The 72089-nt window shown below is 34.0% G+C and overlaps 1 protein-coding gene and 1 long non-coding RNA gene across 2 annotated transcripts; one reads left to right on the top strand and one right to left on the bottom strand.

Moving 5' to 3' along the window:
- The first annotated feature begins 31157 nt into the window (after positions 1–31157).
- LOC133036821 (uncharacterized) lies at positions 31158–33310 on the top strand. The gene is made up of 4 exons (XM_061113580.1): positions 31158–31632; positions 31747–31820; positions 31902–32261; positions 32393–33310. Exons 1-4 carry the CDS (start codon positions 31158–31160, stop codon positions 33308–33310), a joined length of 1827 nt encoding a protein of 608 aa, XP_060969563.1.
- Positions 33311–41334: 8024 nt separating this feature from the next.
- LOC133036462 (uncharacterized) lies at positions 41335–41983 on the bottom strand. Its single transcript, XR_009687101.1, has 3 exons — positions 41710–41983; positions 41507–41619; positions 41335–41429 (listed from the first exon to the last, which is right to left on the bottom strand). It is a non-coding gene; the product is annotated as an uncharacterized LOC133036462 (long non-coding RNA).
- Between the last annotated feature and the right edge of the window lie 30106 nt (positions 41984–72089).

Genomic DNA, 72089 nt, shown 5'->3' with positions numbered 1-72089 from the left:
ATCTCTCTTCTGCTTCGGTTCTTTCTGGTTTTTCATCAGATTCAACCCTGCAACAGCCTGGTTCTTCTGCGGTGGATGCTATGCTCCACTGCGATTCGCCATGAATCTCCTAAGTTGGAATGCAAGGGGATTGGGGAACCCCACTGCATTCAGATTTTTGCGCTTGCTCATTTCTGAGCAAGCCCCCTGTGTTTTGTTTCTTATGGAGACAAAGTTACAAGCTGGTAGTGTTGATAAGTTTCGCAATAGTTTACATTTTCCCAATGGTATTGAAGTTCCTCGTAATGGTCTTGGGGGTGGTCTAATGCTTCTCTGGAAGTTAGAAGCTGAGGTTACCATTAATAATTTTTCCTCCAATCACATAAACTGTTTCATTGAGTTTCAAGATCTGCCTTCCTTTCATTTCACCGGATTTTATGGTCATCCACAAAGTAGCCAACGTATTCACACTTGGACTTTACTAAAAAGGTGTTGTGACATTGCTCCTAACTTTCCATGGTTGGTTTTGGGTGACTTCAATGAAATTCTCACCCAAGCTGATAAGATTGGTGGTCCTCTGCGTAATAATGGACAAATTGAAGCTTTCCAAAGGGCTGTTGACTGCTGTCATTTGGAAGCTGCTGCATTTGAAGGAGAATTAATCACATGGTCCAACAAAAGTCAAGGCCAGGGTAATGTCAAGGAACGACTTGATTATGGTTTTTTCAATGATGCTTGGTGTGACTTTTTTCAAAAACCATTGCTTCAGCATCTGGACTATTATCATTCGGACCACAGGGCTCTTAAAACAATGGTCTCCTTGGCTGGTGTGCAATTGGCAGAAACCTACTTTCAAGTCTCGATTCCGATTTGAGAAAATTTGGCTTAATGATCAAGATTCTTTGGATATTATTTTTAAGTATTGGGATAACAGTTGTTCGAATCCTATTTCCCAAACTTTAAGTAATATTCAATCTTGTGCTTCACACTTACAGTCATGGCATCATCACAAGTATGGTCATATGAAGAAAAAAATTAAAAAGGCTCATAAACATGTTGAAGTGTTACAAAACTCATCCACTACGACTTCAGATCACTTTTCTGCTCTTCAAAGTTCAGAACAAATTTTTGATGATCTTCTTGCTTAAGAGGAAGAAAATTGGCGTCAAAGATCACGAGTTTCTTGGCTTAAATCCGGAGATTCAAATACTAAATTTTTTCATCAGCGTGCCAATGCAAGACACTCCAACAAAAAAATTAAAAAACTGACTGGGGAAGATGGACAAGTTTACACCAGCACCCATGATATTTTGCAGCAGATTGAACTTTATTTTGCTGGTATTTTCTCTACTCAGGGTGTTGATCAGCTGGCACTTCAAGCAGTCCTGGACACTATTCCTGTGACCATAACTCCTGAATCTCGTGAAGCTTTATCTTCTCCTTTTATTGCTGAGGAAGTTTATTCTGCATTAAAATCGATGTCTGAAGACAGCAGTCCCGGGGTTGATGGAATGTCTGTTATGTTTTATACCAACTATTGGCATATTGTGGGGTCTCTTATCACTAGTTCAGTGTTGGATGTTATGAATAATGGTGGAGATCCTTCTTCCTTCAATAGGAATCTTATCACCCTTATTCCAAAAGTGAAAAAGCCATCAAGAATCACTCAGTATAGGCCGATCAGTTTGTGCAATGTTTTGTACAAACTTGTGTCCAAAACAATTGTGCTTCGGCTTCAACCATACCTGGCTGTGGTCATCTCTGAATTCCAAAGTGTTTTTCTCTCTCAACGGCTTATTACGGATAATATCCTTGTGGCATTTGAGGTTCTTCATTCTCTAAAAACAAGGAAACGAGGTAGTCAAGGCTATGCAACTATGAAACTTGATATGAGCAAGGCATTATATAGGGTTGAATGGCATTTTTTGGAGCAAGTTATGTTAAAAATGGGATTCGGTTCTTCAATGGTTGAGTTGATTCTTCGATGTCTGAGATCAGTTTCATACTCTTTCTTGTTGAATGGATCTGTACAAGGCTCAGTTACTCCTCATCGTGGTATCAGGCAAGGAGATCCTCTGTCACCTTATTTGTTTCTAATCTGCTCTGAAGGTTTCTCTAGGCTGCTACAATTTGAGGAATCTACTGGTGGTTTGTAAGGTCTTAAAGTCTCTCGGTCAGCCCCTTCTATTACACATTTATTGTTTGCTGATGATAGTGTGCTTTTTTTTCGAGCTTCTCGGTCTTCAGCAAGGGCTATTCATCGTTGTCTTGACCTTTACAGTCGAGCATCAAGGCAAATGTTAAATCCAGAGAAAAGTGTGCTCTCTTTCTCTCCAAACACAAGATCCTCTGAACAACTTTTTTTCAAGCAACTTCTCAATATGGCTATACAACCTTGCCATGAACAATATCTCGGGTTACCTTCTTTCTCGGGCAGGGATAAGTCTCAATTGTTTAGTGGAATCACTGATAAAATCTGGAAACTGATAAATGCTTGGAGAGAACAACTTTTCTCAATTGGTGGGAAAGAGGTCCTTTTAAAAGCTGTAGTTCAAGCTATTCCCACCTATGCTATGAGTTGCTTTCAATTGCCAATCAAACTTTGTAATCAAATTGAGCAACTCATGTCAAGGTTTTGGTGGGGCAAGTCTGCAAATGGTAATGCTATTCACTGGAAAAATTGGAAGTTTCTATGTAAAGCTAAGATTCAAGGTGGTATGGGGTTTCGTAACTTTGTTCACTTCAATCAAGCCCTTTTAGCCAAACAAGCTTGTTGAATTCTTGAAAATCCTTCTTCACTCCTTGCTAGAGTCCTAAAGAGCAGATATTTTTCAAATGGTTCTTTTTTTTATGGCTACTGCTGGTACACAGCCATCCCTCACTTGGAAATCAATTGTTTGGGGTAAACAATTACTTCTTAAGGGATTAAGATGGAGAATAGGGTCTGGAGCTGATGTTTGCTGTAACTCTCAACCTTGGATTCCTGGGTCTTCCAATTTTAAACCTCTGCTCTTTTTGAGTAATGATCATGATGTTAAAGTTGCTGATTTTATTACTCATTCGAGACTCTGGGATGTTCCAAAGCTCCAACAGTTTTTCTCTCCTCCTGATGTCGACAGAATTCTTTCAATTCCTTTGAGTTTATTTCCATGTGATGATGTCCTCCTGTGGCACTATACTTCTACTAGTCTCTACACAGTTAAAAGTGGTTATAAACTTGCTTCGGAAGAACCTGTCTCCTCCCTCCCCAACAGCTCACTCACATCTGCAACATGGTGGCAGTATTTCTGGGGCCTTAAATTGCCTTCCAAAATTCGAATTTTCGCTTGGCGTGCTTACCATGAGGCTTTACCTACTGCTGCTACTTTGCAACATCGCCACATATCATCCACACCCCAATGTCCCCTTTGTCAGATGCATTTGGAGACAATTAATCATGTTTTTTTCTGGTGCAATCGGGCTAGACAGGTCTGGAGGAATTGGGAATCAAACATTAATTGGCATTTGTCCAAAACTTGTTCTTTCTCAGACTTTCTAGTATATGTTTCTTCACTATTGCAATCGGATAAGGTTGAACTTTTCATCACTATTCTCTGGTGCATTTGGAAAGCAAGGAATGCTGACACTCATTCGAAGACTCCCAAATCTGCTATGCAAATTTGGCAATTTGCTAACAATTATATTGCTGAGTACAAGAAGGCTCAATCTTCCCACCATCACACTATCCTCAGCTTCAATGGTTCACCTGCAGATGCTCAGAATATCACTGCTCCTACTGGTGCAAGTTCTCAGCCTCTTTCTGCTGCATTTTCTCCTGAACCACTGCCTCATGACTTTGTTCCACAATCACGGGTGTCCCCAGCTAAGCCTAAATGGCTGGCTCGTCCTTCAGGCAGACTCAAGTTAAATACCGATGCTGCTGTAAATGTCAACACTGGTATTTTTAGACTAGCTGCTATTCTTCGTGACTCTAATGGTGATATCCTTGCTGCTATGGTTAAACCAATGAAAGGTTGTGTTAAGACAGAGGAAATGGAGGCTTTAGCAGTCGCATGGAGTCTCAAATTGCTACTGACCCTCAGACTCAGTGTTGATTTTGTTGAGACAGATTCTTTACTGGTTGTAAATGGCTTAAAATCTCAATCTAAGGGTCTCTCTTCTTTTTATGTTATACTTAATGATATTACATTTCTGTTATCCAATTTCCCACGAGCACAGATCTCTCATGTTTATAGGTCTGCTAATAACAAAGCCCACTTGTTGGCTAAGTTTGCTCTTACGGTGGATTCAGATTGTACTTGGTTAGAGGAAGTTCCACCACCTCTAAGGACTGTTATGTAATTTGTTTTTTCAAATTAATATAATAGTCTTTTCTCAAAAAAATAAATAAATAAATAAAATAAAGGATTGTTAAAATTAATAAAGAAATTGTAAGATGATTTTTTTTTAATTTTAAAAAAGATTGTTTAATTTTTTTGGTTTAATTATTGGGTTTAATTGTTAACGGGAGATCAAACCTAATAACATCGTTAAATTTAACAGAATATTCTTTTATTTTTAAGTAAAAAACGTGTGGGAGTCTATTCAAAAAAAAAAAAAAGCAAAAACAAAAAACGTGTGGGAGTGGTAGATTTTTTTTTTTTATTTTCTTTTAATTAAAATTATATTATATTTTAAATAATATAAAAGTGTGATATGACTTGTGTTGCCCCTTTAGTGACATATTTTTTTTTAATTAAAATTGATGATAAAAATATGATACCCTAAATATTTAATACCCATTTCTTTCATTTAATCTCACTTTCCCATTATTCTCTCTTCCTATTCATCATCTTTTTTTTTTTTTTTTCACTTTCTACTTCCTCAAGTTCTCTCTATTTTTCTCCATTAACATATAAATATTTTTCTTTTTTTTCTTCTTCAGTTCTTCTTCTTCATCTTCTTTTCATTTTTCGTTTATTTGTTTTTTTGAAGTTCTTAGTCATGTTTTTGGAAAATATAAGAGTTAGTGTGGTTTTTTTTTTGTTCTAATTTTTCAGAATATTCTTGCAAATATAGTGCACCCGATATTAATAATGTGCAGAAGATAGTTAATTTTTTAATCATTTTTTTTGTTTGTTTTAGTGTTGTTTTACTGTTGTTTTTCATGATTTATTTATTTGACGCCAATTTCACTGCTCTTGCTCCATCTCGCTGAAATTAATAGTTATTTTCTGGGTATTTTCGTGTTGTTGTGGTGGTTCTGTCCGTGGGTGTGGAAGATGGAGGCTATAAATACATTTCTTATTCGTTCTCTTTGGTTATTTTTGTGGTTTTTTTATTCTGGTTCTCCTATAAATACATTTGACCAGCTCACTGACAAAAGAGTATTGAGGTGTGTCGTTCTTTTATATTTTTCGAAGTGGTTATATTTTTTTCATTTGTTTTTGTGTTGTTTCAGTGTTGTTTTAGTAGTTTTTTTTTATTATGATTTTCTAGGAATGGACATGCAAATATAGTTGATTTTGTATCTGGTGTTGAGGCTGTGCAGTAAATTGTTTATTTTTTTTAAATCATTATTTTCTTTTGTTTTGTATGATTGTTTTAGTGTTGTTTTACAGTTATTTTTCCATGACTATTCATTTGACGTCAATTTTAATGTTTTTGCTCAATATTGTCGGAATTAATGGTTGTTTCTGGCTGTCCTGGTGTTGTTGTGGTGATTTTGTTTGTGGTTGTGAAAGAGAGAGCCCTCATACTTTTTTTTGGTATTTACAGTATAAAAGAAAAAAAAAGGGGGGGGGGGGGGGACAGTATAAATGTAATTTCTGCGGTATGGCAGTAAAATTGAAAAGTATTAAACCAAATCCAGTATTTTTGTAAAATGAGGGAGGGTTGGGTCCAGTATGTCGTACCCACTACTCATGACCCCCTAACTCTCACACAAGACCCAAAGGAGAGGAATTTAACCTTAGATTAAATAATTATTATTCATTGAATAAGCCCAATACTAATTAGGTCTAAATAAACTATCATATGGGTGATATTTTATTTTAGCAACCTATTCCATTTATCTATCTAAAAATAAATGGGATTCCTATATGCACCTAAGCCCAAAAGTAAACATATAGCCTCACACAGGTCAAATTGATTTAGATGGGCCCTATCATGTTTCTAGGTTTACACAAATGAAAGAAATACAAAATTTACCTGTTACAAATTATTTATAGGATCTATTGACAATTGGACTATGATTAAAATCAGATCATTGGATCTGTCAACAAGTTAACCATAGCAATTTAGATCAAATAAATAATAAATTTGTTAAAAAAGGTTTTTGAATAAAAAATTAAATATAAAAAATAATATCCATGTAACAAATGTGAAATAAGATATTTATTACTTATATAATTAAATTATTATTTAATTAACCAACAAAATTTTAAAAATTTAGGGTTGTTGAAACAACCATAAATATCTTTTCAAAACTTAAAATTCAAACTAATTTTAAAATATCTAAGTTTATTTGAATTATTTTATCAAATTAAATTAAATATCTAATAAGATAAATGATTTAAAAATAATTAAATAGATATTTTAAATATTATATTCTAGTCTTATAATTTAATAAAATTAAAATAACAAAATAAACCAATTTTAAAATAGATATGGTTAGACAATTATTATTTTAAGTAAAATAATAAACAAATAATGATTATCCAAATTATATGTCAAAATATCTCAAATTAAGCCTTTTTCAAATTTCTACAAAAATTTCTAGGTTATCTAAATAATTAAAATACCATTTATAAATTTCTAATAAGTAAAATGATATAAAATATCATTTTTCTAACTTATAATTTATAAATAATTAAATATTTCATCAAATAAGCAATTTATGAATTTGAACATATTATGGTTAGGATATCTATAAAAATTTCTAGGTTAATTTCAAATTTATTAATTATTTAATTCATCTTATAAGATAATTTTAATATAATATTTCAAATTAAAAAGATAATGCTATCTTTTAATTTAAAATATGTCCAATATTAAAATATCTAATCTTACAATTAAATAATATATTAATATTAAAGAAATTAACAAATTTTTAAAATCTGACCATAAAATAAAATAATCAATTTTTAAATTTAAACCTCAAAATATCAAAAATTAATAATAATCTATTCAAAAAGAAAATTAAATATTATTAATTTAGAATATTGATATTTAGGTTTAAATATATTAAAAATAATATTTCATTTTGAATTTTACGGTTTGAAATCGAGAAAAACTGAAAAAATTGAAAAAATCCCACAAAAATCGGATTTGGGTGAAAAAATCACTCTTGGCTGAGGGACAGGCTGCATGTCCGTGCGCGCATGGAGAAGCAGCAGGGTGGGATGGCCAGCATTTCTTAGCGCCTGCAGGGTTTACGTGCACGAGTTGCAGCCTCCTTGGCGAGGCTCTCGTGTTTGAACGGGTGACACCGTGTCTTCAAACACGGTTTTGTCCCATTTCGCGCGTGCAAGCCCCTTTTTTGTCAAAGTTTCTGGCGCGAGCGAGCACCATGCTCGACACCACTTGAACCCGATTTTTCAAATCATTAATCTCCTATAATTTTTATCGGAATCGAGTTCTATAAAAACCAATATTGCTTAATTTTTCACAAGGAATCAAAATAAAATATTTTCAGAACGAAAATAAAATTATTTTCATGGAAAAATTTCGTAATTCACATACATTCATTAAATAACACATAAACCAACATGAACACATCTAAATAAACATAAAAACAATATTCCTCGTTTTAAATCCATATTACATGAAATTAAATCATTACCATGGTTCTGAGGCCAATTGTTTGGGATATTTTACCAAGATCTAGATTTACTAACAAGTATATTGATTAACTTCCTAAATATGAATATCTCTAAAAAAATGAAATTAAACACATAAGAGTTTAGAAAAACCTTACATTGGTTGCAGTGAAATATAATGACTCCTTCCGCTCAGATCTTTAACCCTTGTTCCTTTCTGTTGTAGAGTATTATCAAGATTTGAGCTTGGATCTCTTTCTGTCCTTCGGGTTAGTTACCACCGCCTTACTCACTATGATTGAGTACTTGACTTGCTATGTGTGGGTATGGCACTCTTACACTATGGGTTTGAATATGGTGAAGAACAATGAAGGAGGTGAAATCACTATGGAAGGAACTCTCTCATTTACAAGTTGTTTGACAGAGAAAACTAGGTTTTATTTGGTTGAAGGCATCAAGTGGATGAGTGAGAGGATCATGTTAGTGTTTCAACTAGGGCTTAGGGCTGAATTATATAGATTAAAAAAGAATAAAATATTGAGAAAAATTCACTTTAAGGGCCGGCCATAAAGAGACAACTTTCTAGTTACAATTTTGTACTTTATTTCAACCACTTATTCTTCTTTACATTAATACCATATTTTCCAATTCAATCCTATAAATACCAAAACTATTTATTTAATAATTATACTTAATTATCAAATAAAATTTTCATTTATATTATTTATTAATTAGACCATATAAAGTCTCTTAATTAATAAATTTACCCCAAAACTTCTTTTCTTCACAATTAAGCACTTGCTTAGTGAAAATTCATAAATAAGACATAGTCTAATTTTAGAATTATAATTGATTAATTAAAATCAATTGACTGAGTCTACAAGCAATATTATATCTCAACTAGTGAGGGGACCATGAGCCTATATAACTGAGCTTTCAATAAGTAGATCTAGAATTCACCAAGTAAATTCTCTAACTTATTAATTCTGCCTTGCGCCACTATAGATTTGGAATTGAATAGCACTCTCAATTATATAGAATGCTCTATATGTACCACGATATAGATACGTTATGATTATCCATTATTACAATCCTAATAGTCAAAGATTCTCTACGGGTTATCTACACTGAATAGGGATAAATTTATCGTTCTACCCTTTAATGTATTTTATCCTTAAAATACTTAGCTACCTATAAATGATACTTCTATAAACTAATATAATTACTGAAATGAGGCCTCAATCATTTATTCCTATTCAACCAAGCTCGAAGGAAATCATCATTTCACTTCTAAATACTTATAGAAGCTATAGATTCCATATATATGATCAGCGCTCCCACTCATTGAACTACCATGTTCCCAAGACGTAAATATCTGTCCGAACAATTAGTTAGCATCCACGAACAACTTTGAAGAACATAAGTAATACAACTAAACTGAACCTAATCATACCACGATTAAGATCCATAGACCTAAGATCAACCATTGATATTGAGTTAGAAAGATATAATAGTAAGTTTATGATATCTTATCAAAGATCAATATCGGTCCCTTCCAATGTATACTTTATACATCCAATATTGGTAAATTTTGCCAATACCCTTGAAAGGACATAACACTTATCAAATGTGTAAGTGTACCTTATCGCCGATTATCATGTCAGTCTAAATCCAATGAACTGAAAAATCATGGGCATTAAACTTTTGAACATATAATCATGATTATATTCCACTGTGCTGACGACACTATAATCATGAACAAATATATACATTTATATATGTTCTGGACTTAATAGAATTTATACATTAAACATAATCATGAAATAAATCATGTGAACCATGCAACATAAAATGTAATTTTTGATCTTTTATTATTAGTAAATATGATTATATTGAAATGAGTTTTATTTAGGGCACGAAACGCAATAGGGCCTTGGTGGGTTGACTTTCAGAGTATGGGTCACGCCTGACATGACCCGTATAATAATTTATTATAAAAATTGATTTTTGTAAATACAGACCCAGGTCGACCCAACGTGTTTGTCAGACCCATTTTTAGTTCCAATCACAAGTTTTTTTTTTTTTTTTTTTTTTATAATTTTAATTAGTTGCTCATATATATAGGGGATTTACAAAAAGTGTACAATCTTAATAGATGTTTAATTTTTTTTTTCTAATTTTATAGACAAAAAGTGTATAATTTTTTTTTATCTTTTTAATTTTTGATTATTATTTATTAAAAACACATAAATATATTAGTAATAATTTTGTAATAATATAATATATATATATTAATAAAAAATAGAGAAATGCCAAAAGAAAATATTAGTGTCTAGTACCTTCCTAAGTGTCATATGGCTATTGGTACAATTAAGTATCAAGTCTCATATAATTTAATTAATAACTTTTAAATTGTATCACTTAACCAATCATAACGCTACACTTGTAAATAGTGATAAGCACTACTAACGTCCAATAACAATGCTCTATAACAAAATGTAAGTAGAAAATAAATAAAATGTAAATTTATGATTAATACTTAATATAAGTTTTCAATCTTATCAACAAAATATATAACTATTTTTTTATGATTTTTTAATTAGGACATAAACAATAATAATAATAGACTATTTGTGATTCTTACCTCCCGAACTTTAACGTATACTAAATTATACCCCTTAAACTTTTCAAGCCATTAAAAATTCTCTTTGAACTATTGAGATCGTTGGACTCAAGGATTTTTGTTCAATTTTACTTTGGACGTGGATGAAAGTTTAAGAGGTACAATTTAGTACATGTCAAATAATTTGACAAAAAGAAAAGGTATTAAATAAATAAATAACTTTTACAACATTTTTTATATTACTGTGGGTAAATATATCTATATATTTTATGTATCATTTTCATCAAATAATAATAATTATAATATTAAATTGTTCGGGATCAAAATTCTTTTGCACCTATACAAGGGTCATTTATAAAGATTTATAACTCTATTGCAATGCCGATTAAATTTTCTATTATATGTTTCTATAAAAAATTTTATATACTGTATTTATTTATTTATATATTTTTATAATTTATTTATATTAAAACATTATTTTTTTTTCTAATATTTTTCAAATAGTATAGTTTTTGTTATAGTGAGATTTTTCTCACCTAGAAACTCGAGACCAGACTCTTATTTAGAAGACACGTGTACTCAGATTTTCCAATGAAAGCTGAGACGTCTGTAAAAGACTCCTCGAAGTTTTAAACCTCGATCAAGATAGAGTCAGCGAGATACAGCGAGCATGACCAAAGTCTGATCGCATGATTATAACTCGTATTATGCGGGACAAGAAAGTAACTCGCATGTATCGAACTATGTGCGAGTATCCTCTCCATGTTCTTGCATAAACATAGAGACCGACTCTCTATAATGCGAGTTGGTCCCAATGACCCTACAACCTTGATAAACCGATATAGACTCGTATGCCTAGGTTCTATCAACTCGTCATGCGATGTCCATAAAGGCGACTACATAGGAACGCAGACATCCTAAACGTAATTAAGTGTTAGGCCCACGAGTTTAACATTAGAATATGAAAAGTCAACTCGCATGTTAAAAGGGCGCATACGTTGCTGAATTTAGTAACTGCTATTCATTTATTGATGTTAACGTTATTTAGTTTAGTTATTGAAATTCAATGTGTAAAGGGATTGACAATGAATGCAATCTTTGTATAACCAATTGGACACCTGCTTTGTATATAAAGGGTGATCCACCGTGAAATGGGACCTACGAAACTCTTGCTACAGTGGACTAAGCAGACCGTGATCTGACTGAACCACTATAATCCTCTGTCTTATTGTTGATTCCAGTTCTCTGTTAAGCATTTCATATTCCCAGTTCGAATACTCGCCGTTCTAGGTTGAATACTCGGAAATTGTTCTTCAAGCAATTTTCTTCTTGTCATTAATAATATTACATACATTTGGTGTTGCGAATTTTGCTCGACAACATTTGGCGCCATCTGTGGGAAACGAGAATTAAAGTTTCATTCAGTTCAAGTAAGAAAATCATCATGGCTGGAAACCAAACAAATGGAGGTGCTAACAACGAGTCCATAACCATCGGAATGATGAACGTGCCATTATCTGGAGCTAGGACACCACCTGTGGATGTCTTTAATGGCGGAGTAGGGAGAGGTAATGTCAAACCTCTCAATCTATTCCCTGAAACAGCTGGCCCTCAAGTCGAGGAAACGTCCACACCACCAGCAACAATGCACTTTCCGCCTGTCACTCCGGCAGTGGTATCTGAGGGAATCGTCCAACTCACCACCGACCAATATACTGCGATTCAGGATCAACTACGCGCACTGCAGGCTGAAGTGGATGGACAGGATAAGGCCCGACGCCCCCCTTGAGCCCCTACTACTCGCGCAGATAACCCTCAGGTAACGAACTCTAGACGTCGTAATAATCGTGTTCGCAGGGAACGAAGAACCAATCCTGAAGGTCTGGACCTAAACCAGCCAACCTCGAGAGACCAATATGCGAGGTATCCTAACCAAGAAACACAGGTTGATGAAGACCCTGAGCGACGTAATCCTCGCAGCCGACCATCAAGAGACAATGACGCAGAATCCGCCTCTTCATCCTTGCATGGTCGTACACCTAGCAGATACACAAGGTCCGGTTGTGTGGAGACGCAACACGGAGGACGATATCAAGTCCATAGGGGCGATCTGTGTGATCACCTCAACGCGGTTTTCAGAGCGCGCTCCCGCACCCCTCGTGACGAGGAAACACCCCGTGATCCCCCCGTGGGCGATCAAGGTGTAAACACTCGCACTAACCCGCCTAGCGCACCGGCAGCGACTACTGGAGTTAATATCCCAGCAAACCTTGCCGCAGTAGTCACGACTCCTGCAGTTGCAGCAGTCTCGACTCCTGTAGCTGGAGGAATTGACCAAAGCATGCTTTTGCAAGCTTTGAAAATGCTCGAGCAGCAGAGAAAGCCCATATACAAGCTGCATGGGACCTCTCCTTTTACTGCGAAAGTGCGACAGGCTCAACTTCCCAAGGGATTTCGACTGTCCGAATCCCTAAAATATAAAGGTACCTCTAATCCCATAGATTATTTAGAAAAGTTTAACACTATAATGGAAGTGGATCAGGTACCTCAGCTCGCGAAATGTCGCATTCTTGCGGCAACGCTGGAGGAAAACGCCCACGATTGGTTCACCCAATTTCTTGAGAGTCTTTACAAGACTATTTTAAACGATTGAATGTGGAAGTAACAAAAGTCGAGAAGGCTCCTGAGTCTTCGCTTGTTTGTATGTTGATAATAGGTGTCCTACCAAGAATCGATTTTTGGAAGGAATTACAAGCTCGAAGACCAAAATCGCTAGTCGAGTTCTTCGCTATGGCTAAACCTCATAAGAGAATTGAGAATTCTCTAGCAGAGTTGGAAAAAGGCAAAGACAAGCGTAAGTCGCCAGTACCGTGATCGCGATCTCGCAGTCCTCGAGGGAAGAATTCCAGAGGTCGAAGCCCAAGAAGACGCAGCCCACGGAGACAGCGAAGTCCGAAGTTGGCCAAATCTCCTCCAAAGAAGGAGTCTTCGCCGAAAAGGAAAGGTGGACCGCGCTTCGTGAACTATACCGAACTTGCGGTGCCACGAGACCACATTTATGCAATTGAGGAAAGGAATGGAGTCTTTAAGAAGCCGCCCCCTATCAGGGGAAACCGCGACAAAAGAGACCACAAGAAGTTCTGTAAGTACCATAAAGATATTGGTCACACTACTTTGGAATGTTGGGTCTTGCAGGATGAAATCGAAGAGCTGATTCGAAGAGGAAAGTTCGACAAATACAAAAACAACGAAGAAGGTCATCCCCGAGCGGATGACAAAGAAGAAAGCCAGAACGCGAGTGGTTCGAGAACACCTCGCAATATATTAACAATCATTGGAGGGCCCCATATCGCAGGAGACTCCCGCAAATCTCAAGAGCGATATGCCAAGGAAGCTAAAGAGAAGCTGCTCACCAATGTAAGCAATCTCAGTGAGCGGCCAGAGAAACTATTTAAAAAAGAATGCGATGACATCACATTTATGGAGAGTGATGCGAGATGGGTCCATCACCCGCATTCGGACGTACTAGTCATTGTCACCAATATTGGCGGAGACAATGTCCACCGTATACTCGTGGACGACGGAAGTTCAGTAAATCTCTTGAATTTCCAAGCCTTTAAACAAATGGGGTTGCATGAGAAGGACATGCGACCTGTGACATCGAGTATATACGGTTTTACCGGTGACGTCATCGCACTGAAAGGGATGATTAAACTCCCGATTACCTTAGGAACCGCCCCAGTAACAGCCAAGTCAATGGCTGATTTAGCAGTAATTGACCAGTATTCAGCATACAATGCCGTGATTGGTCGACCAATCTTGAAGGAGATGAAGATCGTAACTGTTGGAAATTATTTTACTAGGATCTTAGATCTACTCACAAGTATGTTTATTAACACCCTAAATATGAACTTTCTAAAACGATGAAATAAACACATATAAAGTTTAGGGAACCTTACATTGGGTACAGCGGAATATAATGACTCCTTCCGTTAGATATCTAGCCCTTGATTCCTTTCTATAGCAGAGTATTATCAATATCTGAACCTGGATCTCTTTCTCTGAATCTTTGATGCTGAAACTCCTTCTTGCTGAAAGTCTTTCTTCACGATCTTCCTCACTATGGTTGAGGTATCACTTGCTGTGTGTGGGCACTACTCATACACTAAGAATTTCGAAATTTCCAATTTAGAATAAAAAATTCTAAATATAAATTTTAATTTAATATTTATAAATTTTACTTAGATGGATATGAAAATAACATGAATTATTTCCATCTTAGTAATAATTTCCAATAAATATTTAGAAAAATAATCAATTTAAGTTGTTACAAAATTAATTTAAATTAATTTACAACTCAACTTTTAATTTTCTATAAATATATATTGCATTTCGAAAAATTAAAGTATTTAAGAATACAATTTTCGAAATTGCATATTAAAATAAAAATAAATCCTGGAAAAATTATTCTAATTTAATGTTGGCCCAAAATTAATTAATAAAATTAATTTACAACAAAAAATATAATTTTCCTATTTAATTAAATATGTATAAGAAAAATTTCAAATATTTAAGTATGATGATGAAAATCAACTTAAATATTAATTTTCTATTTAATTAAATACACTAGAAAAATACTTCAAGCAAAAATATCTCCTATCTAGATTTTCCTTTGACTAATTAATTAAATTTCTAATAAAATATATTTTACTTCATTTATTTTAATTTAATCAATAAATGAAAAAATCATTGATTTAAGTTGGTTCAAAATTAAAATAAATAATTTACAACTTTAATCTATTTTTCAAATAAAATTCGAAATTCCAGCATTTAAGAAATGCAATTTCGAAATTTGATTAATAAAATAAAGAAAAAATATATTTTGAAAATTATTTAAATTTAGTTGAAAAAATAAATTTCAACTAAAAATAATTTTCTATTTAATTAAGTGTCATGAAAAAGAAATATTTAAGTATCATGATGAAAATCAACTTAGATATTTAATTTTCAAATTAATTAAATGTATTAAATTCAAGAAATAAATAATTAAGTGTAGAGAAGGCTTAATTATTAATCTCTAGTTTAATACTAGGAAAAACATATACTTAAAATAAATTGTACCAAAATTAATTATTTAAATAATTAATTTCACAATGTATAATATTTTTCTATTTAATATTAGAAATAATAAGTAGTCTAGAAATAACTATCTAGAAAATATCTTATTTGACTAAGTATCTTTTCCACAAAATTTGAAAAAATATCTAATTTAAGTTGTATTAGAAAAATTCTAGAACTTAAATATTTTTCAAATTTAAATTTAATTAAATATCAAAAATTAAGTTGTAACCACTTAATTCAAAAATATTCTATTTTAAGTTAATATTCGAAAAGATATTAACCTAAAAAATATCTAAAATATTCCATTTTAAGTTAATATTCGAAAAGATATTAACTTAAAAAATATCTAAAGAATCTTAATAACCAATGCCTAAAATTCCTCAACTTCATTTTGAAATTTTAAATCCAAAAGATATTCAGATTTAAGTTGGTTAGTTGTAGATAACTAAATATCAACTTAAATAGGAATATTTAATGAAAAATTTAAATTAAGCTCCAGAAAGAATCTAGATGGTTATAATTCTATATTTAATTAAATACAAGAAAATACATATAGTTTAGCTTAGAATAAAAAATTCTTTAAACTATAATTTTCTTAAATTAATTTCAAAATAAATGAAATTAATTATGTTGCTAATCAATTTTATTAGGTTAAACTAGTTTAATTAACCTAGTACAGTTATTCAAATCAGGCAAATGGGCCTTCACAATTGGGGTGGTTCATGTGAGGGGGTGCTGTGTTCAGTATGTCGCACCCACTACTATGGCTCCCAACTCTCACACAAGGCCCAAAAGAGAGGAATTTAACCTTAATAAGAACAACTGTTATTAATTGACTAAGCCCAAAAATAAAAGGGCCTAAATAAAATCTATCAAGAACTATGATATTTTATTTAGCAACATTAACCTATATGCATCTATAATGAAATTAAACACATAGGCTCACACAGGCACACTTTGGATGGGTCCTATCATGTTGCTAGGCCATACACAGATGAAAGAAGATTGTAAATTTACCTGTTACAAATTATTTACTTGACCAAGGGAGCCATCAGATCATTAGATCTGGCAAAAAGTAACCATGGCTATTTGCAATCAAGTAATAATAGGTTTTGAAAACTTACACATAAGCTAAAACACATACTCATGCAACAAGGTTAGCTGAATAGTTGGATATAGGATTTATTTAATTTTAAATTAAATTATTAATTTCGAAAATAAATAATTAAATAAAAAATAATTTTCGAAAATTTAAAAAAAATTTGAAAAATTCGAAAATTGAAAAAATAATTTAAATTTAAAATTAAACCTACAATTTTGAAAAATTAGATTTCAACCAACCTAAATATTATTTCAAAATTTGCTAACTACTTTTAAAATTTAAATGTTATTTTATAAATAAAAATTAAAAAAGATAAATGAATATCTTTTTCAGATTTTAAATGTAATTTAAATAAATAAAATAACAAAATTTAAAAGTTAGCAAAAAATCTTATATCTATTTAAAATTACATGATTATAGTTATCTTATTTTAAATTTAAATAAGGTCAAATTATTTAAAAAAGATTTAATTTAAAAAAATTTAAAATCTGACCTTAAATTTAAAAATAAGATAAGATATAATCAAATTTAAAAATAAGATAGATTATTAAGCAGATAAGATAGATACTAATTATTTTAAATTCAAATTACACTAATATCTTGAATTAAATTTAAAAAATATTAAATTAATTCAAAATGATAATTAGAATTGAATTAGGATTAGTAATAGTATAAATACAGAACTACACAAAAAATCGGAAGTTAATTCCATGAAAAAACATGAAAAAACGAAGAAAAACGAAAAAAATTGTGAGCTGTACGGACAGTTTTCGCGATCGCAGGAAAAATTTCAGCACAGCTCCGATTTTTCTGAATCTTCAAAAAATCATAACTAATTCAAATTAAATCGAAATTGAGTTCTGTAAAAAGTAACTTGCCTAATTTTTTCCATACGATCCAATTAAAATAATTCCAGAAACAGAATCGCAATTATTTTTCACGAAAATTCACAAACATCAATCAATCATCAAATAACACTCAATACAACATGATACCATCCAAAAACAAACAAACAATCGTTTTAAAGTCCAAATTTCTTGCAAGTAAATAAATTACCATGGCTCTGAGGCCAGTTGTTGGAAATTATTTTACCAAGATCTTAGATCTACTCACAAGTATGTTTACTAAATATGAACTTTCTAAAACGATGAAATAAACACATATAAAGTTTAGGAAACCTTACATTGGGTGCAGCGGAATATAATGACTCCTTCCGTTCCGATATCTAGCCCTTGATTCCTTTCTGTAGCAGAGCATTATCAATATCTGAACCTGAATCTCTTTCTCTGAATCTTTGATGCTGAAACTCCTTCTTGTTGAAAGTCTTTCTTCACGATCTTCCTCACTATGGTTGAGGTATCACTTGCTGTGTGTGGGCACTACTCATACACTAAGAATTTCAAAATTTAAGGAAGAAGAAAGAGAGAGTGGGTTCGGCCGAAGATAGGGAGAGAGAAGGCTCAGTTTTTTCTGAATCAGAAGTGTCAGAAGAAAAGTGTAATTTTCCTGAAGCCTTCACTATCTATTTATAGCATTCCACTAGGGTTAGGTTTGAATTATTTGGCATTAAAATAATGAAAATATCAGAGGGAAAAACCCTACAAAAGTGGCCGGACCTACATAGTGGATTTGGGCCTCACTTTTTGCAATTTTGTAGTTTTATCTTTTCTGCATCTGATTTTCTCAAAAACGCCAATTTTCTAATTCAACCATTTAAATACTAATTCTAACTATTTAATAACTATAAATAATTATTAAATAATATTGTAATTTATCATATTTATTAATTGAACCATACAAAGTATCATAATTAACAAATATGCCCCTAAAACTCTTTCTTTACAATTTCGCCCTTAGTTAGTGAAAAATTCACAAATAGACATAGTCTAGTTTGAGAATTATAATTGATTAATCAAAACCAATTATATGAGTCTTACAAGCAATATTATCTCAACTAGTGCGGGGACCATGGGTCTATATAACCGAGCTTCCAATAAGTAGATCAAGAATTTAGCACTAAAATTCACTAACTTAGTAATTCCTCGTTGAATCCACGCATAGAACTTAGAATTGCACTCTCAGTATATAGAATGCTCTATATGTTCCACCATATAGACACATCATTAGTTATCCATTGTTATAATCCTAATGTGATCAATGATCCTCTATATGAATGATCTACACTATAAGGGGATTAAATTACCGTTACACCCTACAATGTATTTATTCCTTAAAACACTTAACCCCGTATAAATGATATTTCAGCTTATGTGAAATGAGTACTCCACCATTTCTGTTCGTTTGGTCAAGCTCGAAGGAGATCATTCTTTGCTTACTATTCGCCAGATAGAAGCTATAGATTCCATGTTTATGCTAGCGCTGCCACTCAATTGCACTACCGTGTTCCCAAAATGTACGTATCACCCTGACCTAAAAGTAGGCTTAACTAACAAATCAAAGAACACGAATAGCCTTTCAAGATTGAGCCTAATCATAACAGGATTAAGAACATTTGATCTAGGATCAACTTGGCGATATTGACTTGAATAGATTTTACGGTAAGTTTAATAAATCTAAGTCAAAGTTCAATATCGGTCCCTTCCGATGCATACTCCATGCATCCAACCTGAGCTTTACTTTAACCAATGCTCTGGAAAGAACATACCATTTCTCCAAATGCAAGTAAACTCTGTTGTACATTATCATATCAGTAAAACCCTAATGTCTGATAAATCTAGGAAACTTTATTCACATAGTCATGTTTACTTTCCAATGTGTTGACGACACAATAAACAGGATCAAGTATGTGAAAAGGGTTTCAGATAAATTTATACATTATGTACATATAATCATGAAATAAATCATTTGAACCATACAACATTAAATGTTAATTCTGATCTATATTAATAAGTAAATCTGATTATATTGAAATGAGTTTTATTTAGGGCATAAAACCCAACAGTAACATCCATCTATCATCTCACAATGAAGTTCCCTACTGCCGCTGGAGTAGGCTCTGTGCGAGGAGTCCAATGAGACTCGCGAGAATGCTACAATGCAGCAGTCAAGCTCGCGGAAAAGAAGTCAATTAATGTCATCTATTTATTAGAGGCACCACCTCCTCGCCAGGAAGTGCTTAGGATCGAAGAGGTTCCACACACAGATGGACCGGATCAAGACCCAAGGATCCTCGTGTTGGAAATTATTTTACCAGGATCTTAGATCTACTCACAAGTATGTTTATTAACATCCTAAATATGAACTTTCTAAAACGATAAAATAAACACATATAAAGTTTAAGAAACCTTACATTGGGTGCAGCGGAATAATATGACTCCTTCCGTTCAGATATCTAGCCCTTGATTCCTTTCTGTAGCAGAGCATTATCAATATCTGAACCTGGATCTCTTTCTCTGAATCTTTGATGCTGAAACTCCTTTGCTGATGATCTTTCTTCACGATCTTCCTCACTATGATTGAGGTATCACTTGATGTGTGTGGGCACTACTCATACACTAAGGAAGGTTCGAAATATTGAGGAAGAAAAGAGAGAGAGAGTGGCGGCTAGAGAAGAGAGTGGAGGCTCAGGTTTTTCTGATTCAGAAAGTGTGTTTTTCCTGAAGCCTTCACTATCTATTTATAGCATTCCTCTAGGGTTTGATTTGAATTATATGGCATTAAAATAATAAAAAAAAATCATTTAAAAAAGCTACAAAGGTGGCCGACCATACACTTAATGGATTGGGCCTTGGGCTTTGCAATTTTGCAATTTTAACACCTTTTGTATCTGATTTTCTCAAAAATGCCAATTTCCTAATTCAATCATTTAAATGCCAATTCTAACTATTTAATAACTATAAATAATTATTAAATAATATTGTCATTTATCATATTTATTAATTGAACCATACAAAGTATCATAATTAACAAATATGCCCCTATAAACTCTTTCTTTACAATTTCGCCCTTACTTAGTGAAAATTTCACAAATAGACATAGTCTAATTTGTGAATTATAATTGATTAATCAAAACCAATTACATGAGTCTTACAAGCAATATTATCTCAACTAGTGGGGGGACCATGGGTCTATATAACCGAGCTTCCAATAAGTAGATCAAGAATTTAGCACTAAAATTCACTAACTTATTAATTCTTCGTTGAATCCACGCATAGAACTTAGAATTGCACTCTCAGTATATAGAATGCTCTATATGTTCCACCATATAGACACATCATTAGTTATCCATTGTTATAATCCTAATGTGATCAATGATCCTCTATATGAATGATCTACACTGTAAAGGGATTAAATTACCGTTACACCCTACAATGTATTTATTCCTTAAAACACTTGACCCCTAGTATAAATGATATTTCGGCTAATGTGAAGTGAGTACTCCACCATTTATGTTCGTTTGGTCAAGCTCGAAGGAGATCATCCTTTGCTTACTATTCGCCGTATAGAAGCTATAGATTCCATGTTTATGCTAGCGCTCCCACTCTAATTGCACTACCGTGTTCCCAAAATGTACGTATCACCCCGACCTAAAAGTAGGCTTAACTAACAAATCAAAGAACACGAATAGCCTTTCAAGATTGAGCCTAATCATATCGGGATTAAGATCATTTGATCTAGGATCAACTGGCGATATTGACTTGAATAGATATTACGGTAAGTTTAATAAATCTAAGTCAAAGTTCAATATCGGTCCCTTCCGATGCATACTCCATGCATCCAACCCGAGCTTTACTTTAACCAATGCTCGGAAAGAACATAGCACTTCTCCAAATGCAAGTAAACTCTGTTGTAGATTATCATATCACGTAAAACCACCGTGTCCGATAAATCTAGGAAACTTTATTCACATAGTCATGTTTACTTTCCAATGTGTTGACGACACAATAAACGGGATCAAGTATGTGAAAAGGGTTTCGCATGAATTTATACATTATGTACATATAATCATGAAATAAATCATGTGAACCATGCAACATTAAATGTTATTTACGATCTATATTAATAAGTAAATCGATTATATTGAAATGAGTTTTATTTAGGGCATAAAACCCAACAAACTCCCACTTGCACTAATATAAAACAAAAAGTGCGTTTCAAATAATCTCAACACCTTGATATACAAATCAAGTGTAGTAGTAGTAAACTCCTCGTAATAGGATGCGAAAGGTTGAATTAACCACAACCTTTTCTCCACCATTACTCTTCCTTTAATCACAAAATCATTGATAATGTGAAATTCCTCTGCTATATGTTTACTCTCTTGGGATGTTTGGATTCTATACCTTTGGCAACTACTTTTGGTTAATCGGAAATTAACACTAGTAGTTTAAGGCAATTTGGAATGGTGCCAAAGATGTATAGAACTTTCCTTGGGCGAATAAGTAACTTTCTGCTGCAACTTTAACATTCGGTCCCTTTCACGGTAGACCTAGAGACTTCGTAGATAGGTTTTTACACTTCTCCAAAATCACTATTCCACCCCCGCAGTAACCACCATCTTATCGAAAGATTTACTAGCACATAGGCAAATTTCGAAATGCGATATGGTGTAGTCTAAGAGTTTTAAACACACCACTTATAGTACTAACATATAGTTCCTCTTCTTTATCTTAAGATTTACTTGATTGTCTTCCAATGTTCTTCTCCGGATTAATCGATACCTACTCATTACTCCCACTCAACAACGGAGTGTCCGGTCTAAGGCATACAAAAGCATATCTAAGACCTCTCCCGTTGATATAAGAAATTTTTTCATGGCTTTATCTTTTCTCGGAATAGTTGAGACTTTTCCTTAGATAAATAAAATCTATGCCTAAGAAGTTGTGAAGCTTATAGATTGCCATTAGAAAGAAAATGCTTGACATCTTACTAAAGTAAGTTGCTTGCATTAGAGTAAGTAATTACCGTATACCACAAGCCATAGGTTTAGATAAACTCAAACCTATAATACTAGGAACGAAGTTTTGTTAAGTCCATTGAATGGACTTATAAACAAAAATTTCCTTTTATGTCCTTGTAATAGAAAACTTTAGGTTACTCCATGTGAATGGATTAAACAATAGTTCTATTGGCTTCCTTCTTAGTTTCTTATCTTGACAATCCATTACTTGTTTAAACTCACAATGGATTTTAATCACTAGTGTCTCCCAAGTCATAAGAAGGTGAGTTCCTAGAAACTCTCCCACTACGACAAGGTACCGTGAATTATGTCTAAGAAAACTAAATGGTATTGATCTCTTCGGTTGTGACAAGACAACGGGGCAATGGGATCATCATATGTCATATAAGATGATAGAACACTTTTGGAATCAAGAATTAAATATCTCCTTTGTTTTGCTACTTGTTTTCCGGACTTAGTCATTTTCTTAGAAAAGTAGCATCCTGTTTGAACAAACACTTTCTTATCTATTGACAATGGGATGGTCCACCCCAATCACTTAGAATAGCTAAGAAACCATGGTTAACGATTTCTAGCTTTTCTTAAGATTTTGATTAGGTCATCCATGAATCTAGTAATGATTTACATTAAGTATACAACCATTACATCATTCTGAAATTGTATTACCATAGAAGGATTTAGGCAACGACTAGTAACTAATCATCAACATGCAACTCGAAATTTCTGGGGAGGTAAGTTTGGATATAATTCAAAAATCAATTTAATGATCTTTGAACTGCATATCTACTAACTATTTCTCCACCTATCGATTTCGCAAGATCTTTAACCACTTACCTTAATGGTTTTAACCATTGCTAGAAATTAATGAAATATTTAAACATTTCAAATTTCTTTGCATAAGGTATAATCTAGAGTTATCGTTTTAAGAATGCAACGAAAACTCATATCCATCCCTCGAATGTACATCCATCTTCGAATGAGATGAACTACTTTCAGTGGATATAGGCATATTAACTCTTTGCAGAGATTGATCTTGTCAAAACCACTATGAACAAGATACAAATGCCATAGATTAAGAAAATGTGGTAGTGTCTATGATGACATAGGTTTAGTTACATCAAAGAGTTTTTAGAATACTTCAAGTGGATCTGGTCACAGTACTTAACTCACATTCCATACGGTTTTAATCCATTAATAAAAAATGGATATTAAACACTTGAGAAAGTGTAACTGTATTGTATTCTGGAATTAGAAATTTAAGAAAATTTCTATTTGGAATCTAAAATTAAAGTCAAAGACTTAAATTCAACCAAATTTAATGAGTAATTCTTTCTTGGACCACCACTACTAATACAAACTCTAAGTCGATTTGCCCGTACAAGTAGGAGATTTCTAAGATTGAGGATTTATATCAATTGGGAATAGAATTTCGGGGTTATGATCATATGCGTCATTTAATTTCTTAAGAGAAAATATAATGACATGAAATGATTCATAGACCATTCATCCAATGATATATTTGAAAGCTAATTCGAAATGAATAAAATTTAAGAGGAATTAGGATAATTTCGTTTAAAATAAGAATCCAACGATGCTTCGATTAGCGAAAGTCAAAGTAATCTTATTTATATAATCTTCTTGTTTTATATCGTAAAAATACTAGTCTAAGGTGTCATCAATTGATGAACGGTAGATGTCGCATATACAATATTTATCTTTCGAGATCTAACACTATTATGTATGTCTAATGGTGAAAATCCACTAGGGATTTATCTCATTAGATAAACAAGCCAAGTTAGACCAACAATGAAGATTCGAAATTAAACTACAACTTAATAAAAGAAAATAACATGGTTCAATATAAATTCATACACAATTCAGAAATTATAAACATATAGTAAGTAGGAATGACAAGTGAAAATACTAAAACTTACAATCCTAAATAATTTCCAAGGTTTTCAACAAGGCGATATCGGTGTCCTAGTTTAGGCGAGAGTCAAAGCTACCATTCATTGAATAGAGTTGTCGGCTCGTCTAAAATGTTAAACATTCTAGCAACCTTTTATTCGATCAAGATTGGAATTCGGCGTTGTCCCGTTTAGGCGAGAGTCAAGGCAATTCTATCTTATGAGCTTCCACCATTGTTTCATAATTTGCAAGTCAAGTATGGTCGCCACCATTAGGGTGATCCATACCATACAAAACACTTACAAACTACTTATCATGCGAGGTTAAACGGTGCGAAATTGCTAATGAACGTTCCTCCATTAGGGAGGATTACTCACTAAAACAAACGCGGTGTAAAACCCACAATGGAGATCGAATGTCTCTTGATAATAAAGCTCATTATTTAAAAAGAGTTGTATTTTCTTTTATTCTCTTTATTTATTCTATTTATTTTAAATATATATTTATTTATTTAAAATTTCCAATTTAGAATGAAAAATTCTAAATATAAATTTTAATTTAATATTTATAAATTTTACTTAGATGGATATGAAAATAACATGAATTATTTCCATCTTAGTAATAATTTCCAATAAATATTTAGAAAAAATATTTAAGTTGTTACAAAATTAATTTAAATTAATTTACAACTCAAATTTAATTTTCTATAAATATATATTGCATTTCGAAAAATTAAAGTATATAAGAATACAATTTTCGAAAAATGCATATTAAAATAAAAAATAAAAAATAAATCCTGGAAAAATTATTCTAATTTAATGTTGGCCCAAAATTAATTAATAAAATTAATTTACAACAAAAAATATAATTTTCCTATTTAATTAAATATATAAGAAAAATTACAAATATTTAAGTATGATGATGAAAATCAACTTAAATATTAATTTTCTATTTAATTAAATACACTAGAAAAATACTTCAAGCAAAAATATCACCTATCTAGATTTTCCTTTGACTAATTAATTCAATTTCTAATAATATACTTTAATTCAATTTATTTTAGATTAATCAATAAATGAAAAAATCATTGATTTAAGTTGATCCAAGAATTAATTAAAATAAATAATTAATTTACAACTTAATCTATTTTTCAAGATAAAATTCGAAATTCTAGCATTTAAGAAATGCAATTTCGAAAAAAAAATTGATTAATAAAATAAAGAAAAAATATATTTTGAAAATTATTTAAATTTAGTTGAAAAATTAAATTTCAACTAAAAATAATTTTCTATTTAATTAAATGTCATGAAAAAGAAATATTTAAGTATGATGATAAAATCAACTTAGATATTTAATTTTCAAATTAATTAAATGTATTAAATTCAAGAAATAAATAATTAAGTGTAGAGAAGGCTTAATTATTAATCTCTAGTTTAATACTAGGAAAAATATTCTTAAAATAAATTGTACCAAAATTAATTATATAAATAATTAATTTCACAATTTATAATATTTTCCTATTTAATATTAGAAATAATAAGTAGTCTAGAAATAACTATCTAGAAAATATCTTATTTGACTAAGTATCTTTTCCACAAAATTTGAAAAAATATCTAATTTAAGTTGTAATAGAAAAATCTAGAACTTAAATATTTTCAAATTTAAATTTAATTAAATATCAAAAATTAAGTTGTAACCACTTAATTTGAAAAATATTCCATTTTAAGTTAATATTTGAAAAGATATTAACTTAAAAAATATCTAAAGAATCTTAATAACCAATGCCTAAAATTCCTCAACTTAATTTTGAAATTTGAAATTCAAAAGATATTCAGATTTAAGTTGGTTAGTTGTAGATAACTAAATATCAACTTAAATAAGAATATTTAATGAAAAATTTAAATTAAGTTCCAGAAAGAATCTAGATGGTTATAATTCTATATTTAATTAAATACAAGAAAATACATATAGTTTAGCTTAGAATATAAAATTCCTTAAACTATATTTTCTTAAATTAATTTCAAAATAAATGAAATTAATTATGTTGCTAATCAATTTTATTAGGTTAAACTAGTTTAATTAACCTAGTACGATCATTCAAATCGGGCAAATGGGCCTTCACAATTGGGGTGGTTTGTGTGAGGGGGGTGCGGGTTCGCATGTCGTACCCACTTCTATGGCTCCCAACTCTCACACAAGGCCCAAAAGAGAGGAATTTAACCTTAATAAGAACAACTGTTATTAATTGAATAAGCCCAAAACTAAATGGGCCTAAATAAAATCTATCAATGACTATGACATTTTATTTAGCAACATTAACCTATATGCATCTATAATAAAATTAAACACATAGGCTCACACACACTTTGGATGGGTCCTATCATGTTGCTAGGTCATATACACGGATGAAAGAAGATTGTAAATATACGTTACAAATTATTATCTTGACCAAGGGAGCCATCGTATCATTAGATCCTGCAAAAAGTAACCATGGCTATTTGCAATCAAGTAATAATAGGTTTTAAAAACTTACACACAAGCTAAAACACATACTCATAACAAACGGGGGTTAGCTGGATAGTTGGATGTAGGATTTATTTAATTTTAAATAAATATTTAATTTCGAAAATAATTAATTAAATAAAAAAATAAAAAATTTCGAAAATTTTTAAAAAAAATTTAAAAAAAAAATTCGAAATTAAAAAAAATTTAAAATTAAACCTACAATTTTTGAAAAATTAGGTTTCAACCAACCTAAATATCATTTCAAAAATTTGCTAACTACTTTTAAATTTTAAATGTTATTTTATAAATAAAAATTAAATAAAAATTAGAAAAGATAAATAAATATCTTTTTCAAATTTTTAAATGTAATTTAAATAAATAAAATAACAAAATTTAAAAAATTAGCAAAATATCTTATATCTATTTAAAATTACATGATTATAAATATCTTTTTTTTTTAAATTTAAATATGGTCAAAATATCTAAAAAGATTTAATTAAAAAATCTTAAAAGATAAGATATTTTTAAAATATCTTAAAAGATATTATAAATATCTTTAAAAGATAAGATATTTTTAAATATCTTAAAAGATATTATAAATATCTTAAAAGATATTATAAATATCTTAAAATATCTGACCTTAAATTTAAAAAAAATATAATCAAATTTAAAAATAAGATAGATTTTTAAGCAAAAAGATAAATACTAATTCTATTCAAATTCAAATTACACTAATATCTTGAATTAAATTAAAAAAAATTAAATTAATTCAAAATGATAATTAGAATTGAATTAGGAATAGTAATAGTATATATACAAAACCATACAAAAAATTGGAAGTTAATTCCATGAAAAAGTATGAAAAATTGAAGAAAATTGAAAAAATTCGAAACTGTACGGACAGTTCTGCGATCGTAGAAACTATCGACACGGCCAGTTTTCTCAAATCTTGAAAAATCATAACTAATTCAAATAAAATCCAAATTGAGTTCTGTAAAAGGCTAACTTGCTTAATTTTTTCCATACTATCCAATAAAAATAATGCCAGAACCGAAATAACAATTATTTTTCACGAAAATTTCACAATCATCAATCAATCATCAAATAACACTCAATACAACATGATACCATCCAAAGAACATACAAACAATCGTTTTAAAGTCCAAATTACATGTAAGTAAATCAATTACCATGGCTCTGAGGCCAGTTGTTGGAAATTATTTTACCGGGATCTTAGATCTACTCACGAAGTATGTTTATTAACATCCTAAATATGAACTTTCTAAAACGATAAAATAAACACATATAAAGTTTAAGAAACCTTACATTGGGTGCGGCGGAATAATATGACTCCTTCCGTTCGGATATCTAGCCCTTGATTCCTTTCTCGTAGCGAGCATTATCAATATCCGAACCCGGATCTCTTCTCCGAATCTTTGATGCCGAAACTCCTTTTCGATGATCTTTCTTCACGATCTTCCTCACTATGATTGAGGTATCACTTGATGTGTGTGGGCACTACTCATACACTAAGGAAGGTTCGAAATATTGAGGAAGAAAAGAGAGAGAGTGGCGGCTAGAGAAGAGAGTGGAGGCTCGTGTTTTTCGATTCAGAAAGTGTGTTTTTCCTGAAGCCTTCACTATCTATTTATAGCATTCCTCTAGGGTTTGATTTGAATTATATGGCATTAAAATAATGAAAAAAAAATCATTTAAAAAAGCTACAAAGGTGGCCGACCATACACTTAATGGATTGGGCCTTGGGCTTTGCAATTTTGCAATTTTAACACCTTTTGTATCTGATTTTCTCAAAAATGCCAATTTCCTAATTCAATCATTTAAATGCCAATTCTAACTATTTAATAACTATAAATAATTATTAAATAATATTGTCATTTATCATATTTATTAATTGAACCATACAAAGTATCATAATTAATAAATATGCCTTTATAAACTCTTTCTTTACAATTTCGCCCTTACTTAGTGAAAATTTCACAAATAGACATAGTCTAATTTGTGAATTATAATTGATTAATCAAAACCAATTACATGAGTCTTACAAGCAATATTATCTCAACTAGTGGGGGGACCATGGGTCTATATAACCGAGCTTCCAATAAGTAGATCAAGAATTTAGCACTAAAATTCACTAACTTATTAATTCTTCGTTGAATCCACGCATAGAACTTAGAATTGCACTCTCAGTATATAGAATGCTCTATATGTTCCACCATATAGACACATCATTAGTTATCCATTGTTATAATCCTAATGTGATCAATGATCCTCTATATGAATGATCTACACTGTAAAGGGATTAAATTACCGTTACACCCTACAATGTATTTATTCCTTAAAACACTTGACCCCGTATAAATGATATTTCAGCTAATGTGAAATGAGTACTCCACCATTTATGTTCGTTTGGTCAAGCTCGAAGGAGATCATCCTTTGCTTACTATTCGCCAGATAGAAGCTATAGATTCCATGTTTATGCTAGCGCTCCCACTCAATTGCACTACCGTGTTCCCAAAATGTACGTATCACCCTGACCTAAAAGTAGGCTTAACTAACAAATCAAAGAACACGAATAGCCTTTCAAGATTGAGCCTAATCATATCAGGATTAAGATCATTTGATCTAGGATCAACTAGGCGATATTGACTTGAATAGATATTACGGTAAGTTTAATAAATCTAAGTCAAAGTTCAATATCGGTCCCTTCCGATGCATACTCCATGCATCCAACCTGAGCTTTACTTTAACCAATGCTCTGGAAAGAACATAGCACTTCTCCAAATGCAAGTAAACTCTGTTGTAGATTATCATATCAGTAAAACCCTGTGTCTGATAAATCTAGGAAACTTTATTCACATAGTCATGTTTACTTTCCAATGTGTTGACGACACAATAAACAGGATCAAGTATGTGAAAAGGGTTTCAGATGAATTTATACATTATGTACATATAATCATGAAATAAATCATGTGAACCATGCAACATTAAATGTTATTTCTGATCTATATTAATAAGTAAATCTGATTATATTGAAATGAGTTTTATTTAGGGCATAAAACCCAACACCTCGATCATGCCGCAGCGGCCCAAGTCGCGGAAGACACTATCGAGGTACCTATAGACCCCATAGATAATAGTAAAGTTTTGAAAATTGGTTCTAAATTGACTTTTCAGCAGCGAGAACAACTAACGACTTTTCTCAAACAAAATCTTGATGTTTTTGCTTGGAAACATTCAGATATGGTCGGAATATCTCCGCAGGTCATGTGTCATCGCATGAACATTGACCCCGCGGTGCGAGGTGTCCGACAGAAGCGCCGCAAAATGGACCCCGCGAGGTACCAAGCGCTAAAAGAAGAAGTCGACCGCCTCCTAGGCTGCGGCTTTATATGGGATTCGTTCTACCCCAATTGGTTAGCGAATCCCGTACTCGTGCCTAAGCCTAACGGCTCATGGTGCACATGCGTTGACTTAACAGATTTAAATAAAGCCTGTCCCAAAGACAGCTTCCCACTTCCTAGCATTGACCAACTTGTTGATGCCACTGCAGGTCATGAACTTCTTAGCTTTATGGACGCATACTCGGGATATAATCAAATCCCGATGTATGAACCAGACCAGGAGCATACCTCGTTCATTACTGATCGAGGCCTATACTTTTATAAAGTAATGCCTTTTGGTTTGATAAACGCAGGTGCGACCTATCAAAGACTTGTAAATATGATGTTCGCAGATCTTATTGGGAACACCATGGAAGTATATGTTGACGATATGCTCGTAAAATCTCAACATGCGAAGGACCATGTCACCCATTTACAGGCAATGTTTGATATACTGCATCAATATAAAATGCGACTAAACCCTCTAAAGTGCGTCTTTGGAGTTGGCTCCGGGAAATTCCTTGGATTCATGGTTAATCAACGAGGAATAGAAGCAAACCCTGCGAATATCAGGGCGTTGGTGGAGATGCCATCACCAACTAAGCCAAAATAAGTCTAAAGCCTCACAGGTAAAGTCGCCGCTCTAAATCGCTTTATATCGTGATCTTCTGATAAATGCAAAGAGTTTTTTTTTCAGATTTTAAAAGGAAATAAGAATTTCCAAAGGACCGAAAAATGCGAGGAGGCTTTTCAAGCATTAAAAACACATTTGGGGCAACCCCCAATCCTATCAAAGCCCATGACCGGCGAAGTCCTATCCATTTACTTAGCAGTGTCAGAATATGCGATTAGTTCGGTACTAATACGCGAAGATCAAGGACGACAATACCTAGTGTACTATGTCAGTAAACGCTTACTGGATGCTGAGACGGGCTATCCTCAAATGGAAAAATTGGCGTTCGCCCTGGTAATATCGTCGAGAAAATTGCGACCTTATTTCCAGGCTCACAGTATTGAAGTTTTAACAAACTACCCTTTGAGGCAAGTCTTAGCAAAACCAGAGACGTCAGGGAGGTTGTTGAAATGGGCAGTAGAGTTAAGCCAGTTCGACATCAGGTATAAACTGAGGACTGCAATCAAGGGGCAAGCCTTGGCAGATTTTATCCTAGAATTCCCAAGCACCGAAGTGGCACTCATAGACGACAAGATTGACACTACTATGCCAAATGGAGAAGTATGGACGTTGTACGTTGATGGGGCTTCAAATAGTGAAGGTTCTGGTGGCGGAATCCTACTAATCAGTCCCAATAATTTTAAGGTAGACGCTGCTTTACGTTTTGAATTTTCTGCATCTAACAATGAAGCCGAGTATGAGGCTTTAATCGCAGGGTTGAAGCTCGCTCTCGAGATGAAAATCGAGTATCTACAGGCTTTCGGCGATTCCCAAATCGTAGTGTGCCAGGTGAATGGAGAATATCTGGCCAGAAGCGGGAGGTTGGTTAAGTATTTAGCCATTGTATGCGAACTGATGTAAAAATTCAAGAAAGTAGTCGTGTCTCGAGTACCGCGTTCTCGTAATTCACACGCAGACGCATTGGCCTGTTTGGCCTCGACTAGAGAAGCCGAATTGCTCGATGTAATTCCGGTGGATGTATCGGCTCACCCAACGATCAATCAAGAAGCGATCATGGAAATAGATACCGCTCAAGAAGTCACTTGGATGACTCCAATAATCACATATCTAGAAAAGGGTATTTTACCTGATGACAAAATGGGAGCAAGAAAGCTGCGACAGCGAGCTGCCCGACATGTCATATACGATGGAAGGTTATATCGCAGAAGTTTTAGTCAGCCGTTACTCAAGTGTATCGACGGGAGAGACTGCGACTATATACTACGTGAGGTACATGGGGGTATTTGTGGCAATCATATAGGAGGTAATTCCCTTGCTCTAAAAATCATGCGACAAGGGTATTACTGGCCTACCTTGCGACAAGATGCTTTCACTTTTCAAAGAAATGCGACAAATGTCAGCGAATAGCCACATATGTCCATCAACCTCTGAGCAACTTGCATTCCATCACAAGTCCTTGGCCCTTCGCAGTGTGGGGGATCGACTTAATAGGCGAACTACCTAAAGGAAAAGGCAGGGTGAAATATGCAGTAGTCGCAGTAGACTATTTTACAAAATGGGCCGAAGCCAAGGCACTCGCAACCATTACAGCGACTAAGTTGCGCGAGTTTGTCTACAACTCCATAATTTGTCGATTTGGCATCCCTTACAAGCTCATCTCAGATAATGGAAAGCAGTTCGATTGTAAAGAGATGCCACAATTATGTGACGATTTGGGAATTAAAAAAGCATTCTCTGCCGTTGCTTACCCGCAAAGCAACGGACAAACTGAAGCTGTCAACAAAATAATAAAACACACCATCAAAGGAAAACTCGAAGAGCGTAAGGGGGTATGGCCAGACGAGCTTCCGCAGGTTCTATGGTCATACAACACAACTCCTCGATCTACGACTGGCGAGACTCGTTTCTCGCTTTCCTATGGATACAAGGCCATGGTACCAGTCGAGATTGGTGCAGGTTCCTTACGAAGAGACGTTTTCAACATTTCACAAAATGAAGAAAAACAGTCGCTCTACCTCGACCTACTGGAAGAAAAGCGCGATCAGGCTCACGTGAAAAACGCGACTTACCAGCGACGAACCACAAGATATTTCAATTCCAAGGTCAAGACAAGAGTCCTGGGAGTAGGAGACTTGGTCCTCCAAAGAGTAATGCCAAACACCAAGAACCCAGCACATGGGGTCTTCGGGGATAATTGGGAAGGACCATATCTCATCGCAGAAAAGATTGGTGACGCTACGTACCGACTCGCAGAACTCGATGGTACTGCGATTCCACGGGCTTGGAATGGCGAAAGCTTAAAATTCTATTATCAGTAGTACTCGCATTTTATAGTTTGTACTCGCCTTGTATTAATACTTTGTCATTTTTTACAAAAAAATCCTAAGTATAGGGGGTATATACCATAATGTACTATTGATTATATAAAGGAAATTTTTTCAAGTTTGAAATTTTTCAAGTTTATGAAATTTTCTACTTATTGCACCAAGTTATAATAAAAATCACAATCAAAATATTATAGATAATAACCACGAGTACCCGTGTACTGCGAAAATACTATAAATAGATATCCCCCCGAGGATATAAAAGTCGTTCAAAATAAACACAAATGTAAATTCGTTTAAGTACAAGGTGCGAGTACCCTTGTACCGCATAAATAAATAAAAAAAGATAGAGTTTAACACAAGCAAATACTAAGGGAAAAGTCAAGCATTTGGAGCAGTAGGAGTAGACCCATCTGCAACTTTGCTGACGGCTTCATTCTCGACTTCTTCAGCATCCGCAACCTCAGCCTCCTCGAGAAGATTCCCTCCACCACCTTAAGTTTGTGTGGGCGACATGGCGCGAAAAGCCTCAGCCATTTCAGCGGCTTCTGCTCCGAGGATTGAAAAGTCAAAGTCTGGAATTTTGGAGAGAGTGGTGTATATGTAGTCCGAGACCGCCTGGTCATACTGCCTTTTCCCATTCTCCTTCTCGACCTCCAAATCGCGAGACATCTCCCCGATCTTCGTCTGAGCGTTCTTGGCCTCGAGCTCGACTTGCTCCTTGACCTTGCGAAGTTCCTCGAGCTCTTTGTCCTTAGAAGTCGCATCTTGTTTCAGCTTCTTAATGTCTTCCTGAAGCTGAGCGTTGTGTCTCTTCGTGATTTCAACCTCCTTGGATCTAGTAACAAAAGCCCTCGAGAACATGGCAATGAATTGCGAAGCTAACTTCGCGGAGCGAGGCAGCAGCTCCTCAGCAGGAGTCTTGTCGATCTTTGTTTGGAACTCATAACTTACAAACTTCTCCTGAAGAGACAGTATGTTGCGGGCTCGAACTGCTGGGTCAATCACGACCTTCTTCCATTTCTCTTGTTTCTTTTCAGAAGGTTCCTTGTATACCGGCTCTCTCCAAAGACTTGCGTTCTCTAGAATCAGCTTGTGTTCTCGCAACTTGGCAGTCGTACACAATAATCGCCAGTCGCGATCTTGTACAGGAAGGCTCCCGAGAACTTCAGCTGTCTCTCTGCGAGTCGCGTCGAGTGCAGGTCGAGCTGGTCTATCTGCGAAAATAAAAAGAGCGAGTTAGCATGAAATCTCAAAATAACTCAAAAAATGACTAAGTCAGGAAACATTCGACATACTAGGTCGACGATTAAAATCCATCCTAATCCCCGGAACTTTGAAAATGTAAAACCACTTCGATTTCCATTCTCCCATGTTGGAAACTGTTGGGTTTTATGCCCTAAATAAAACTCATTTCAATATAATCAAATTTACTTATTAATATAGATCAGAAATAACATTTAATGTTGCATGGTTCACATGATTTATTTCATGATTATATGTACATAATGTATGAATTCATTTGAAACCCTTTTCACATACTTTATCCTGTTTATTGTGCTGTTAACACATTGGAAAGTAAACATGACTATGTGAATAAAGTTTCCTAGATTTATCAGACACAGGGTGTTACTGATATGATAATCTACAACAGAGTTTACTTGCATTTGGAGAAATGATATGTTCTTTCCAGAGCATTGGTTAAAGTAAAGCTCATGTTGGATGCATGGAGTATGCATCGGAAGGGACCGATATTGAACATTGACTTAGATTTATTAAACTTACCGTAATATCTATTCAAGTCAATATCGCCTAGTTGATCCTACATCAAATGATCTTAATCCTGTTATGATTAGGCTCAATCTCAAGAGGCTATTCGTGTTCTTTGATTTGTTAGTTAAGCCTACTTTTAGGTCAGGGTGATACGTACATTTTGGGAACCTGGTAGTGCAATTGAGTGGGAGCGCTGACATAAACATGGAATCTATAGCTTTTATCTGGCGAATAGTAAGTAAAGGATGATCTCCTTCGAGCTTTACCAAACGAAAATAAATGGTGGAGTACTCATTTCACATAAGCTGAAATATCATTTATACGGGGTTAAGTGTTTTAAGGATAAAATATAATGTAGGGTGTAACGGTAATCTAATCCCTTTACAGTGTAGATCATTCATATAGAGGATCATTGATCAAATTAGGATTATAACAATGGATAACTAATGATGTGTCTATATGGTGGAACATATAGAGCATTCTATATACTGAGAGTGCAATTCTAAGTTCTATGCGTGGATTCATCGAAGAATTAATAAGTGAGTGAATTTAGGTTATAAATTCTTGATCTGCTTATTGGAAGCTCAGTTATATAGACCCATGGTCCCCCCACTAGTTGAGATAATATTGCTTGTAAGACTCATATAATTGGTTTTGATTAATCAATTATAATTCTCAAATTATACTATGTCTATTTGTGAATTTTTCACTAAGTAAGGGCGAAATTGTAAAGAAAGAGTTTTTAGGGCATATTTGTTAATTATGATACTTTGTATGGTTCAATTAATAAATATGATAAATGACAATATTATTTAATAATTATTTATAGTTATTAAATAGTTAGAATTGACATTTAAATGGTTGAATTTGAAAATAGGCGTTTTTGAGAAAATGAGATGCAGAAATGATAAAACTGCAAAATTGCAAAAAGTGAGGCCCAAATCCACATTGTATAGGGCCGACCACTTTTATAGGATTTATCTTCTGATATTTTCATTATTTTAATGCCAAATAATTCAAACCTAACCCTAGTGGAATGCTATAAGATAGTGAAGGCTTCAGCAAATTTACACTTAACTTTCTACTTTTTCCTTCAGAGAAAAACCTGAGCCTTCTCTCTCTATACCTAGCCGCCACCTTCTTCTCTTTCTTCTTCCTTGAAATTTCGAACCACTTAGTGATTAGAGTAGTGCCCACACACAGCAAGTGATACCTCAATCATAGTGAGGAAGATCGTGAAGAAAGACATTCAACAAGAAGGAGTTTCAGCACTAAAGAAAGAGAGAAAGAGATTCAGGTTCAGATATTGATAATGCTCTGCTACAGAAAGGAATCAAGGGCTAGATATCTGAACGGAAGGAGTCATTATATTCTGCTGCACCCAATGTAAGGTTTACTAAACTTTATATGTGTTTATTTCATAATCGTTTTAGAAGTTCATATTTAGGGTGTTAATCAACATACTTGTGAGTAGATCTGAGATCCTGGTAAAATAATTTCCAACAACTGGCCTCAGAGCCATGGTAATTGATTTGCTTGCAAGAAATTTGGACTTAAAACGATTTGTTTGTGTTTTGGATGGTATCATGTTATTTTGAGTGTTGTTTGTGAATATTCGTGAAAAATATTTGAATATCTGTTTCTAGAATAATTTTTATTGGATAGTATGGAAAAAATTAAGCAAGTTACTTTTTTACAGAACTCAATTTTGATTTAATTTGAATTAGTTGTGATTTTTTGAAGTTTCGAAAAATATTGGGAGGGTGTCACTGCACCACGCGCGCGCGGAAATCACGCAGCACCCTTGCTGTACAGCTCGCATTTTTTTTTTCGTTTTTCTTCGATTTTTCATGCTATTTCATGGAATTAACTTCCGAATTTTTGTGTAGTTTTGTATTTAGACATTTACTATTCCTAATTCAATTCTAAATATCATAATTAAATTAATAATATTTTTTTTTTAAAACTAATTCATGATATTAGTGTAATTTGAATTTTAAAATAGTAAATATCTATCTTATTTTTAAATTTGATTATATCTTATCTTATTTTTAAATTTAAGGTAAGATATTAAATTTTTAAATTATTTTTTTTTTTAAATAATTTGACCTTATTTAAATTTAAAATAAGATAACTATAATCATGTAATTTTAAATAGAAGTAAGATATTTTGCTAATTTTTAAATTTTGTTATTTTATTTATTTAAATTAAATCATAAAATCTGAAAAAGATATTTATTTATCTTTTTTTATTTTTTATTGAATATTTCATTTATAAAATAACTTTAATTTTTTAAAAAAGTAGTTAGCAAATTTTGAAATGATACTTAGGTTAGTTGAAACCTAATTTTTCAAAATTGTAGGTTTAATTTTAAATATTATTTTATTAATTTCGAAAATATATATATTTTATTATATTATTATTTTTTTCGAAAATAATTTTTTTTTATTTAATTAATTTTTTGAAATTTAATTATTTAAAATTAAATAAATCCTACATCCAACTATCCAGCTAACCTTGTTCCAGGAGTATGTGCTTTAGCTTGTTTGTAAGTTTTTAAAACCTATTATTGCTTGATTGCAAATAGCCATGGTTAACTTGTTGACAGATCCAATGATCTGATTTTAACTCATGGCTCCCTTGGTCAAGTAAATAATTTGTAACAAGTAATTTTTCAAATTAAGTGGTTACAACTTAATTTTTGATATTTAGTTAAATTTAAATTTGAAAATATTTAAGTTCTAGAATTTTTCTAATACAACTTAAATTAGATATCTTTTCAAATTTTGCGGAAAAGATACTTAGTCAAATAAGATATTTTCTAAATAGTTATTTCTAGACTACTTATTATTTCTAATATTAAATAGGAAAATATTATACATTGTGAAATTAATTATTTAAATAATTAATTTTGGAACAATTTATTTTAAGTATATTTTTTCCTAGTAAAACTAGAGATTAATAATTAAGCCTTCTCTATACTTAATTATTTATTTCATGAATTTAATACATTTAATTAAATTGAAAATTAAATATCTAAGTTGATTTTCATCATGATACTTAAATATTTCTTTTTCATGACACTTAATTAAATAGAAAATTATTTTTAATTGAAATTTATTTTTTCAACTAAATTTAAATAATTTTCAAAATATATTTTTTCTTTATTTTATTAATCAATTTCGAAATTGCATTTCTTAAATGCAGAAATTTCAAATTTTATTTGAAAAATAGATTAAAGTTGTAAATTATTTATTTTAATTTTGGACCAACTTAAATCAATGATTTTTTCATTTCATGATTAATTAAAATAAATGAAGTAAAATATATATTTAATTAGAAAATGAATTAATTAGTCCATGAAAATCTAGATAGATATTATCTGTTTTTGCTTGAAGTATTTTTCTAGTGTATTTAATTAAATAGAAAATTAATATTTAAGTTGATTTTCATCATCATACTTAAATATTTGAAATTTTTCTTATATATTTAATTAAATAGGAAAATTATATTTTTTGTTGTAAATTAATTTTATTAATTAATTTTGGGCCAACATTAAATTAGAATAATTTTTCTAGGATTTATTTTTATTTTATTTTAATAAGCAATTTCGAAAATTGTATTATTAAATACTTCTATTTTTCGAAATGCAATATATATTTATAGAAAATTAAATTTAAGTTGTAAATTAATTTAAATTAATTTTGTAACAACTGAAATTGAATATTTTTCTAAATATTTATTGGAAATTACTACTAAGATGGAAATAATTCATGTTATTTTCATATCCATCTAAGTAAAATTTATAAATATTAAATTAAAATTTATATTTAGAATTTTTCATTCTAAATTGGAAATTTTAATTAAATAAATATATATTCACTACTACAAAAACCCCATTTAGAGGCGGTTTTTAAGCCCTTTTAGCGTCGGTTTTCACAAAATTCGCTACCGACGCTGATCAGGGCGACGCTAAAGGGTTTATATGAACCGACGCCATAGGGGGCGTACCAACCGACGCCAAAAGCAAGCGATTTTCAGTTTTTTCAATTTTTTTTCAATTTAATTATATAATTTTAATTATATATTTATTAATTTATATATTATTTTATTTAATTTCAATTACATATTTATTTTTTAAAATGTAAATTAAATATTATTTAAATTTGGGTAAAATACATAATTTAATTTCATAAAAGTAATTAAATATTGCACAAACACTAATGTCAAATTAGTTAAAAATATTAATAAGTTAATAAATCTAACTACAAGTTAATCTATAAAAATTACATAATGAAGAAAAATTCTTGGACCTTTCAACCTCAATCGTCACCGTGAATCACCGCCATCAATTGTTCTATCCACTTTCGTTGTAGTGGTAATAATTCAGTTTTTGGATCGTATTGCTTCTTACCCCCAAACTGTTAAAAAAATTAAAAATTTATGTTAGTTTATATATGTATATTATATATTTGTTATTATAATAAATATATACTATAATCAAAAATCAAAACTTACAGCTTTTTGATCTTGTATGTAACGGCTGGGGTTTGCACGTGCGACGATGTCAGTGATATATTTCAAAACATAAAAACCACATTCTTGGCTTTTAGGTTGTCTTGGACAGTTTGCTTGGTTAATTCCTAGCCACGGGCCAAGATACTCATGTGCGTTCCCTATATACATGAATGCCCTGTTTTGGAAAATTATATTAACATTTCAATTCGTTAGTTAATTTAAATTTGTTACATAAGAAGTCATTAAATTATTACCTTCTGATCATTTGTTCTATTTCTTCGGGAATTGGGCAGCCTTTTACAGGGTTTAAATGAATAATTTTCCTTGGCGTAACCACCAGTGCATCCTAGAAAATTATATTGGAATATAAGTAAGATAGTATAAAAATAATTTGAAGTCATAATATGGAAATGAACAATTAGCACTAAAGAATTTAATAAAGTTTACCCGATATTCTAAGGAATAAAGAACATTTGGTGGTTGTTATTCATTAATGATAACCAATTAGCCAATCGTCTTGCCGCATCGTCAAACGACTGACTCTTTTCTTCATCGGTGTTCCCATGCACTACGAGAAGCTCTGGGTCGTAAAACTTGAAAATTTTCCTCAGACCGTTGATGCTCTCCCATATGTGCCTGCCAAAAAAAGTGTTAGTGTCTTATAATAATTTGACTATAATTTGATATAAGGTTAATTAGATTAAAGAAGAGTATACATCATTCCAAACAGCATTCCCTGGTTGCCGATGTAGTCACACGTAGCAACCTGCTGCAAATCCTCTCCAGATAACGTGATCTGGGTACGCGGTGAAATGAATCCTCGGGGGACAGGAATTGTGATTATATCACGTTTATCGTTGAGCCTCAGGAATTCATGAATCATCCATTTTAGCGAATTAGGGATCAACGCCATCTTCTCTTCCGTGAACAAGTCATCTTCCCATGCACCACCGCCTTGTGGAGAAAGCATCAGAGCTTTCCCCTTCGACGCATCACGTCTTGAGGGCGGTTAAGCGAGTGGACCCTAAACAAAACAGAACATAATATATATATATATATCAAATTTTATCCAAATTCTACCGAAATTTCGGCAGCATAACGATTGTAATTGAATGCCCCCAAAAATTTTAAACATGCCTGTATAACGACAAATAACACATATATAACAGTAGTTTGTTCATCCATCCCACTACAGCACATATATTCGCAGAACCTACTTCACTACAGATGAATATTGAAGATATTCAAACTCCACTAATCATTAATAATTAATTTATAAGAGAAGTTACCTTGGTTGTTAGAATTAAGTGTTTAGGCCAAGGAAGGAACATCTGGTATGCGTCCCTAACATATCTGCACTCTTAAATTGGGACTGGGGTTTCAGCGTCCTCTTGCAGGATTTCCGAAACCATAATCCGGGCATGTGAATCATCGTATTTCTGGCAGTGAACTTGGATTATACCAACATGCTCGTACAAATACGCTCGGGCCACAATGTTGTCGATGTTGTCAGAGCAGAGATGTACTTGCTGATTAAGGGCCGCATGGTCATCGAAATTGTACAGGATACCTTGGTCGTTGAGGGAAATAAACTCCTCAGCATAAGTTTGTGGTTGTACCTCATCCTGAGGAGCGTATGGTTGTGGAACATACGCCTCACCAGCCACCTCTCCTTCTTCCTCTTGTTCGACAGCGTTTCTCTTCTACTTAAGGGATTCGACTTCGGCTTGTAATTTTTCAATCTCCTTCGCTTGCCGAGCCACAACATCAGACACTTCCCTTTTCTTCCTGCCGAACAGTTGAGATGCCCTGGTCAGGAACCTACAAATCATAAAATGCAAATTAGCTATGATTTTATTTGTGTAACTAAATAAATAACATTTCAAGTAATAGCATACCCAGCAGCCCTGACACGTCCAGGATGCTCTGGTGTCCCGAGCGCCTGCGTCAGGATATCGTTTTGGCCCTGGACCTGAATTTGTCCCTGACTAAGCTTCTCCTCTAATTGAGCCTAATGCACGTATATATTCAAGCAATTAGTATATGAATTATATACACTAACTCATGAGTAGAACTCAATTAAGGATTAATGTATACTTACTATCTTCTCTGCAATTTCCTTGTCGTAATCAGTGACAAGTTTTCGACTCTTGGTGCGAGATTTAATCCAAACACGGTGGCGGGGGGGATCTGCAACTTCGAGATCCTTTTTCTACATAACGTTATAACAGTTAAATGAGTACCAATTAAATTTTATAGCACATTATAGCACATTAAATTTTAAGCATTACTTACCACAGCTTGCCGTACGTTCACCATTCCACTCCGATCACTTCGATGTCTGGATTGAATTTTTGAGGAACGTTCACGTTGCACCTTACTCAATTCCTACAATGCCAAAGAAATACATTAGACACATGTACTTGTATTTAAGAGTTTATCTTAGTGTTAATATAATTAGCGTACCTGAAATTCAGGAGTTAGTCGACTTTCAACAAAAGTGCACCAATCAGCAACAACGATCTCGGGGTGCTTTTTAGGGACTTGTGCCAGTCGTCCCAGATCCTTCTCTTGCAACGCAGGCATTATGATGTCGTCATCCATTCTTGAAGTCTTTCATTAACTTCCCAGCTAGGATGAGACAATCATGTTTGAAGGAGTCCAACACAATGAACCCCGTCTATTTTGAAGGAAAACAAACACGGTTAGAGTAAACATTTGAATTAATAGAAAAGCAAATCAAAATTCTAACAAATAACAGCTTACTTGTATGTCTTTCCAAACTTTATTTTTCAGAGTCGGGTTGACTTCTTTCCAGTTTTTATAGGACAACCCTATCGTCTGCCGGCATCTGACTCCTAGAGTGGATACGAGCTTGGCATAGCTTTTCCCGCGGTATTGTCCTTTGTCATTAACCTCGAGGGCCACTCTTTTGTCCTGATCCATTAGTTTGGATATTTCATTCATCTGCGTCGGCCCTTGTGTAGGTATTACGGTTGGACACTCATTTTCTGCGCCTGAATCAGATTCTGATCCTGAGTTGGCCATGTCTACACCATTAACAAACAAAATTTAAAGCTAGCTATATATAACAAGTACTGTATACGAAATATTAAATGCATAAACAAATTGTTAAGTATTGAATGTCATTCGCGACTTGGAGTATGTTAATGGAAGTAAGTCTCGTTTGGTTTCTTTGGGTTTCTATTTTAGGTTAACAGAACAATCAATCAATGATTTAAGCATAAGAAATGTGTTTTTTACTTTAATTTACTTTTATTATTTTTATCTGTTATTGCATTTGTATTCTTCTTCCAAAATTAAAGTAACTTTTTTTTTATTACTATTATTATGTGTAATGATGAATGGCTTTTAACTTAAAGATTGTGATTTTAGTAAAGTGTTAAACATGTTGTGGACCATGTAGCTAATCATTACAATGGTCATCAACTATACCCAAAAAGAAAGATGATTGAAATGATATTGGGATTTGTTTTTGTTTTTATTAGTTATGGCAAAGATGAATTTTTGGGCATGTTTGATTCCAATTTTGAAAGAAATTTAAAAATTAAGGTCACCATTTTCACTAGATTAGTAAGCTCACATAGAAAATGGTTAGATTATTTTTTACGTGACCTAACATCTTATTACTATGTTATAATTAATTAGTTCTTTGGGTTATGTAAATATTAATATTTTTTTAGTAAGATTTATCCTAATTCTACCGAAATTTCTATGAAAGATAACTACCGTAATTGGACGTTCTCAAAAATTTTAAAAGTGCCTAAAATAACAAACAAAACAGATAAACAATACAAAATTTATCCACCCATCCGACCGCAGTACACGTATTCGCAGAACCTACTTCACTACGGATGAATATTTAAGATATTCAAACTCAACTAACATGCATTGATAATTAATTATATAATAAAAAAAGTTAATTAAAGTATATACCTATAATTGCAAGCTCAAATACGCTACACACAAAATTATGCCGAACCTACAATATAAAGAAATACAACGAAATTGCAAAATTAATTATTTCATTACTTATAACTAGTTATAAAAAATTGTAACAAGTTACTTAGTTACTAAATTATACATACATATATATAATCAATTATATCTCACACTATTATCTCAAAAAAATAAAATTATATCACACACTAATTCAATTTTAAAATTTTTATTTCTAAACTAATGAAATCCCTCCAATGTCATTCTATTCACAATAAATATATATTACAAAAAATATATAAAATACAATAACAAAATTTATTTCCATAAAAAAATATACACACTATTTAACCACAATATATACACATGTACATTATATACAAATATTCAATAAAATATACAAATACATATATATACTTTACATTGAGGTTTAAATTATTACCTAATAACCGCAATCCGACGACCACCGTAAAAAATCCCGACACTATACACATAAAACACAATAATATTACTAATAAAACAAAAAAAACTCAAATAATAATTTACAAAAACTAAAAATAAAACAATGTACATAATAAAAATGAATAGAAACAATATTTATACCTTAAACGAGGTTGAGATTCAAGGATTTCTCAAGAAAAATGGGTGGCCGGATTTTAAACCCAAACTTTTCTATTTGGGTTCGGATGACACTCAAAGAGGGTAAAAAATTATAACTTTTTAGGTGTATGTTATTAAGTATCGAAAAAATGGGCTCAAATGGTTGAGAAATGGGGGAGAAATGGGTGGTGGAGGCGGTGGCCGACGAGGGTTTCGAGCTCTCTGGTTTTGGCTGGGCTGTTGTGTTTGTTCGAGTGAGGAAGAAAGTGAGGAAATGAGACGCGAGGGTTTTCTTATAAAACCCTATGGCGTCGGTTCCTACATAAGAACCGACGACATAGGGTACACGTGTCAAATTATCGTGTACCCTATGCCGTCGGTTCTTATGTAGGAACCGACGCCATAGGGGTCACCCTTAAAACCCAGCCTGCTTTATTTTCCAACCACCTCTAAATAGTATAATGCAATTTTATACCTACAGTTTTTATCAAAAAACCGCCTCTAAATGTCAAAACATACCGGGTATTTTCACACCCTTTAGCTTCCCTTTTTATAAATGGGGGTGAAAAAACTGTCTCTAAAGGCTAACATTGTAGTAGTGATTTAAAATAAATAGATTAAAATAAGTATCAAAGAAAATACCACTCTCTTTAAATAATGAGCTTTATTATAATTAGGATATTCGATCTCCATTGTTGGTCTTACAATAGTTAAATGTTTTCAATATAACCTCGAGACGCTAGACTTCGCCCCCCTTATGGATGGTTATTCGTTGAACACATTTAACACCGTAAGATCTCATTTGAGAAGTGTTTTGTAAGTTTTCGTCTCTATTAGACTCTCCCCTACGGTGGCTGCTTAGAGATAAACTTATAAAACATGAAACAATGGTGGAAGCTCATAAAATGAGAATAACCTTGAGTCTCGCCTACCGGGACAATGTTGGATTCTTATTTTGATCAAATTAAAGGTTGCTAGAATGGTTTGCATTTTAGATGAGCTGACAACTCTATTCAATGAATGATACTTTGACTCTCGCCTACCGGGACACTGTATCAGTTTGTTGGAGACCTTGGAAATTATTTAGGATTGTATGTTTTAGTATTTTCACTTGTCATTCCTACTTGCTATATGTTTAATAATTTCTGAATTGTGTATGAATTTATATTGAACCATGTTATTTTCTGTTATTAAGTTGTAGTTTAATTTCGAATCTTCATTGTTGGTCTAACTTGGTTTGTTTATCTAATGAGATAAATCCCTAATGGATTTTCACCATTAGACATACATAATAGTGTTAGATCTCGAAAGATAAATATTGTAGATGCAACATCTAGTTGTTCATCAATTGATGACACCTTAGACTAGTATTTTTACAATATGAAACAAGAAGATTGTATAAATAAGATTACTTTGACTCTCGTCAATCGAAGCATCGTTGGATTCTTATTTATAAACGAAATTATCCTAATTCCTCTTAGCTTATTCATTTCGAATTAGCTCAATAACATATCATTGGATGAATGGTCTATAAATCATTTAATGTCATTCTATTTTCTTTTAATAGATTAAATGACACTTTTGATTATATTCCCAAAATTCTATCCCAAAATGATATAAATCCTCAATCTTAGAAATCTCCTACTTGTATGGGCAAATCAGACTTAGAATTAAATTAGTAGTGGTGGTCCAGGAAAGAATTACTCATTATATTTTGTATAAATTTAAGTCTTTGACTTTAATTTTAGATTCCAAACAGAAATATTCTTATATTTCTAATTCCAGAATACAATACAGTTACACTTTCACAAGTGTTTAATATCCATCTTCTATCAATGGATGCAAACTGTATGGAATATGAGTTTAGTATTCTGTGACCAGGATCCACTTGCAATATTCTAAGAACTCTTTGATGTAACTAAACCTAAGTCATCAAAAAGACACAACCACATTTTTATTAATCTATGGCATTTGTATCTGTTGGGTTTTATGCCCTAAATAAAACTCATTTCAATATAATCAGATTTACTTATTAATATAGATCAGAAATAACATTTAATGTTGCATGGTTCACATGATTTATTTCATGATTATATGTACATAATGTATAAATTCATCTGAAACCCTTTTCACATACTTGATCCTGTTTATTGTGCCGTCAACACATTGGAAAGTAAACATGACTATGTGAATAAAGTTTCCTAGATTTATCAGACATAGGGTTTTACTGATATGATAATCTACAACAGAGTTTACTTGCATTTGGAGAAGTGCTATGTTCTTTCCAGAGCATTGGTTAAAGTAAAGCTCAGGTTGGATGCATGGAGTATGCATCGGAAGGGACTGATATTGAACTTTGACTTAGATTTATTAAACTTACCGTAATATCTATTCAAGTCAATATCGCCTAGTTGATCCTAGATCAAATGTTCTTAATCCTGTTATGATTAGGCTCAATCTTGAAAGGCTATTCGTGTTCTTTGATTTGTTAGTTAAGCCTACTTTTAGGTCAGGGTGATACGTACATTTTGGGAACACGGTAGTGCAATTGAGTGGGAGCGCTAGCATAAACATGGAATCTATAGCTTCTATCTGGCGAATAGTAAGCAAAGGATGATCTCCTTCGAGCTTGACCAAACGAACATAAATGGTGGAGTACTCATTTCACATAAGCTGAAATATCATTTATACGGGGTCAAGTGTTTTAAGGAATAAATACATTGTAGGGTGTAACGGTAATTTAATCCCTTTACAGTGTAGATCATTCATATAGAGGATCAGTGATCAAATTAGGATTATAACTATGGATAACTAATGATGTGTCTATATGGTGGAACATATAGAGCATTCTATATAACTGAGAGTGCAATTCTTCTATGCGTGGATTCAACGAAGAATTAATAAGTTAGTGAATTTTAGTGCTAAATTCTTGATCTACTTATTGGAAGCTCGGTTATATAGACCCATGGTCCCCGCACTAGTTGAGATAATATTGCTTGTAAGACTCTTATAATTGGTTTTGATTAGTCAATTATAATTCTCAAATTAGACTATGTCTATTTGTGAATTTTTCACTAAGTAAGGGCGAAATTGTAAAGAAAGAGTTTATAGGGGCATATTTGTTAATTATGATACTTTGTATGGTTCAATTAATAAATATGATAAATGACAATATTATTTAATAATTATTTATAGTTATTAAATAGTTAGAATTGGCATTTAAATGGTTGAATTTGAAAATTGGCGTTTTTGAGAAAATCAGATGCAGAAAAGGTAAAACTGCAAAATTGCAAAAAGTGAGGCCCAAATCCACTAGTATAGGGCCTGCCACTTTTGTAGGAAATTTAAACTGATATTTTCATTATTTTAATGCCAAATAATTCAAACCTAACCCTAGTGGAATGCTATAAATAGATAGTGAAGGCTTCAGGAAAATTACACTTTTCTTCTGACACTTCTGATTCAGAAAAAACTGAGCCTTCTCTCTCCCTATCTGGCTGACCACTCCCTCTCTCTTTCTTCCCTCTTAAATTTCGAAATTCTTAGTGTAAGAGTAGTGCCCACACACAGCAAGTGATACCTCAATCATAGTGAGGAAGATCGTGAAGAAAGACTTTCAGCAAGAAGGAGTTTCAACATCAAAGATTCAGAGAAAGAGATCCAGGTTCAGATATTGATAATGCTCTGCTACAGAAAGGAATCAAGTGCTAGATATCTGAACGGAAGGAGTCATATTATTCCGCTGCACCCAATGTAAGGTTTCCTAAACTTTATATGTGTTTAATTTATCGTTTTAGAAAGTTCATATTTAGGGTGTTAATAAACATACTTGTGAGTAGATCTAAGATCCTGGTAAAATAATTTCCAACAATTGGCCTCAGAGCTATGGTAATTGATTTACTTGCAAGAAATTTGGACTTTAAAACGATTGTTTGTATGTTCTTTGGATGGTATCATGTTGTATTGAGTGTTATTTGATGATTGATTGATGTTTGTGAAATTTTCGTGAAAAATAATTGCGATTTTATCTCTGGAATTATTTTTATTGGATAGTATGGAAAAAATTAAGCAAGTTAGTCTTTTACAGAACTTAATTTGGATTTTATTTGAATTAGTTATGATTTTTTGAAGATTTGGAAAAATCGGGGCTGTACTGATTTTTTCCTGCGATCGCAAATCTGTCCGTACAGTTTCGAATTTTTTTGTTTTTTTCAATTTTTCATGCTTTTTCATGGAATTAACTTCCAATTTTTTGTATAGTTTTGTATTTATACTATTACTATTCCTAATTCAATTCTAATTATCATTTTGAATTAATTTAATATTTTTTAAATTTAATTCAAGATATTAGTGTAATTTGAATTTGAATAGAATTAGTATCTATCTTCTTGCTTAAAAATCTATCTTATTTTTTAAATTTGATTATATCTTATTTTTTTTTTAAATTTAAGGTCAGATTTTATAAGATATTTATAAAATCTTTTAAGATATTTTTTAAAATATCTTATCTTTTAAGATATTTTTAATTATATCTTATCTTTTAAGATTTTTTTAAATCTTTTTAGATATTTTGACCTTATTTAAATTTAAAATAAGATATTTATAATCATGTAATTTTAAATAGATGTAAGATATTTTGCTAACTTTTAAATTTTGTTATTTTATTTATTTAAATTAAATTTAAAATCTGAAAAGATATTTTATTTATCTTTTCTAATTTTTATTTATAAAATAACATTTAAAATTTAAAAGTAGTTAGCAAATTTTTGAAATGATATTTAGGTTGGTTGAAACCTAATTTTTCAAAAATTGTAGGTTTAATTTTAAATTTAAATTTTTTAATTTTTCGAATTTTTTTTATTTTTTTAAATTTTCGAAAAATAAATATTTTATTTATTTAATTAATTATTTCGAATTTTTTTTATTATTTAATTAATTATTTTCGAAATTAAATATTTAATTTAAAATTAAATAAATCCTACATCCAACTATCCAGCTAACCTTGTTGCAGGAGTATGTGTTTTAGCTTATTTGTAAGTTTTCAAAACCTATTATTACTTGATTGCAAATAGCCATGGTTACTTTTTGCCAGATCTAATAATCTGATGGCTCCCTTGGTCAAGATAATAATTTGTAACAGGTATATTTACAATCTTCTTTCATCTGTGTATGACCTAGCAACATGATAGGACCCATCCAAAGTGTGCCTGTGTGAGCCTATGTGTTTAATCTTATTATAGATGCATATAGGTTAATGTTGCTAAAATAAATTATCATAGTTATTGATAGAATTTGTTTAGGCCCATTTAGTTTTTGGGCCTATTCAATTAATAACAGTTGTTCATTTTAAGGTTAAATTCCTCTCTTTTGGGCCTTGTGTGAGAGTTGGGAGCCATAGAAGTGGGTACGACATACTGAACCCAGCACCCCCTCACACAAACTACCCCAATTGTGAAGGCCCATTTGCCTGATTTGAACAACTGTACTAGGTTAATTACACTAGTTTAACCTAATAAAAATTGATTAGCAACATAATTAATTTCATTTATTTTGAAATTAATTTAAGAAAATTATAGTTTAAAGAATTTTTTATTCTAAGCTAAACCATATGTATTTTCTTGTATTTAATTAAATATAGAATTATAACCATCTAGATTCTTTCTGGAACATAATTTAAATTTTTCATTAAATATTCTTATTTAAGTTGATATTTAGTTATCTTCAACTAACCAACTTAAATCTGAATATCTTTTGAATTCAAAATTTCAAAATTAAGTTGAGGAATTTTAGGCATTGGTTATTAAGATTCTTTAGATATTTTTTAAGTTAATATTCGAAAAGATATTCTTTAGATATTCTTTAGATATTAACTTAAAATGGAATATTTTCAAATTAAGTGGTTACAACTTAATTTTTGATATTTAATTAAATTTAAATTTGAAAAATATTTAAGTTCAAATTAGATATTTTTTCAAATTTTGTGGAAAAGATACTTAGTCAAATAAGATATTTTCTACATAGTTATTTCTAGACTACTTATTATTTCTAATATTAAATAGGAAAAAAAATAAATTGTGAAATTAATTATTTAATTAATTTTGGTCCAATTTATTTTAAGTATATTTTTCCTAGTATTAAACTAGAAATTAATAATTAAGCCTTCTCTACACTTAATTATTTATTTCTTGAATTTGATACATTTAATTAATTTGAAAATTAAATATCTAAGTTGATTTTTATCATCATACTTAAATATTTATTTTTCATGACATTTAATTAAATAGAAAATTATTTTTAGTTGAAATTTATTTTTTCAACTAAATTTAAATAATTTTCAAAATATATATTTTTTCTTTATTTTATTAATCAATTTTCGAAATTGCATTTCTTAAATGCTAGAATTTCGAATCTTATCTTGGAAAATAGATTAAGTTGTAAATTAATTATTTATTTTAATTAATTCTTGGATGAACTTAAATCAATGATTTTTTCATTTATTGATTAATTTAAAAATAAATTGAATTAAAATATATTATTAGAAATTGAATTAATTAGTCAAAGGAAAATCTAGATAGGTGATATTTTTGCTTGAAGTATGTTTCTAGTGTATTTAATTAAATAGAAAATTGATATTTAAGTTGATTTTCATCATCATACTTAAATATTTGTAATTTTTTTTATATATTTAATTAAATAGGAAAATTATATTTTTTGTTGTAAATTAATTTTATTAATTAATTTTGGGCCAACATTAAATTAGAATAATTTTTCCAGGATTTATTCTTTATTTTAATATGCATTTTTCGAAAATTGTATTCTTAAATACTTTAATTTTTCGAAATGCAATATATATTTATAGAAAATTAAATTTGAGTTGTAAATCAATTTATATTAATTTTGTAACAACTTAAATTAAATATTTTTCTAAATATTTATTGGAAATTATTACTAAGATGGAAATAATTCATGATATTTTTATATCCATCTAAGTAAAATTTATAAATATTAAATTAAAATTTATATTTGGAATTTTTCATTCTAAATTAGAAATTTTAATTAAATAAATATATATATTTAAAATAAATAGAATAAATAAAGAGAATCAAAGAAAATACAACTCACTTTAAATAATGAGCTTGATTATTATTAAGACATTCGATCTCCATTGTGGGTTTTACACCGCGTTTGTTTTAGTGAGTAATCCTCCCTAATGGAGGAACGTTCATTAGCAATTTCGCACCGTTTAACCTCGCATGATAAGTAGTTTGTAAGTGTTTTGTATGGTATGGATCACCCTAATGGTGGCGACCATACTTGACTTGCAAATTGCGAAATAATGGTGGAAGCTCATAAGATAGAATTGCCTTGACTCTCGCCTAAACGGGACAACGCTGAATTCCAATCTTGATCGAATAAAAGGTTGCTAGAATGTTTAACATTTTAGACGAGCTGACAACTCTATTCAATGAATGGTAGCTTTGACTCTCGCCTAAACGGACACCGATATCGCCTTGTTGAAAACCTTGGAAATTATTTAGGATTGTAAGTTTTAGTATTTTCACTTGTCATTCCTACTTGCTATATGTTTATAATTTCTGAATTGTGTATGAATTTATATTGAACCATGTTATTTTCTGTTATTAAGTTGTAGTTTAATTTCAAATCTTCATTGTTGGTCTAACTTGGCTTGTTTATCAAATGAGATAAATCCCTAGTGGATTTTCACCATTAGACATTCATAATAGTGTTAGATCTCGAAAGATAAATATTGTATATGCGACATCTAGCTGTTCAACAATTGATGACACCTTAGACTAGTATTTTTACGATACGAAACAAGAAGATTGTATAAATAAGATTACTTTGACTTTCGCTAATCGAAGCATCGTTGGATTCTTATTTTAAACGAAATTATCCTAATTCCTCTTAGCTTATTCATTTCGAATTAGCTTAATAACATATCATTGGATGAATGGTCTATAAATCATTTCATGTCATTATATTTTCTCTTAAGAAATTAAATGACGCTTATGATTATAATCCCGAAATTCTATTCCCAATTGATATAAATCCTCAATCTTAGAAATCTCCTACTTGTATGGGCAAATCTGACTTAGAGTTTGTATTAGTAGTGGTGGTCCAAGATAGAATTACTCATAATATTTGGTATAAATTTAAGTCTTTGACTTTAATTTTAGAATCCAAACAGAAATTTTATTATATTTCTAATTCCAGAATACAATACAGTTACACTTTCTCAAGTGTTTAATATCCATCTTTTATTAATGGATTCAAACTGTATGGAATATGAGTTAGATATTCTGTGACCAGGATCCACTTGCACTATTCTAAGAATTCTTTTATAAACCTATGTCATCAAAAGACACTACCACATTTTTTTTAATCTATGGCATTTGTATCTTGTTCATAGTGGATTTGACAAGATCAATCTCTGCAAAGAGTTAATATGCCTATATCCACTGAAAGTAAGTTCATCTCATTCGCAGATGGATGTACATTCAGGGGTGGATATGAGTTTTTCGTTGTATTCTTAAAACGATAACTCTAGATTATACCTTATGCAAAGAAATTTGAAATGTTTGAAAAATTTCATTAATTTCTAGCAATGGTTAAACACCATTAAGGTAAGTGGTTAAAGATCTTCAAACTGATAGGGGTGGAGAAATAGTTAGTAGATATGCAGTTCAAAGATCATTAAATTGATTTTTGAATTATATCCAAACTTACCTCCCCAGAAATTTCGAGTTGCATATTGATGATTAGTTACTAGTCGTTGCCTAAATCCTTCTATGGTAATACAATTTCAGAATGATGTAATGGTTGTATACTTAATGTAAATCATTACTAGATTCATGGATAACCTAATCAAAATCTTAAGAAAAGCTAGAACTGTTAACCATGGTTTGTTAGCTGTTCTAAGTGATTAGGGGTGGACCATCCCATTGTCAATAGATAAGAAAGTGTTTGTTCAAACAAATACTACTTTTCTAAGAAAATGACTAAGTCTGAAAAACAAGTAGCAAATAAAGGAGATATTTAATTCTTGATTCCAAAAGTGTTCTATCATCTTATTTGACATATGATGATCCCACTGTCTCTGTTGTCTTGTCACAACCGAAGAGATAAATACCATTTAGTTTTTCTTAGACATAATTCACGGTACCTTGTCGTAGTGGGAGAGTTTCTAGGAACTCACCTTCTTATGACTTGGGAGACACTAGTGATTTAAATCCATTGTGAGTTTAAACAAGTAATGGATTGGAAAGATAAGAAACTAAGAAGAAAGCCAATAGAACTATGGTTTAATCCATTTACATGGAATAACCTAAAGTTTTCTACTGTAAGGATATAAAAGGAAATTTTTGTTTATAAGTCTATTCAATAGACTTAACAAAACTTCCTGTTCCTAGTATTATAGGTTTGAGTTTATCTAAACCTATGGCTTGTGGTATACATGGTAATTACTTACTCTAATGCAAGCAACTTACTTTAGTAAGATGCTGAAGCATTTTCTTTCTAATGGCAATCTATAGAAGCTTCACAACTTCTTAGGCATAGATTTTATCTAAGGAAAAGTCTCAACTATTCCAGAAAAGATAAAGCCATGAAAGAATTTCTTATATCAACAGTGAGAGGTCTTAGATATGCTTTTGTATGCCTTATACCAAACACCTGCTGTTGAGTGGGAGTAATGAGTAGGTATCAGATTAATCCAGGAGAAGAACATTGGAAGACAATCAAGTAAATTTTAAGATTAAGAAGAGGAACTATATGTTAGTCTATAAGGGTGTGTTTAAAACTCTTAGACTACACCATATCAGATTTCGAAATTTGCCTTTGTGCTAGTAAATCTTTCTGATAAGATGGTGGTTACTCTGGGGGTGGAATAGTGATTTTGGAGAAGTGTAAAAACCTATCTGAAGTCTCTAGGTCTACCAGAGAGGGACTGAATGTTAAGGTTGCAGGAAAGGTACTTATTCAGTCTAAGGAAAGTTCTATACATCTTTGGCACCATTCCAAATTGCCTTAAACTACTAATGTTAATTTCCTGATTAACTAAAAGTAGTTGCCAAAGGTATAGAATCCAGTATCCCAAGAGAGTAGACATATAGAGAGGAATTTCACATTATCAATGATTTTGTGATTAAAGGAAGAGTAATAGTGGAGAAAAGGTTGTGATTAATTCAACCTTTCAGATCCTATTACGAGGAGTTTACTACTACTACACTTGATTTGTATATCAAGGTGTTGAGATTATTTGAAACGCACTTTTTGTTTTATATTAGTGCAAGTGGGAGTTTGTTGGGTTTTATGCCCTAAATAAAACTCATTTCAATATAATCGTATTTACTTATTAATATAGATCGTAAATAACATTTAATGTTGCATGGTTCACATGATTTATTTCATGATTATATGTACATAATGTATAAATTCATCTGAAACCCTTTTCACATACTTGATCCTGTTTATTGTGTCGTCAACACATTGGAAAGTAAACATGACTATGTGAATAAAGTTTCCTAGATTTATCAGACATAGGGTTTTACTGATATGATAATCTACAACAGAGTTTACTTGCATTTGGAGAAGTGCTATGTTCTTTCCAGAGCATTGGTTAAGGTAAAGCTCAGGTTGGATGCATGGAGTATGCATCGGAAGGGACTGATATTGAACTTTGACTTAGATTTATTAAACTTACCGTAATATCTATTCAAGTCAATATCGCCTAGTTGATCCTAGATCAAATGTTCTTAATCCTGTTATGATTAGGCTCAATCTTGAAAGGCTCTTCGTGTTCTTTGATTTGTTAGTTAAGCCTACTTTTAGGTCAGGGTGATACGTACATTTTGGGAACACGGTAGTGCAATTGAGTGGGAGCGCTAGCATAAACATGGAATCTATAGCTTCTATCTGGCGAATAGTGAGCAAAGGATGATCTCCTTCGAGCTTGACCAAACGAACATAAATGGTGGAGTACTCATTTCACATAAGCTGAAATATCATTTATACGGCGTCAAGTGTTTTAAGGAATAAATACATTGTAGGGTGTAACGGTAATTTAATCCCTTTACAGTGTAGATCATTCATATAGAGGATCAGTGATCAAATTAGGATTATAACAATGGATAACTAATGATGTGTCTATATGGTGGAACATATAGAGCATTCTATATAACTGAGAGTGCAATTCTAAGTTCTATGCGTGGATTCAACGAAGAATTAATAAGTTAGTGAATTTTAGTGCTAAATTCTTGATTTACTTATTGGAAGCTCGGTTATATAGACCCATGGTCCCCGCACTAGTTGAGATAATATTGCTTGTAAGACTCTTATAATTGGTTTTGATTAATCAATTATAATTCTCAAATTAGACTATGTCTATTTGTGAATTTTTCACTCAGTGAGGGCGAAATTGTAAAGAAAGAGTTTATAGGGGCATATTTGTTAATTATGATACTTTGTATGGTTCAATTAATAAATATGATAAATGACAATATTATTTAATAATTATTTATAGTTATTAAATAGTTAGAATTGGCATTTAAATGGTTGAATTTGAAAATTGGCGTTTTTGAGAAAATCAGATGCAGAAAAGGTAAAACTGCAAAATTGCAAAAAGTGAGGCCCAAATCCACTAGTATAGGGCCTGCCACTTTTGTAGGAAATTTAAACTGATATTTTCATTATTTTAATGCCAAATAATTCAAACCTAACCCTAGTGGAATGCTATAAATAGATAGTGAAGGCTTCAGGAAAATTACACTTTTCTTCTGACACTTCTGATTCAGAAAAAACTGAGCCTTCTCTCTCCCTATCTGGCTGACCACTCCCTCTCTCTTTCTTCCCTCTTAAATTTCGAAATTCTTAGTGTAAGAGTAGTGCCCACACACAGCAAGTGATACCTCAATCATAGTGAGGAAGATCGTGAAGAAAGACTTTCAGCAAGAAGGAGTTTCAACATCAAAGATTCAGAGAAAGAGATCCAGGTTCAGATATTAATAATGCTCTGCTACAGAAAGGAATCAAGGGCTAGATATCTGAACGGAAGGAGTCATATTATTTCGCTGCACCCAATGTAAGGTTTCCTAAACTTTATATGTGTTTAATTTATCGTTTTAGAAAGTTCATATTTAGGGTGTTAATAAACATACTTGTGAGTAGATCTAAGATCCTGGTAAAATAATTTCCAACAGTATCTAGTTCATAGTGGTTTTGACAAGATCGATCTCTGCAAAGAGTTAATATGCCTATATCCACTGAAAGTTGTTCATCTCATTAGTAGATGGATGTACATTCAGGGGTGGATATGAGTTTTTCGTTGTATTCTTAAAACGATAACTCTAGATTATACCTTATGCAAAGAAATTTGAAATGTTTGAAAAATTTCTTAATTTCTAGCAATGGTGGAAAACCATTAAGGTAAGTGGTTAAAGATCTTGCGAACTGATAGGAGTGGAGAAATAGTTAATAGATATGCAGTTCAAAGATCATTAAATTATTTTTTAATTATATCCAAACTTACCTCCCCAGAAATTTCGATGCACATATTGATGATTAGTTACTAGTCGTTGCCTAAATCCTTCTATGGTAATACAATTACAGAATGATGTAATGGTTGTATACTTAATGTAAATCATTACTAGATTCATGGATGACCTAATCAAAATCATAAGAAAAGCTAGAACTGTTAACCATGGTTTGTTAGCTATTCTAAGTGATTAGGGGTGGACCATCCCATAGTCAATAGATAAGAAAGTGTTTGTTCAAACAAATAAAACTTTTCTAAGAAAATGACTAAGTCCGAAAAGTAGCAAATAAAGGAGATATTTTTTTTTCTTGATTCCAAAAGTGTTCTATCATCTTATTTGACATATAATGGTCCCACTGCCTCTGTTGTCTTGTTACAGCCGAAGAGGTAAATACCATTTAGTTTTCTTAGACATAATTCACGGTACCTTGTCGTAGTGGGAGAGTTTCTAGGAACTCACCTTCTTATGACTTGGAAGACACTAGTGATTAAAATCCATTGTGAGTTTAAACAAGTAATGGATTGTCAAGATAAGAAACTAAGAAGAAAAGCCAAGAGAACTATGGTTTAACCCATTCACATGGAGTAACCTAAAGTTTTCTATGACAGGGACATAAAAGGAAATTTTCATTTATAAGTCTATTCAATGGACTTAACAAGACTTCCTGTTCCTAGTATTATAGGTTTGAGTTTATCTAAACCTATGGCTTGTGGTATACCTGGTAATTACTTACTCTAATGCAAGAAACTTACTTTAGTAGGATGCTGAAGCATTTTTCTTTCTAACGGCAATCTATAGAAGCTTCACAGCTTCTTAGACATAGATTTTATTTATCTAAGGAAAAGTCTCAAATATTCTAGAAAAGATAAAGCCATGAAAGAATTTCTTAAATCAACAGTGAGAGGTCTTAGATATGCTTTTGTATGCCTTAGACCAGACACCTACTGTTGAGTGGGAGTAATGAGTAGGTATCAGATTAATCCAGCAGAAGAACATTAGAAGACAATCAAGTAAATCTTAAGATTAAGAAGAGGAACTGTATGTTAGTCAATAAGTATGTATTTAAAACTCTTAGACTACACCACATCAGATTTTGAGATTTGCCTTTGTGCTAGAAAATCTTTCTGATAAGATGGTGATTACTCCTGGGTTGGAATAGTGATTTTGGAGAAGTGTAAAAACCTATCTGAAGTCTCTAGGTCTACCAGAAAGGGACTGAATGTTAAAGTTGCAGGAATGGTACTTATTCAGTCTAAGGAAAGTTCTATACATTTTTGGCACCATTCCAAATTGCCTTAACTACTAGTGTTAATTTCCTGATTAACCAAAAGTAGTTGCCAAAGGTATAGAATCCAGTATCCCAAAAAGAGTAGACATATAGAGAGGAATTTCACATTATCAATGATTTTGTGATTAAGGAAGAGGAATGGGTGAGAAAAGGTTGTGTTTAATTCAACCTTTCAGATCCTATTACGAGGAGTTTACTACTACTACACTTGATTTGTATATCAAGGTGTTGAGATTATTTGAAATGCACTTTTTGTTTTATATTAGTGCAAGTGGGAGTTTATTGGGTTTTATGCCCTAAATAAAACTCATTTCAATATAATCAGATTTACTTATTAATATAGATCAGAAATAACATTTAATGTTGCATGGTTCATATGATTTATTTCATGATTATATGTACATAATGTATGAATTCATCTGAAACCCTTTTCACATACTTGATCCTGTTTATTGTGCTGTCAACACTTTGGAAAGTAAACATGACTATGTGAATAAAGTTTCCTAGATTTATCAGACACAGGGTTTTACTGATATGATAATCTACAACAGAGTTTACTTGCATTTGGAGAAATGCTATGTTCTTTCCAGAGCATTGGTTAAAGTAAAGCTTAGGTTGGATGCATGGAGTATGCATCGGAAGGGACCGATATTGAACTTTGACTTAGATTTATTAAAGTTACCGCAATATCTATTCAAGTCAATATCGCCTAGTTGATCCTAGATCAAATGATCTTAATCCTGTTATGATTAGGCTCAATCTCAAGAGGCTATTCGTGTTCTTTGATTTGTTAGATAAGCCTACTTTTAGTTCAGGGTGATGCGTACATTTTGGGAACACGGTAGTGCAATTGAGTGGGAGCGCTGACATAAACATGGAATCTATAGCTTCTATCTGGCGAATAGTAAGTAAAGGATGATCTCCTTCGAGCTTGACCAAACAAAAATAAATGGTGGAGTACTCATTTCACATAAGCTGAAATATCATTTATACGGGGTTAAATGTTTGAAGGATAAAATACATTGTAGGGTGTAACGGTAATCTAATCCCTTTACAGTTTAGGTCATTCATATATAGAGGATCATTGATCAAATTAGGATTATAACAATGGATAACTAATGATGCGTCTATATGGTGGAACATATAGAGCATTCTATATACTGAGAGTGCAATTCTAAGTTCTATGCGTGGATTCAACGAAGAATTAATAAGTCAGTGGATTTTGGTTATAAATTCTTGATCTGCTTATTGGAAGCTCGGTTATATAGACCCATGGTCCCCCCACTAGTTGAGATAATATTGCTTGTAAGACTCATATAATTGGTTTTGATTAATCAATTATAATTCTCAAATTAGACTATGTCTATTTGTGAATTTTTCACTAAGTAAGGACGAAATTGTAAAGAAAGAGTTTTTAGGGCATATTTGTTAATTATGATACTTTGTATGGTTCAACTAATAAATATGATAAATGATACTATTATTTGATAATTATTTATAGTTATTAAATAGTTAGAATTGGCATTTAAATGGTTGAATTTGAAAATTGGCGTTTTTGAGAAAATGAGATGCAAAAATGATAAAACTGCAAAATTGCAAAAAGTGAGGCCCAAATCCACATTGTATAGGGCCGGCCACTTTTATAGGATTTATCTTCTGATATTTTCATTATTTTAATGCCAAATAATTCAAACCTAACCTTAGTGGAATGCTATAAATAGATAGTGAAGGCTTCAGGAAATTTACACTTAACTTTCTACTTTTTCCTTCAGAGAAAAACCTGAGCCTTCTCTCTCTATACCTAGCCGCCACCTTCTTCTCTTTCTTCTTCCTTGAAATTTCGAACCACTTAGTGATTAAAGAAGTGCCCACACACAGCAAGTGATACCTCAATCATAGTGAGGAAGATCGTGAAGAAAGACATTCAACAAGAAGGAGTTTCAACACTAAAGATGGAGAGAAAGAGATCCAAGTTCAGATATTGATAATGCTCTTCTACAGAAAGGAATCAAGGGCTAGATATCTGAACGGAAGGAGTCATTATATTCCGCTGCACCCAATGTAAGGTTAACTAAACTTTATATGTGTTTATTTTATAATCGTTTTAGAAGTTCATATTTGGGGTGTTAATCAACATACTTGTGAGTAGATCTAAGATCCTGGTAAATAATTTCCAACAGAAACCATGCCTTCTACCCCATTAATCTCAGAAGTGTCCCATTTGCTGAAGCAATAGAAACCGTTGTGGAGGCCTACACTCTTTATATCGTAAAAGTAACTAAACTCTTGTACTGTGGGTGCCCTATGTACATACTCCATATACATCGCATAGAAGGCCAGGGTTGTGCAATAACTGGTGGGGGTTAGTTGAAAAGGAGACACGTCGTAATGCTTGAGAATGGCCGCAATGAAGGGGTGAAAAGGGACCGATACCCCAAATCGAAGGATGGGTATTGAGACTACCACATCCTCTGTAGGTATGATCGCAGGATTGGTAAAGGAAATGTGCGCTCTCTGAGTAGGTTTAGGTCGCAAAGAAGCAAGTTGCAGAAGGTTTAGTCTTGTAAAAGTGGTAAGATCTGATTTGGTGACCCTCGAGACCAAGTCCTCGCATGAAAAGGGCTCGTATAACTCAGTGTTATCCACCGAATCAGTCCCACTTCCTTCTGCATCTTCTTCTTCCTCGCCTGACTCTCGAGCTGGGGCCGCCAAATCCTCATCCATCTCCTCAACCTCGACGTCAGGGGCATGCCTGGAGTGGACGAGGGAATCACGCCTTGACACCGTAGACTCGCTGTCTTGAATCTCAATGGCTCCTGGTTCAGCGAGCTCCTGCACCATCCTCTCGATGTTTGCGGAAGACATCGGGCCTAATTCTATACCTCCAGCAGTTGCGATCTCCTCTTCTGAGATCGAGGTCGGGATAAAGCTATCTTCCCGTTGGTCCTCGTCACCGTCAAACCCGTTGCCTACTGAGCCAAGCAGTTGACTATTCGACAGGTCGCTCATCTGAAAGATAGAAGATCTTTTCAGCGTGGTGAATGTGTGAAAAACAAAGTAAGTGATCTCACCCGCATATAAACTATAAAATCGTCTTGGGAGGATGATTTGAATTCTCACGAAAATTAACCATCCCGCCAATACGCGAAAAGATAGGTGTGCGAACAGAAAGACATCTCAAAAAACGGCTGGGTGTATCCCAGTGACCTAAGCAATATGCGTTTTTTAGCATGGCCCTGAAGTAACTGGGAGACACCCACCGTTTTGAGGAGTCCAACTAATCACAACCTCAAAAAACAGCTGGGAGAATCTCAGTGACTCAAGGGGCATGCGTTCTCAAGCATAACCCTGAAGTTACTGAGATACTCCCACCGTTTCGAGAATATCTACCAGCCAAAGAATACGCTTATCAGAACATTAGCGCATGTCGCAAATGGCTGGGTGTATCTCAGTATTTCAATAAACATATAATCGCATATATGAACATTAGAATACTGTGATACGCCCACCATTTGAAAGACTTAACCAATGTTCCCACAACAAAATTTACAGAGTACAAAATCCTAAAGTTCTAAATAACAGTTAGAAGTTATTAAGTCTCTGTGAAACCTAAGATGAATAGACATGCGAGCATTCGAAGTGTTCATCCGAATACCCGCGTGTATTCAAAATATAAAGTGGCGACTATTCAAGCATTATTCCTAAAGTTCACGGTTATGCCAATTTTAGGTCATTTTGTCTGAGATTACCCAGTTCCATACCTAAAAACATAGTTGTAACACCCTAACTACCTTAGGCGTATTACGTGATTTTTAAACGTACTGTGCAGCTCGTTGCTAATCAACGAGGTTTATGGAAAAACGTGATTAATTAAAATTTTGCTTTTTGATTAAACTTGTAAAACATATTACAAAAGACTCGGGATCCCGATTATAAAAATATTTACAAAAAGTTTAACTGTTTAACTATTACATCAAAATAAAAGTCGTCTAACGACAGTTACAAAAATCTCAGCCTTGCTGTCCCGAGGATCGTACGCTCCAGGCCTAACCGCCCCGACATGTACAATCTCATAAGCTCGCTCACGGTCCATCAGCTACAGCCTTGCCTTTACCTACACATGAACATAAACTGTGAGTCGACAGACTCAGTAAGAAAAGCATAATAATATCATACATAACTAACTGCCGTGTCCAACACGATACTGAGTCCCGCTACTGCCATGTCCAACATGGTACTGAGCCACTACTGCCATGTCCAACATGGTACTGAGTTTTGAACGTTCAGGGGACGGTACTATTGACAAGTATCCTCCTGATCGGTCGAACCGGTCATACTCCGGCTGCTGGTCATACTCCAGCCTGTACCGACGGGATAGGTCAATAGCACTGAACCACCAACCAAGTGTCGCCCGACGGCCGAACCTGGCCATACTCCGGCCGTCGGTCATACTCCACCGTACCGACGTGACAGGTTGGATGGTTCGAAGCCTAAATACATGACTAATGTAATCTAGCAAGCTTCCTACATGCACGCTAAACATGTAATCTACATATGCATACTGTTATACTAATCTTACCTGGATTCCGATTTCAGGTGTGCCGGTCAACCTGACTGGAACCGAAGCCGAGCGCGGACACGGCTCCTAAACCATAAAAATCACAACGCTATAAGTGACACGCTAAATCACTTCCCGGGGACTAAAACTTGGAACTAAAAGTTTCCCTATCGATAAAAAGCATGGCAATACCCCTAAAAACCTAAAAACGAGGAAAACTAGGGTTCGGAAAAATTCCCCAACCGGCAGACCGGTTGCCCAACCGGAATTCCGGTTCTGGGAATTACTGAACCCTCATCCGGAATTCCGGATGCACAACCGGAATTCCGGTTCCTCGCAGGCAGCCAACTAAAAATCTCATAACTCGACCAATTCAACCCCAATTGGTCCCAAACTTTCCGCACTGCTCTAAACTATCCCTAGAACAAATCCAAGGCATCAAAACCACCCAGAAAACACATATACAAAAATCACCATTAAAGACCAAGCTTTGAGTTCCAAAACTCAAACTTGGTTAAATCCACTAACATGCATCCTAACCTAGTTAATTCTACTCAACTAAGCAAGAATAAGCTTCTGAAAACACACAAGAACATTCAGCAACTTCACAGAAACAAAATGAACCATTTCTTTCAAAAATTCATAACTTTTTCACATAAGCATTTAACCAACTAGAACAAGGATTCAAGCATGCTATACAATCTCATTAAACCTAATTATTTCAACATTTAAACAAAGAACAACAACAATAATAATCAAGAAGAACAACATCAAAGATTCAAGCATGCAACACCCATTTTCATCATAAATTTCAAGAAAAACAAAGTAAGAAATTAAAGCCAAGAAATACCTCAATGAAAATTCACTTTGATCTAGCTAAACCACTTGAAATCACCAAACAAAACCCAGCCCTTGCACAGCCAAGCCTTGGCCGAAAAGAGGGAGAGAGAGAGAGCTTGAGTGTTTTGAAAATTCCTTTTAAAATTTGACTAAGTGTTGAATTTTAAGAAAAGAAGAATATAAATCACATTACTCATTTTATTTCAGCCATGTAATAATAAAATAAACATTTATTTTTCCATTTCATAAAGCCACAAAAGACAAAACACTAATGGGGCAAAAAGACCATTTTGCCCCTCCACCAATAAAACCACATAAATCATACTAAAGGGGTATTTTTGGGAAATTCTAAATTCCCGGCCATTCCCGACATTCCCAATGTCTAAAACCCGTCCCCAAAATACCAACATACTAAGTTGTGATTTCTACTGAGCCAAACGCCGAGTTCCAAAATACCGGACACCGGAAATGCGAAATATAAAAACTACTGATGACATAATCATGCATTTCTGAATTCCATAAATAACAGTAATAAATTATTTAAATAGCTATAAATAATTTCATAATTAAACATAAACAACTGCTAATTTCCAAATTAACTAAGCGGGCTTTACAACTATCCCCCCCTTAAAAGGATTTCGTCCCCGAAATCTAACCTGAATAACTCTGGATATTGAGCTCGCATATCTGACTCAAGCTCCCAGGTGGCTTCTTCAACCTTACTGTTTCTCCAGAGAACCTTGACCAATGCTATGGTCTTATTCCGAAGGACTTTATCCTTTCTATCCAGGATCTGCACTGGTTGTTCCTCATATGACATGTCTGGCTGAAGCTGAAGACTCTCATAACTGAGTATATGAGAGGGGTCTGAAACGTATTTTCTCAACATTGAGACATGGAATACGTTGTGCACTGCTGATAAGGCTGGAGGCAATGCTAACCGATATTCCACTTGACCTATCTTCTCGAGAATCTCGAAAGGTCCTGTAAACCTGGGGCATAACTTGCCTCTTTTCCCGAAACGTTTAATCCCCTTCATCGGAGATACCCGTAAAAACACATGTTCCCCTACTTGGAACTCAACATCCCTGCGTTTCGGATCTGCGTAACTCTTCTGTCTGCTCTGTGAGGCAAGCATTCTAGCTTTTATCTTTTCTATTGCCTCATTGGTCCGCTGAACTGACTCTGGACCTAGGTATTTCCTCTCCCCTGTCTCATCCCAGTGGATAGGGGATCTGCACTTCCTACCGTACAACAGTTCATAGGGAGCCATCCCTATCGTACTCTGATAACTGTTGTTGTATGAAAATTCTATTAACGATAGATATTTACTCCATGAACCCTCAAAGTCCATAACACAGGCTCTCAACATATCCTCCAATATCTGAATTGTCCTTTCGGACTGACCATCTGTCTGAGGATGGAATGCTGTACTGAATTTTAGCTTCGTACCCATTGCCCGTTGCAAACTTTGCCAAAATTTAGAGGTGAATTTCGGATCCCTGTCCGAAACTATAGACTTCGGTACCCCGTGAAGTCTCACTATCTCCCTGACATATAACTCTGCCAACTGATCCACTGTAAATGTTGTTCTGACCGGCAGAAAATGAGCAAGATTTCGTAAATCGGTCCACCACTACCCAGATGGAATCATACATACCCGTGGTCCTAGGTAATCCGACCACAAAATCCATCGTAATATCCTCCCATTTCCATTCCGGTAGGGTTGGGAGGCTACAACAACCCTCGTTGGTCTCTCGATGTTCGGCCTTGATCTCGACAAGTGAGGCATCTCGATACGAATTCTACCAAATTCTTCTTCATACCGTTCCACCAGAAGTACGGTTTCAAATCTTGGTACATCTTAGTGGTGCCGGGATGCAGAGAATACGGGGTAGAATGAGCCTCCTCAAAGATCTCATTTCTAAGTTCCATACTGTTCGGAACACAAACCCTGGCTTTATACAAAAGCATCCCACTGTCTGACACTGAAAAGTCTTTGGCTTGACCAGCCAATACCTCATCTCGGATCTTCACTAACTCCGGATCTGTCATCTGAGCGACTTTTATTCTTTCTAATAGATCGATTGCGGCGTCAAGTTGTGAAGCCGACCTACCACTAACTCAATGCCGGATCTAACCATATCCTCGCCTAGCCGTGGTGAGATCCGAACCATGCTAGCTACTTGCCCGGACCCTTTCTGCTCAGGGCATCGGCCACTACATTGGCTTTTCCGGGATGATAGAGGATCTCGCAATCGTAGTCCTTCACTAATTCCAACCAACGCCTTTGTCTCATGTTCAAATCTTTCTGAGTAAAGAAATACTTGAGACTCTTATGGTCGGTAGAGATCTCACACTTCTCTCCATACAGGTAATGCCGCCAAATCTTCAGTGCAAAAACCACTGCGGCTAATTCTAAATCATGAGTCGGGTATCGCTGTTCATAATCCTTTAACTGACGGGAGGCATAAGCGATAACCCGATCAGCTTGCATCAATACGCACCCCAAACCCTGTTTGGATGCGTCACAGTAGACTACGAACTTCTCCTGGTCCGAAGGCAAAGCTAGTACCGGAGCAGTAATCAACCTCTGTTTCAGCTCCTGAAAACTAGCTTCGCATTTATCTGACCAGATAAATCGCTAATTCTTCTTTGTAAGCTCGGTTAGGGGCATTGAAATTTTGGAGAACCCCTCCACGAACCTACGGTAGTACCCACCTAAACCCAAGAAGCTTCGATCTCTCGTCACCGTCTTCGGTCTCGCCAATCCCTGACGGATTCAATCTTCCCGGGATCCACCTTGATCCCATCTTTACTCACAATGTGCCCTAGGAAGGACACCTGAGACAACCAGAACTCACATTTCTTGAACTTGGCGTAGAGCTTATGTTCTCGAAGTCGTTGTAGTACCATCTGAAGATGTAACTCGTGCTCCTCTTCTGATTGAGAGTACACGAGGATGTCGTCGATAAACACAATCACACAGATATCGAGGAAATCCTTGAATACTCTATTCATCAGGTCCATGAATGCCGCAGGAGCATTGGTTAGTCCGAATGACATAACCAGAAACTCGTAATGTCCATACCTAGTGCGGAAAGCCGTCTTCGGAATGTCCTCCTCTCGGATTCTCAACTGATGATAACCCGAACGGAGATCAATCTTAGAAAAGACCGTCTTCCCCTGAAGCTGATCGAACAAGTCATCGATCCTAGGTAATGGATATTTATTCTTCACCGTCAGCTTGTTTAACTCTCTGTAGTCGATGCACATCCTCATAGATCCATCCTTCTTCTTGACAAACAAAACCGGGGCTCCCCAGGGTGACACACTGGGCCGAATGAACCCTATGTCAAGCAACCCTTGGAGCTGAATCTTTAATTCCTTAAGTTCAGCTGGAGCCATCCTATACGGGGCTTTGGAAACCGGATCCACCCCTGGTGCCAAGTCAATCACGAAGTCAATCTCCCGCTGAGGTGGTAACCCTGGAAGTTCTTCGGGAAAAACGTCCAAAAATTCCCGAACCACTCTGATGTCCTCTGGCCGAACGGTGTCTGGCCGAGTGGTGTCCACCACCACGGCCAGAAACCCTAAGCACCCGCCGTGCAATAATTCTCTCGCTGACATAGCCGAGATCACCGGGATCCGAGATCCCTGAACCGAACCCACAAATACAAACGGTTCTTCACTTTCCGGTTGGAAGACCACCATCTTCCTCTTACGATCCAATGCTCGCCGAATATTTAGATAGGAAATCCATTCCTAAAATAATATCGAATTCGACTAAGCTCATCTCTATCAGATCAGCGCTTAACTCTCTACCATCTATCCTGATCGGCATAGACCTAATCCACCTATTGGAGATAACCAATTCTCCGCCACTGTAACAGTGGTTCCAAACCCCGATTCATATCTATCAAAGTGGTCTACCCAACTTACTAAAGACTCTGGCCGCCACATAAGAATGTGTAGCCCCAGAATCAGCACTGAATAAAGCGAGTTGTTAATAAAAAGCTGACCTGTAACAACTGATGGGCTGGCATCTGCATCAGCCTGCGTGATAGCGAACACCCTGGCTGGAGTGGGTATCGCTGGAGCTCTCGGTGCCTCTGGCCGGAGCTGGGGACATTCCCTCTTGAAGTGTCCGGGCATGCCACAATGAAAGCATCCCTGCCCCTTGCACTCACCCCGATGATGCCTCTTGCAGCTAGGGCACTCGGGGATAGGAGAATCGGGTCTCGGTACCACCAGACGACTCCCTCTCGTTCGGTTCCCCCGAACCTCTTGTTCGACTCGAGCCACCTAAGCAGCGGGTGCCCTCTTCCTCTGATCAATGGCCGAACCACTACTCCCCCTGCTATAGCCTGATGCAGGAGGGGTAGGAGCTCCGCCACTAACCGGAGTACTGGCTGATTCTGACATGCACCCCACTGCGCCCTCAGCTCGCAGTGCCTTCTCCACCATCTGAGCATAGGTGGTGCTGTCGTCCGTGGTGATCATCAGGTCATGCCTGATCTTGGGATTCAACCCGTCCCGCATATTTCTCCTTCTTGCTGAAGTCGGTCGGCACAATTCCCGAGGCTAACCTCGCCAACCGATCAAACTGAGTAGTATACTCAGTGACGCTCATGTTCTCCCGCTGGGTCAGGTGAACGAACTCTTTCCTCTTGGCGCTTCTGACCGCCTCATTGTAGTATTTCGCATTAAAGAGTTCCTGAAACCTTTCCCAGGTCATGGTGGTGACATCGTGAATCTGAGACACCATGTCCCACCATACCAGGGCGTCCTCCTGGAACTGAAACGTGGCGCACACCACTCTGTCGTTACCGGTGACACCCATGAAATTCAGGATTCTGGTAATCACCGTCACCCACTGCTCGGCTTTCATCACGTCCGTACCTCCCAGAATACGGAGGTGCTTGCTTCCGGAACCGCTCATACAATGGTTCCAATCTATGGGCCGCCACCACTATCTCGGCACAGGCAGCGAGGGCGAGGTGCCACCGGAACTACGGCACAGAACCCGCAGGAGCACCCCGCCGTCTCAACCTCGAATCTCGAGGTCTTGTTCTTCGATCCGGCTTGCATCTCCGCAAACCGTAACTCCCGGGGGGCTCCCCGATCGGCTGGGGGAGCCTGGGCAGCCTGTGGCGGGTTCTCATCACCCCGGCCACGAGCCCCGCCTCGGGGACCTCTACCTCGGCCCCGGCGGTGGGGGAAACCGAGCTCCCCGTCCCCGATTCGACCCTACGAGTTGCCCGACTCCTGGTAGTCCGCCTGGCGTCCATCTAGTTAGAACCGCCTGCGAAACCAAGAGTTGGCATATCAGGTCGTATTCAAGGCGAGCTTACTAATGCCGCTTAATTTGGAAATTAAAAACGAAACATGCGCCTATTCTACTATCACGCTACTAACATGCTTCCTAACAGGCTTTTCTTTTTCATAACTGAATAAAATAAACTACTAAAGCAATAAAGGCTTACTGAACCGTGAACCGAGCTAACTGCTGATGATGATTGTACATGTCGTGACGATCTTCTAAGACAACCTGGCGGCTCGATACCAAATTGTAACACCCTAACTACCTTAGGCGTATTACGTGATTTTTAAACGTATCGTGCGCCTCGTTGCTAATCAACGAGGTTTATGGAAAAACGTGATTAATTAAAATTTTGCTTTTTGATTAAGCTTGTAAAACATATTACAAAAGACTCGGGATCCCGATTATAAAAATATTTACAAAAAGTTTAACTGTTTAACTATTACATCAAAATAAAAGTCGTCTAACGGCAGTTACAAAAATCTCAGCCTTGCTGTCCCGAGGATCGTACGCTCCAGGCCTAACCGCCCCGACATGTACAATCTCATAAGCTCGCTCACGGTCCATCGCCCATGCCTTGCCTTTACCTACACATGAACATAAACCGTGAGTCGACGTACTCGCAAGAAAAGCATAATCATATCATACATAACTAACTGCCGTGTCCAACACGATACTGAGTCCCGCTACTGCCATGTCCAACATGGTACTGAGCCACTACTGCCATGTCCAACATGGTACTGAGTTTTGAACATTCGTGACGGTACTATTGACAAGTATCCTCCTGATCGGCCGAACCTGGCCATACTCCGCCGCTGGTCATACTCCACCGTACCGACGGATAGGTCAATAAGATCGAACCACCAACCAAGTGTCACTGATCGGTAGAACCGGCCATACTCCGGCTGTCGGTCATACTCCAAATTGTACCGACGTGACAGGGTTGGATGGTTCGAAGCCTAAATACATAACTAATGTAATCTAGCAGGCTTCCTACATGCACGCTAAACATGTAATCTACATATGCATACTGTTATACTAATCTTACCTGGATTCCGATTTCAGGTGTGCCGGTCAACCTGACCGGAACCGAAGCCGAGCTACGGACATCGGCTCCTAAACCATAAAAATCACAACGCTATAAGTGACACGCTAAATCACTTCCCGTGACTAAAACTTGGAACTAAAAGTTTCCCTATCGATAAAAAGCATGGCAATACCCCTAAAAACCTAAAAACGAGGAAAACTAGTGGTTCGGAAAAATTCCCCAACCTACAGACCGGTTGCCCAACCGGAATTCCGGTTCTGGGAATTACTGAACCCTCATCCGGAATTCCGGATGCACAACCGGAATTCCGGTTCCTCGCAGGCAGCCAACTAAAAATCTCATAACTCGACCAATTCAACCCCAATTGGTCCCAAACTTTCCAGACCTGTTCTAAACTATCCCTAGAACAAATCCAAGGCATCAAAACCACCCAGAAAACACATATACAAAAATCACCATTAAAGACCAAGCTTTGAGTTCCAAAACTCAAACTTGGTTAAATCCACTAACATGCATCCTAACCTAGTTAATTCTACTCAACTAAGCAAAAATAAGCTTCTGAAAACACACAAGAACATTCAACAACTTCACAGAAACAAAATGAACCATTTCTTTCAAAAATTCATAACTTTTTCACATAAGCATTTAACCAACTAGAACAAGGATTCAAGCATGCTATACAATCTCATTAAACCTAATTATTTCAACATTTAAACAAAGAACAACAACAATAATAATCAGCAGCAACAACATCAAAGATTCAAGCATGCAACACCCATTTTCATCATAAATTTCAAGAAAAACAAAGTAAGAAATTAAAGCCAAGAAATACCTCAATGAAAATTCACTTTGATCTAGCTAAACCACTTGAAATCACCAAACAAAACCCAGCCCTTGCACAGCCAAGCCTTGGCCGAAAAGAGGGAGAGAGAGAGAGCTTGAGTGTTTTGAAAATTCCTTTTAAAATTTGACTAAGTGTTGAATTTTAAGAAAAGAAGAATATAAATCACATTACTCATTTTATTTCAGCCATGTAATAATAAAATAAACATTTATTTTTCCATTTCATAAAGCCACAAAAGACAAAACACTAATGGGGCAAAAAGACCATTTTGCCCCTCCACCATAAAACCACATAAATCATACTAAAGGGGTATTTTTGGGAAATTCTAAATTCCCGGCCATTCCCGACATTCCCAATGTCTAAAACCCGTCCCCAAAATACCAACATACTAAGTTGTGATTTCTACTGAGCCAAACGCCGAGTTCCAAAATACCGGACACCGGAAATGCGAAATATAAAAACTACTGATGACATAATCATGCATTTCTGAATTCCATAAATAACAGTAATAAATTATTTAAATAGCTATAAATAATTTCATAATTAAACATAAACAACTGCTAATTTCCAAATTAACTAAGCGGGCTTTACAATAGTCCCATACGTATTTCTTACAAACATGTATTCCTAAACACCCTAAAAAATGTCAAAACCCAGAAAATAGCGTTTTTTCTCCAAACAAAAAACAAAAATTCAGTGAAATTCGAAACTATCCTTTAGTTTTGATAAGTTGTTCCTGCGATTGCTCTCGATAACACTTGAGGTTGAGAAAATTCCACAGAGAAAGGCAGAAATCTAGGCAAACTATGAAAATCTCTTTTGAAGTCTCTGAGAGGGATGGAATAGGGAAGTTAAGAAAATGAGGGAAAATGGGGAATTTTGATTCGAATCAAAGGGTTTAAATACCCATATCCCTCATTAATTGGGATCACGACACGTGGCAACTGGAATGCCTAAGGTCACCCAATCCAACAGTCAATAATGGCCACACCTACACGAAAATTGAGGGGTTTTCTGACGTGGTATCATAAATACAATAAAAGTAATAATTACGTCTGTCATTTTTTGAAACCCTCGAAGGGACAACCGAAGGTCACCTCCTCGTGAAAACCTTCCACCTGTCTCTGGCGTATAGTTTCCCTGGTGACCGCACCTGACATATCGCGAAACTAGGGACATGTGTTATAGTGAGATTTTTCTCACCTAGAAACTCGAGACTAGACTCTTATTTAGCAATGAAATCTGAGACGTCAGTAAGAGACTCCTCGAAGTTTTAAACCTCGCTCAAGATAGAGTCAGCGAGATACAGCAAGCATGACCAAAGTCTGATCGCATGATTATAACTCGTATTATGCGGGACAAGAAAGTAACTCGCATGTATCGAACTATGTGCGAGTATCCTCTCCATGTTCTTGCATAAACATAGAGACCGACTCTCTATAATGCGAGTTGGTCCCAATGACCCT

This window comes from Cannabis sativa, chromosome 4 (assembly GCF_029168945.1).
Source record: "Cannabis sativa cultivar Pink pepper isolate KNU-18-1 chromosome 4, ASM2916894v1, whole genome shotgun sequence".
NCBI lineage: Eukaryota > Viridiplantae > Streptophyta > Magnoliopsida > Rosales > Cannabaceae > Cannabis > Cannabis sativa.
The sequence above is the reverse complement of the archived record's forward strand: the minus strand, read 5'-3'. Positions and strand labels throughout refer to the sequence as shown.

Bases quoted from the DNA above. Each gene is read 5' to 3' on its own strand.
- LOC133036821 (XM_061113580.1), top strand. From the start codon at position 31,158: ATGACCGGCGAAGTCCTATCCATTTACTTAGCAGTGTCAGAATATGCG. The intron at 31,633-31,746 runs GTTCTGGTGGCG...CTTTAATCGCAG, and splicing joins TGGGGCTTCAAATAGTGAAG to GGTTGAAGCTCGCTCTCGAG. The intron at 32,262-32,392 runs GTACATGGGGGT...GACAAATGTCAG, and splicing joins GCGACTATATACTACGTGAG to CGAATAGCCACATATGTCCA.